Source organism: Scophthalmus maximus, chromosome 3 (assembly GCF_022379125.1).
Source record: "Scophthalmus maximus strain ysfricsl-2021 chromosome 3, ASM2237912v1, whole genome shotgun sequence".
NCBI lineage: Eukaryota > Metazoa > Chordata > Actinopteri > Pleuronectiformes > Scophthalmidae > Scophthalmus > Scophthalmus maximus.
The window spans coordinates 2,961,497-3,029,866 of record NC_061517.1 but is presented as its reverse complement, the minus strand read 5'-3'; the positions used below and the strand labels follow the sequence as shown (position 1 = coordinate 3,029,866).

At 45.1% G+C, this 68,370-nt stretch overlaps 7 protein-coding genes across 14 annotated transcripts in view; 3 read left to right on the top strand and 4 right to left on the bottom strand.

The window, feature by feature from the left end:
• Window positions 1-5,429, top strand: part of LOC118317567 (dysbindin-like) — a 6,431-nt gene extending 1,002 nt beyond the window's left edge. Inside the window, exons 2-4 of the mRNA XM_035646379.2 lie at window positions 3,656-3,805; window positions 3,999-4,148; window positions 5,021-5,429. Coding sequence (XP_035502272.2) covers window positions 3,656-3,805; window positions 3,999-4,148; window positions 5,021-5,325 — 605 coding nt within the window. The 3' untranslated portion in view covers window positions 5,326-5,429. The remainder of the gene's footprint in view (window positions 1-3,655; window positions 3,806-3,998; window positions 4,149-5,020) is intronic.
• A 4,014-nt stretch (window positions 5,430-9,443) lies between these two features.
• Window positions 9,444-19,647, top strand: LOC118317157 (cadherin-like protein 26). The gene is made up of 19 exons (XM_035645635.2): window positions 9,444-9,605; window positions 11,021-11,080; window positions 11,161-11,253; window positions 11,367-11,519; window positions 11,600-11,747; window positions 13,314-13,483; window positions 13,615-13,743; window positions 13,840-14,025; window positions 14,129-14,394; window positions 14,944-15,089; window positions 15,184-15,420; window positions 15,514-15,735; window positions 16,438-16,562; window positions 16,680-16,754; window positions 17,023-17,088; window positions 17,247-17,312; window positions 17,942-17,980; window positions 18,062-18,133; window positions 19,224-19,647. Exons 1-19 carry the CDS (start codon window positions 9,573-9,575, stop codon window positions 19,449-19,451), a joined length of 2,514 nt encoding a protein of 837 aa, XP_035501528.2. The 5' UTR covers window positions 9,444-9,572; the 3' UTR covers window positions 19,452-19,647.
• A 6,600-nt stretch (window positions 19,648-26,247) lies between these two features.
• Window positions 26,248-36,259, bottom strand: LOC118317156 (cadherin-like protein 26). Of its 3 annotated transcripts, XM_047330832.1 has the most exons (20): window positions 36,132-36,184; window positions 35,030-35,124; window positions 32,946-33,005; window positions 32,773-32,865; window positions 32,507-32,659; window positions 32,279-32,426; window positions 31,853-32,022; window positions 31,593-31,721; window positions 31,311-31,496; window positions 30,942-31,207; window positions 30,531-30,676; window positions 30,200-30,436; window positions 29,883-30,107; window positions 28,467-28,591; window positions 28,273-28,347; window positions 27,868-27,933; window positions 27,722-27,787; window positions 27,006-27,044; window positions 26,851-26,922; window positions 26,248-26,501 (listed from the first exon to the last, which is right to left on the bottom strand). In XM_047330832.1, exons 5-20 carry the CDS (start codon window positions 32,657-32,659, stop codon window positions 26,283-26,285), a joined length of 2,322 nt encoding a protein of 773 aa, XP_047186788.1. In that variant the 5' UTR covers window positions 32,773-32,865; window positions 32,946-33,005; window positions 35,030-35,124; window positions 36,132-36,184; the 3' UTR covers window positions 26,248-26,282. The 3 variants fall into 3 exon arrangements, with proteins under 3 accessions (XP_047186788.1, XP_035501525.2, XP_035501526.2); XM_035645632.2 differs by lacking the exon at window positions 35,030-35,124 and having other exon boundaries at window positions 36,132-36,259; XM_035645633.2 differs by lacking the exon at window positions 35,030-35,124 and having other exon boundaries at window positions 29,883-30,104; window positions 36,132-36,259.
• A 1,968-nt stretch (window positions 36,260-38,227) lies between these two features.
• Window positions 38,228-41,609, bottom strand: mtg2 (mitochondrial ribosome-associated GTPase 2). The gene is made up of 6 exons (XM_035645824.2): window positions 40,873-41,609; window positions 40,357-40,504; window positions 40,113-40,228; window positions 39,798-40,016; window positions 39,577-39,715; window positions 38,228-38,702 (listed from the first exon to the last, which is right to left on the bottom strand). Exons 1-6 carry the CDS (start codon window positions 41,092-41,094, stop codon window positions 38,305-38,307), a joined length of 1,242 nt encoding a protein of 413 aa, XP_035501717.2. The 5' UTR covers window positions 41,095-41,609; the 3' UTR covers window positions 38,228-38,304.
• A 385-nt stretch (window positions 41,610-41,994) lies between these two features.
• Window positions 41,995-49,347, bottom strand: LOC118317272 (calcium-responsive transactivator-like). 2 transcript variants are annotated; one of them, XM_047330852.1, is made up of 10 exons: window positions 48,745-49,347; window positions 47,955-48,031; window positions 47,745-47,829; window positions 47,505-47,637; window positions 46,834-47,067; window positions 46,141-46,305; window positions 44,762-44,854; window positions 44,488-44,622; window positions 44,247-44,380; window positions 41,995-43,809 (listed from the first exon to the last, which is right to left on the bottom strand). In XM_047330852.1, exons 1-10 carry the CDS (start codon window positions 48,817-48,819, stop codon window positions 43,783-43,785), a joined length of 1,158 nt encoding a protein of 385 aa, XP_047186808.1. In that variant the 5' UTR covers window positions 48,820-49,347; the 3' UTR covers window positions 41,995-43,782. The 2 variants fall into 2 exon arrangements, with proteins under 2 accessions (XP_047186808.1, XP_047186809.1); XM_047330853.1 differs by lacking the exon at window positions 48,745-49,347 and adding an exon at window positions 48,559-48,735.
• A 104-nt stretch (window positions 49,348-49,451) lies between these two features.
• Window positions 49,452-52,626, bottom strand: lsm14b (LSM family member 14B). Of its 4 annotated transcripts, none has more exons than XM_035645521.2 (9): window positions 52,285-52,626; window positions 51,810-52,138; window positions 51,547-51,710; window positions 51,328-51,457; window positions 51,031-51,225; window positions 50,847-50,933; window positions 50,597-50,758; window positions 50,308-50,449; window positions 49,452-50,209 (listed from the first exon to the last, which is right to left on the bottom strand). In XM_035645521.2, exons 2-9 carry the CDS (start codon window positions 51,931-51,933, stop codon window positions 50,044-50,046), a joined length of 1,170 nt encoding a protein of 389 aa, XP_035501414.2. In that variant the 5' UTR covers window positions 51,934-52,138; window positions 52,285-52,626; the 3' UTR covers window positions 49,452-50,043. The 4 variants fall into 4 exon arrangements, with proteins under 4 accessions (XP_035501414.2, XP_047186807.1, XP_047186806.1 ...); XM_047330851.1 differs by lacking the exon at window positions 52,285-52,626 and having other exon boundaries at window positions 51,810-51,880; window positions 51,974-52,259; XM_047330850.1 differs by lacking the exon at window positions 52,285-52,626 and having other exon boundaries at window positions 49,452-50,203; window positions 51,810-52,267.
• A 31-nt stretch (window positions 52,627-52,657) lies between these two features.
• On the top strand, window positions 52,658-64,475 carry LOC118317071 (transcription initiation factor TFIID subunit 4-like). Of its 2 annotated transcripts, none has more exons than XM_035645520.2 (16): window positions 52,658-53,209; window positions 53,339-53,956; window positions 55,810-55,964; window positions 57,300-57,434; window positions 58,189-58,347; window positions 58,479-58,601; window positions 58,926-59,015; window positions 59,946-60,176; window positions 60,292-60,409; window positions 60,667-60,778; window positions 61,170-61,339; window positions 61,431-61,561; window positions 61,688-61,813; window positions 61,973-62,029; window positions 62,127-62,246; window positions 62,766-64,475. In XM_035645520.2, the coding sequence occupies exons 1-16, from the start codon at window positions 53,008-53,010 to the stop codon at window positions 62,931-62,933; spliced, it is 2,715 nt and encodes a 904-aa protein (XP_035501413.1). In that variant the 5' UTR covers window positions 52,658-53,007; the 3' UTR covers window positions 62,934-64,475. The 2 variants fall into 2 exon arrangements, with proteins under 2 accessions (XP_035501413.1, XP_035501412.1); XM_035645519.2 differs by having other exon boundaries at window positions 52,659-53,209; window positions 60,286-60,409.
• The last annotated feature ends 3,895 nt before the right edge of the window (window positions 64,476-68,370 follow it).

The following is a 68,370-nucleotide window of genomic DNA, read 5'->3' as shown; positions in this document are numbered from 1 at the left end:
CTTAATGGGCACGGCTGGAGGTCATCTTTTGCATTTGAGCCCTGTGTGAAGTGCCTTAATGGCTTTGGGGAATGGGGAGTGGGGAAGGGGGAGTGGGGAAGGGGAATGGCCTGGGAATTCACAATCTGATCAGACACTTAAGCGAGTGGTCGGCTCAGAAAGGGTCGAAGATGCTGCACGAGCACGGAGTTGGGGATGAGAGGAACCTGGCGAAGGGGGTGATCCGATGGATCAGACGTAGATGTGGAGATGGCGATGGTGTAGATGGAGAACAACCACACGGCGTGTTTGAATAATATAGGTTCATGTGAGCGTTCATGGCCTCCTGCTTCAGGCCGCGAGCATCCGGCAGTGAGTCCCGATGGTGGTGGGAGAACCGTGGTTCCATAAATCTATGGCAGTCGGGGCTCACGTTCTTACGACGTGGCTGTGTGTTCATGGATAAGAGGGGAGTGGGGGGGGGGGGGGGCTCAGCTGTGGTGCAGTGATCTCACTCATAAATGATGTATGCCTGCGTCTACTAGGAAGGTGATCGGCCCTACAGGGAGCTCGGTGAGGGCCCCGGACGCTGAGACCGGCGGGCTTGACCAATGCGACCGGTCACGGAGCCCTCGACTCCCTCACGAGCTCCGACGCGGATAAACAGCCGCCGGTGCCTCTGCTCACTGAAAAAACAACAGAGGTGATCATGGGATTCCTTTTCCCAGTGGCCACAAAGGGGAACGACTGCAAAAAAAGAAAAAACCATGTGACCAGCTCATGGCTCAATAGGAACATTTGTTCTCCCTTTCGGTCCCAGTGCAGTCGCCGGGACCCTTGATGTATGACTGCGCCACCAAAAGAAACGACGACACCGAGCGGGTTAATGAGTCGCGTATTGATTTAAGAGATTGAATGTTTTCATCTTAGAAAAAGGTGCAGGCGAGGAAGCAGAAGTGCATGCCGGGGGGCAAAATATCACAGTGCGGAAGCTGTGTGTATTATCTGGATGAAAGAAATCATGTGCTTCAGCTCAACTGGCACCTCTGGCCTGGGATCACACACCCCCACCACGTCAGGAACACACACCAACTCTAAATCTTGTGTGAGATTCCAAAGGCATGGAGGAAAAATGAAACCTAAATCATAATCCTGTCCATAAAATTAACACCATGATCTGATCGGCGTCACAGATATTCAGCACACGTTCTACAAACTGGATAAGAAATATGATTTCTCCTCTGACAAACTTAAAAAAAACAACTAAAACAACAAGGTTGAGGCAACAACCTACACACACACACACACACACACACACACACACACACACACACACACTTCAGTCAAGGCATTGTCACGCGCCTCAGTGCAGTAGGAGTCCTCTGTTCCAGGGGGCAGTGGAAGGATTGTTGCAGCGTTATGTAACAGTGAGCCCCGGGTAAATTATGATTCAGCGTGTGTCTGTGTGTATATAGGTGGAGAATGTTGCAGCCGATGGTAACTAATTTATTAGTCTCAGGTCTGCACTTGTGTAAGCTGTGGGACCTCGTGAGCCTTCGTTCTGTATTTAAATGATGATGATGATGATGATGCTGATGATGAAGGTGGAGAGAGAGTGTGTCCACGGCTGCAGTCAGACTGACTTAAGTCCTACAGCTCTCTCTCTCTTTTCAAATCAGGCCAGTGACACAGAGCAGGTCATCAGCAACGCAACGCAACGCAACGCAACACAACATGACACAACGCAACACAACATGACACAACGCAAGACAACATGACACAACGCAACACAACATGACACAACGCAACAGGACACAACGCAACACAACACGACACAACGCAACACAACACGACACAACGCAACACAACACAATGCAACACAACACAAGGCAACGCAACACAAAAGAGGCAACACAACACAACAAAAGGCAACACAATACAACACAAGGCAACACAACACAAGGAAAGGACACACAACACAATGCACCACAACACAACACAAAGCAAGGCAACACACAACAACACAACACAAGGAAAGGACACACAACACAATTCAACACAACACAACCCAAGGAAAGGACACACAACACAATGCAACACAACACAACACAAGACAACACAACAGAGGGGCGGAGCTACAGGAAGGCTGCTGCGTTGGTTTTCAGACCTGTATACGATGTAGTGAAGCGAATGTTGCTAACGTGTCCGCTGCATTCCATCAGCTACAGTACAGTAAACATGTCGGTCTTGGAGGATTGTTACATGTTAAACACACCGGGTGACCGAATGAGCATCAACCATGAGCATGCATACTATACACACACAGTCTATGTGCACTTGCCTGCAGTGGCCGATTCATGCGCAACAACACGGGTGACGTGAGTCAAAGTGTCAGCTCGTGGAGCCCAGTTGGAAAAGGCACAGTGTGAGCTGAGGCTGCGGCACAGTTACGCAACCAACTGCTGCTCGGGCCGAGGTCAGAGGTCGATGCCGGAGGTCAAACCCTTAGGACTCGCGCTGGGTAGATTTTTCACATCTGTATTTTGACACGCAGTTGTGTGACGTGTGACTACGCCAAGAAAAGGAGGGACTGCAGGTCGAAAAAATGGGCACATTGTTCATTGCTCATCGTAACCACATTCCAAACCAACGCGAAAACACCCGAAAGCCAATCAATCAAAGGCCTCTCTGTATGAACATTTGTGTTGGCACGGTAACAATTTCTGTCATGACCCAGCGACTTTAAGTCACACTCACATACATCTGCATACATGCATGCAAAGATATTTTCCATTAAGGTGCAGCACACCTTTACAATGCAAAAGGTGCAAATGATTTCTTAGTCGTAGAAGATTTGAGTCTAATCATGACCGCTGGAGGTCAGACTAATCTAATCAGAACGTTTGTCTCTGATGTGAAAGAGTCTGCTGCTCCGCTATTTATCTGGTACCGCTTAAAGTTTGGCAATAGGAATGTAGAAGATTTTTGGATATGACAGGACTTCAGTAATTTTAAACAGCAACTGCAATTTTGAGGAGTTTTGAAACCAAATATGATTATGTATGCTTTGTGTCACCCATTGGTGCCCGTCAACAAGTGTTCAGTTTAAACCATTTAAAGCCCCAGTGTGACATTTTTGTAATTTCCTGGCGCCATCTGGTGGTAAAGTTGCAAACGGCAACCAACTGAGCGACCGACACGGGACACTTTATGGCGGCGCACCGCTGGTTCCATTTCTGGTCTCCGGGCAGCGTCTGAAAATGCAACGTGAACGCGACGTATTCTGGAACCGTTTGGTGCAACAACCGTATTCAACACGACGTAGCAAACATGGAGACTCACACGGAGGTCGGGTCCACCTCACGGTACTATATTTAACTCATTCACAGTTGACGAAAAAAAACATTGGTTTTTTGTTGCAGGTGATTACACATATGTGAACACATAGTTATGGACAATATATTCAATTTCTGTGAATAAGTTCTTCTAAATATCACACACTGTAGCTTTAATTCAAGTGTTCAAATCAATCATTTTCTTTTTGAATGTATTTTGTCTGTAACAGCTCCCAGTGTGTCAGATACAACTCATCAGATCATTTCTTTTTGCGATGAAATATTTGATTCACCTGAAGTTTTTTTTCATGTGTTTTGCGCGTGTCGTTTCCATCGGCCAGCGGAGACGGACAACTCCCCGAGGACGTTGGACAACGACTCTGCGCAGCACCTGAAGATGAGGGAGAGACAGCTCTTCTTCGAGGACGTCTACCAGCAGGACGTGGAGAACTACCTGCCCTCTGCTCACCTGCAGATCGACAGCAGGAAACGTGAGCGACGGTCCTCACATTCCTCCACGTGGCACGAACGCACAAATAAAAATAGAATGTTGACCGTTTTAAATACAAAGAATAGAATCGTACATTTGAATAGATTCAGATATGAACACAACCACCCTGTGCACACACTGTGATCACCTACTGCTACTGCTACTGTGCATAATGCCCATATGTATATACGCAGCTCCCATGGGCAGCATCTCTTCAATGGAGGTGAACGTGGACGTCCTGGAGCAGATGGACCTGATGGACATTTCGGACCAGGAGGCTCTCGACGTGTTCCTCAACTCGGGCTCGGGAGCAGACGAGGCGGCGCTCGCTTCCCCACTACCAGGTGACTCATGAGTGTTTGGCTGACGTGATGAGAGTGCAAATTCAGAATCAGCTGGATCAGACTTGCACGCAGACACGGCGAAATGGGGAACACAGGGGTTCGGTCACATTGTCCTTGCCATCGTCTTTTTCCTATCCACTGTTCCTTGACCTCAGCGGAAAACGTCATGAGGTCAAGGAAAGGTGTAAAGGAGGATTCATTCACATTTCTGAAGATGAACTACAAAAACCTCAGTGGCTCCATCAGCATGTTTCAGTGTTTCACCACCGTGTGACATCAGATGTTACGATTCATATGACACAGAAACTTACATGATGGCGTGCGTCTCTTCTGGGTCATATTCATAGTCTTCTTCTTCTTCTTCTTCTTCGTCTACTGTGTTTACGTTCGTACTTGGCGCGTCACGTTAAATAACGCTGCCGCAATGAATTGTGGGACGTCTATGCCTCCTTTCCTTTTGCATAGGAAGCTGCAGTGTACCCTATGCTGACGGAGACAGGAAAGGAAGCACTGAAGCTCCTTTCCTATGCGTTTAGAGAATCCGAGCAGCTCTTATTGTGGCTGCTGATCAAATACTTCCAGGTCACTTCAAGATTTAGGAAACTTCCTCTGCAAATTTGACAATTGGACCGTACCCCTGCTCTACTGTCATTGGTCAAGGTGAAGATTCGTGAGACCTACAACAAAGGTTGTAGGTTGCATCAACACAGAAATCCCCATAGAATTTATTGGTTGATTTATTGAAACTCTAAATCAACACCTGCAAGTCCACTCTGAAAACTAAAACCAGACACTTTCAGCGTTGGAAAATACAAATCGAATCTAACACTGGCAACAAGTGCTGGCGCCTTCTTACGAGCTTCGGTTTACAGAGTGCGGGGACGAGGACGAGGAGGAGGACGAGGATGAAGATGCGGAGGTCGTCTACAGGGAGCGCGCACCTCTGAAGCGTCAAGGCGAGGTCCGCCGCGGCTCCAAGTCGCGCATGGCCTCCACGTCGTCGGGCTTCAGCGACACCAGCTCCGGGGCCGGAGCCGACACGCCGGTGGTCCAGTCCGACGACGAAGAGGTCCACGCCGACACGCTGCTGCTCACCTCCGTCCCCCAGGCCAGGGACGAGGACACGGACGAGGAGGACGAGGGCGAAAAAGGACGCCTCGTGACCAAATCCTCGTAAAACACTTTGCCTGGAGAGAGGGCAGAAGAGTTTGAGGCTATCTATCTATCTGTCTGTCTGTCTCTCTGTCTGTCTCTCTGTCTGTCTATCTATCTATCTATCTATCTGTCTGTCTGTCTGTCTGTCTATCTATCGTACTATCGTACTATCTATCTCTCTCTCTCTCTCTCTTTCACTCTCTCTCTCTCTCTCTCTCCCTCTCTCTCTCTCACTCTCTCTCTCTCTCACTCTCTGTCTCTCTCTCTCTTTCACTCTCTCTCTCTCCCTCTCTCCCTCTCTCTCTCTCTCTCTCTCTCTCTCTCTCTCTCTCTCCCTCTCTCTCTCTCTCCCTCTCCCTCTCTCCCTCTCTCTCTCTCTCTCTCTCTCTCTCTCTCTCCCTCTCTCTCTCTCACTCTCTCTCCATCTCTCCTTCTCTCTCTCTCACTCTCTCTCTCTCTCTCACTCTCTGTCTCTCTCTCTTTCACTCTCTCTCTCACTCTGTCTCTCTCTCTCTTTCACTCTCTCTCTCTCTCTCCCTCTCTCTCTCTCACTCTCTCTCTCTCTCCCTCTCTCTCTCTCACTCTCTCTCTCTCTCACTCTCTGTCTCTCTCTCTTTCACTCTCTCTCTCTCTCCCTCTCTCTCTCTCACTCTCTCTCTCTCTCCCTCTCTCTCTCTCACTCTCTCTCTCTCTCACTCTCATTGCCATGCACAAACACGCCGTGGCTGCAAATGATTTTCCGTGGAAGTTGAGTTCCTCCTTTACGACCGCAGGGAACCCTCCCTCCTGCCCGCTTTGGACAAAGGCGGCGATGAGGAGGAGCCGTGTGAGAGCGGGAGGTTGCAGGTGGATCTTTGTGTGAAGCGTAATAAAAAGATCAGAAGCCATAAAGTTTTTTCCCCGGACAAATACAGACATGTGCAAAGACAAAGGAGAAAAAATAAGGTAGATTACGTAAAACCCAAACCCTAACGTTTCACCGGGAAGGTGACAAGAGTTTACGGCGTGATGAGTGGAGCTCATTCGTACGTTTCAGTTGTGTAGCTACGAAGTGTTGAGGTCACACCTGTGACCCCTCTCATCACGCGAACAGTGAGTGACTTCCCCGTTTATGCACTGTATAGTGTGTGTGTGTGTGTGTGTGTGTGTGTGTGTGTTTGACGCGTGTGTGTGTGTGTGTGTGTGTGTGTGTGTGTGTGGATCGTCAACATTACTAATCAGCCTTTTACAGTGTTATCAATGTTGCACATTTCTTTCCCATGTCACCATCGTGTAATGAACTAAATAAAATAAGGCAGAAGGTGAATCTGTTGAAATGAGCCTCTCAGTTTTTGTTTTACACGTTCTGTGGTTGTTGTTCCTCGTCGACGCTCGGAAATCTGCTCTTCTTCTTTTCTCCATCTGTTCTTCTGCTCTTCTTCTGTTCTTCTTCTGCTTTTCAACCTTTCTTCATCTGTTCTTCTGTTCTTCATCTGTTGTTCTGCTCTTCTGCTCTTCTTCTGTTCTTCTTTTGTTCTTCTGCTCTTCTTCTGTTCTTCTTTTGTTCTTCTGCTCTTCATCTGTTCTTCTTTTGTTCTTCTGCCCTTCATCTGTTCTTCTGTTCTTCTGCTCTTCATCTGAGTTGTCAAAAATGAGAATGTAACAAATGAAAAACGTTTGTTTCAGAGATATTCATACCTCAGGTTTATCAAGTGTACCGTGAAACACAACTCACAAGTCAACAGGAAAAAAGTCCTGAAAAGAAACTTCATATTTGCAGTGTCTCAGGAACGTTGGCGCCACTGTCATTAATCAAACGACTCTAAAAACCTTCAGTCGTCAGACAATGAATCTTACTCTGCTATTAAAGCGGGCTCAACCCCCCCCCCCCCACCACCACCCCCGTTCTAGTTCTACCAGTTTAACACCCCTCAGGTTTCACGCATAGACATGAGCTCTGGTTAACTTCAGAGATGTTCGTCGAAGACTCACTCCTGAATGAAACATGATCATCATAATTGTACAACAATGGACAAACTCGTGTCATATTAGGCTTTGGATTCGAGAGGGAAATGGGAGAAAAAAACCCCCACACGCTGCCTCACAGTCTGAAAGTCAAAGCTCTTACTTCGACCTCATCGTGTGACAAAAGAACCTCGTGGACACCTGAGGCTAAACAGAAAGGGGGCGTTCTGCTGCTGAGGTTTTATTTATAGTCTCCTCACCCCAAACAGTTGCTGAGCTGAAATATGATTTTGTGACATTACCTGTCGAACTACTGCCTGCAGGATTATCAGCAGCTCGACCGCAGGGCTGGGATCGTCCTCAGCACTGAGGCCTTGGAGACGCCACTGAGGTCGCTGAGGTCATTTTAGCGCACGAGGGTTCGCTGAAACGCGGGGTTTCCATTTTTATCTGCTGCTTGTGACTGCATGCCGCAGCTAAATACACATAAGATAAGATAAGATGACATAGCATGACATGACATGCCATAACACAAAGTAACGTGAGTGACAGGTTTCCATTTCAGCAGCGCCTCCACCAATGAATGGACAGCGTTTCGGCTCCACAGAGCTGACGTCATATGAATAAGGTTTGCCGAAATAACTAACAATCAAATGCATTCAATTAAGAAAAATGCAAACGGAGGAAGGAAAATAAAATCACGCACTTACCATTATGACAGAGGTCAGAGGTCAGAGGTCAGTTTGTTTGTACGTCGACAGATTTCGTCCCTGAGGGACAGAAACTCCTGCTGGTGAACCCAGTAATGTTCCACAATGTCTGTTAATTCCAAAATTGTGACATTTTCATCCCCATTAACAACCTGTCTTGCGTGTAACCGTCAGTTGCTGACGGGGCCTCCGGCGCCTCCGAGGCCGAGGCCGAGTCCGATCATCGCCTGCCGCAGTGAGATCAACCAGACCTGCCGACTGTAGCTTGATGTGACACCAATCCGGTTGTTTTGCCGCTCGGCCCCATAGAGCGTGCGGAGCAGACAGTCGGGCCACTAACCCGAGAAGAGTTTTATTTTGTTTTCCTCTTTTACATTCTGCCTGTCTTTTAAAAAAATCTGATCTCTAATTATTTATTTTTTTAATCACATCTGTGATAAAAAGCTGTGTGCTATGACCTGTTTGACCTTTTGAGCGTCGGAGCACTTAATTAAAACTAAGGGGGTGAAATTCCACTGAAGCTGAACCAGCCACAATTTATTCATTCTTTTGTGACTCATCCCTAACCACATTTAACGAGGACAAACACTCACCGTGTCGGCACTTTCTGCTAAATACAAAGGTGTGAAATTGGCAGGGTGGCACCAAAAGCTGCCAATTTGTATTGCCTGAGGAAACATGGACACTGGCCTGTTCTCCTAAGAGAGGAGATTAAATCAAATGAGGCGGTTTTAAATGAAACGTGGTGTCGACATCCAGTGAGAATGTTATTATAATAATAATAATAATTAATTTTATTTATGGGCGCCTTTCTCAACACTCAAGGTCACCTTACAAAATAAACAATAAAAACACTCAGTCCATCCAACAAGCAGTCATGAAAGCAGGCAATAAAAAAACATAATAATACAACATAATTCAGTTTTGTCACTGTTGAGCTTGAGAAAGTTTTGGGAGAACCAGGATCTGGTTTCCTGAAGACAGTCGGATAGGGAGGTGGGAGGGAGGGACGTGGTGGGTTTGGTGGATAGGTAGAGCTGGGTGTCATCTGCATAGCAGTGGAACTGAATGTTATGTTGACGGAAAATACGGCCAAAAGGGAGAAGGTAGATAATGAACAGAAGGGTTCCAAGGACAGAACCTTGGGGAACACCAGAGGAGAGGGGGGAGGAGTGGGATCTGAATGTTTTGAGTTGGACAAACTGAGTACGGCCAGAGAGACATGATTTAAACCAGTCCAGGGGTGTATCAGATAATCCAAGGGAGGCTAGGAGGATGAGGATTGTTAGAAGTCCAGAGTCAGCAGCCATGAGGAGGTCATGTTGAATGACTGTGGGCTTTGACATGTTATTTCAATCACTCACTGTCTCATATTCACGGGGCACATATATACACATGTCAGGTAATGTGTAAATACATGAAGCACAACTCCAACTGGTCACATGTTTAACATATCACGTTGCAGATCTGCACGTGAACAGACCGCCCTTTTGTGCGGTGCAGCCAGCCTGCTGCCTGCAGGCACTGTGGGCTGCAACTATATGACGAAACTGACTCCAGCTCCAGGTCGACTCCCGGATCACTCCCTCAGAGCTGCGGGGCCGAGCGGATCAGGATGAGGACCAGGAACATTTCCCTGCTTCTGTTGGTAAGAAGCGAAATCAGAATTATCTCCAGTCTTAGGCAAAATTACAGCACACGGCATACAGAGCAACGAGTCGCATAGAGTCTATTTGTCTAAAAAGTCTGCGGGCGGAAGCAAATGAGGTCATCAATCAAAAACCTTTATGTTATGACATAGCTGTCATGGAGGTGATAAAACGAAAGCCTTACAATTCAAGCCAGGGGAAGTTTTATTTGTATAGAACATTCATAGTGCTTTACATAAAACATTCAAGGCATTGGAAGAAAGAAACACAAATAAAATGGCAGTAAAAAGAGAAAATAAAAAACTTGCTACAGTAGAATATGACGGGTGATGGAAGTTGCAGTGCAGCACAAGTAAATCGTTTATTTGCTGAAAGGCAGCGGGCGAACAGAGAAGTCTTGCGTCTCGATTCAGAAGAACCGAGAGTTGTGGCAGACCTGCAGTTGTTTTTTATCTGGGAGTTTGTTCCAGATGTGTGGAGCAGAGAAACTCAACCGCCGCCTCTCCGTGTTCAGTTGTGTGTCTGGGGACAGAGAGCAGACCCGTCCCCAGACGACCTGAGAGCGTCCGGATGGTTCGCGGCAAAGCAGAAGATCAGAAATGTATTTTGGAACCTAAACCATCCAGTGCTTTGAAAAACCAACAGTGGTATTTTGATTTGACAAACTGGGAGCCAGTGTAAAGATCTGAGGACCGGAGCGATATGATCTACTCTTCTGGATTAACTGCAGCTGTCTGATTGACTCTTGAAGGGAGACCTGTACTGTACGGACACTGTTACAGTAGTCGAGTCTGCTGAAGAGGAATCCTGCTCAGACAAAAGTCCTTTAATCCTTGATATATTATTATAGTCTGAGATGATTACATTCAATTCAATTCAATTCAATTTAGTTTTGTACAGCGCCAAATCCTAACATTACATAAGCTCAAGGCTCTTTACATAGGGAGGTCGAGACCTCACTATATCACAGAGAAACCCAACAATGAGCAGCACTTGGCGACTGTGGGGGAGAAGTTGTGGTCGGAACATCTGCCGCGATCAGTTGGGTCGAGAGGAGCAGAAGCAGATTTTTTAAAATTGGATTCTGAATTTTTACAGGAGAAATATGATCTCTTCTTTTAGTTCCTGTCAGATCTCGTGCTGCAGCATTTGGGATCAACTGGAGGATTTTCACGGACTTGTTAGGAAACATCCTAACACTCGTATTTTCAGAATCCTCTTAAAGGGCGCGTCCCTCTCTCACGATTTTGATTGATGGAGAGGTTCCCTCCCTCAATGTTGAAGGAATCTAATGGAGGTAAAGCCAGGGAGACAAACAGGAAGACAGTGAGAACACAGCGATAAATTAAAACCCTGAAGAAGAACCTTCACATAGAAATGTGTTGGACTAACGTGCAGTTTCCTGTTGTTGCAGGTCGCATTAGCGGCACTGGACCGGTCCCACGGTGGCAACCACAGCAGTCGTGCTAAGCGGGTAACTGAATCACAAACTTCTGCACAAAATGTTTGACCTCAGCAGAAATGATAACCGCTCTGATCCACACTGATCCACAGGAGCTCCTGGTGCGTTCCAAGCGAAAGTGGGTCTTGGCCACGATTGAACTAACAGAGGAAGAACCTGGTCCATACCCCCGAATAATCACACAGGTGAAGACATTTTGTAAATGAAAGGGCCAATCGCGTGTGGCAGATCAGCAGCCGTGGCCTGATGCTACATGTGGTCCCGTGGCAGCTCAGTTGTGTGTGTGTTTTCTCTCTAGATGACCAATGACAAGAGAGAAGATGACCATGAGTTCCGAATCAGGGGGATGGGTGTGGACGAGGAGCCACTGGGCGTTTTCTCCATCGATAAAAACACCGGATTCGTCTCTGTCCACCGAAGTGTTGACAGAGAGGAACACGATCTCTACCATGTGAGTTTGATACTGGATGACCTGCCTTCTGACAACAGGTACCGCCAGAAATCATCTCATGAGAGAATCTTCACCCACAGATCAGGTTCGAAGTCTTGGACAGGATCACCCACGAGAGAATAGACAGGGAACTAGCTTTTGACGTGGAAATACAGGACATCAATGACAACGCTCCCATATTTTCACCTCGCCACATCGAAGCCGATGTGAAGGAAAACACCCCTGCTGGTGAGTAGAGCACCGTACAGTGCAGTTGTGCAAATGACTTATTTTCTTCCTGCAGCCAGAGTCGCTTAAACGAGAAGGGCGCCCGCAGAGCGCATACCTCCACTTCGTCAAAGACAGTGAATCAAATTCCAGGAACCACCCCTTCATCTGGATCTGCTCCAAAATTGAACGGGCAAATTCTTGGGTCATGTCCCGCCCCTGGACAAAATCGGTAGAGTAGTTCTTGTGGGATTCTGGTAAACAACAAACAGACGAACCACCGATGAGTCCGCCAACTCCGTCCGATTGTTTTCATCTAGATTCCGTGAATTATTCTCTGTGAAATCAGTGAACGTGTTAAAAAACAACAACAAAAACTTCTATCTTGAAAGAAATCAGACCTTCCTGTCTCCGCCCCTTTTGTCCAGATCCACACTGAGATTGAATGGGTTCTTTCTTGGCTCCATGTTCCATGTAAAAGCTCTTTGAGTGGTTGATGAGAAGGTAAACGAACTACAGTATTTCGATAGAGTCCATTTATCATTTACCATGACAAACAGACAAACAGACAAACAGACAAATAAACAAGCCGCTTCATGGAATTCTGGTCAGTTGTTTTTCGTGTAAACTTGCTGACAAAAAAACAAACTACGGTGGCCCTGAAGTGCAAATCACAACGCCGAAAGACTAAACACCGCGCCAAAAGTCTGGTAAAGACTGTGCTCGACAAAAAATACTGCAGCCTAATCTTGGTGACTCTGCACTGTACAGTAGCAAAGTTATTAAAAATGATTTCAAATAGAAATTCACCAAAAGTATCTAAAAGCATTTCTTGTGCAAAATAAGAGCTGTGGTGTGACCATGGGAAGTACATATTTGTGTGAGGTGATTTTGGTGACTCTGCACTGTACAGTAGAGAAGATATTAAAAATGATTTCAAATGGAAATCCACCAAAATTAGGCTGCAGCATTTTTTGTCCAAAATACGAGCTGTAGTGTGACCATGGGAAGTACAACTTTGTGTGAGGTGATTTTGGTAACACTTCAGTTAAGAGCAGTGAGCCTTTTGATTTTTCTTCTTTGGCGTTGCACTTTGCAGACGGTCCCTGGGCACTCGCCTCACACCCGTCTCGCTGCCGCTGCACATCGAGACACATGTTATTCGGAATTCAGATCGCTTGGATGAAAATGTTGCTGAAGCTCATTGTGTACACAATTGTGATCTGGAAGAGGCCACGCTTGTGTTTATAGAACGTTTCGTTTACAAGTTATTGAACCGGAAAGTCAGAATCTGTCAATATCTTTCCAACTTTACCAGACTTTTTTCGCGGCTGTGTTAACTCTTTCGCCAGTGTGATTTGCACTTCAGGGCCACCGTAACAAAGGAATGAAGATGGTTAAATGGCCACATGGCCATCATCGGGATTGTTAAACAGAGATGTGAGAAAATAATAATCTGAAACCTGACCTGTGCCGTACTGTGCCGTACAGTGCCGTACTGTGTCCTTGTTCCTCCCATTACCCACTTCCTACTCCTCAGTAACACGTTTGTTTTGTTGTTCTTCCGTTCCGTCTCTTTTCTGGAAGGCGACCTGGAGGTGGGGTTTAAGGTCACGGACGCCGATCTTGAGAATTCACCAAACTCCAAGTTCGACATCAGTTTGACTTCCCAGAAACCAAAAGTTCCCAAGTTCGGTTTGAAACATACAAATGGCCAATCGGTCCGACTCACCTTCGAAGGATGTTTTGACTACGATGTGAGGCTCAGTGACCTGCGATGGTCCGCTGCACACACACGCACATACACTCATATGGATTTTTCAATATGACAGCTGAAAGAATTATACGTGATAAAACATATAAATATATGTTCATATGTTTGTTCCAGAAAATGAAGAAATATGAAGTTATTTTAACAGCAAAAGATCACGGAACACCGCCTCTTTCCTCCACTGCTGTTGTTACTCTCAATATTGTTGACTCAAACACTCATCCGCCAACATTCAAGAAGAATCAGGTCATCATCATCATCGTCATCGTCATCGTCATCATCTTTAAAGCTGCTCTTTAAGGTGAGTATGATGTTAAAGTGTAAACTGTGCTGTCTGTCCAGTACCGCGCTGACGTGTTAGAGTCAACCATCAAGAGAGATGTCCTGAGACTGTCAGTGGAGGACAAAGACACTCCTAACACGCCAGGCTGGCGAGCCAGATATTTCTTCATCACAGGCAACGAAGAGGAGAACTACCAACTGGAAACTGACCCTGAAACAAACGAGGGGATTCTGAGCGTCGTCAAGGTAAATCAGCCGTCCTCACTCCGTCAAGAAAACTCTCACAGTCTCTGTCGCAGTTAGTCAGGCGGAAAGTTCAACGGCATCTAAAGTTGCGTGTCTCTTCCAGGCCAAGGATTACGAGAAGACAACTCTTGCCCACCTGCAGATCGGAGTAGAGAACGAGGAACCTTTGTTCGTTTGTAAAGGCAAATCAAGTGGCGCGGTCACACCTCCGCCAACGCAGACAGTCAGCGTCGCAATCACAGTGATCGATGTCAATGACCCGCCGCAGTTTGACAAAGATTTGGTCAAGTTGTACGTGAAGGAGGAGGAGGAGCCAGAGAAGCTGCTGTTCACGCCCAAGGCTCGCGACCCCGAATCAGACAACTTCAGGTTGGTGACAGATGAGTAGTTTGTCCGCTTAACTGACGCTGGATTCATCAGGCAGCGAACACCGGCACCTGCCATAACCGAATGTCTCTGATAAATGTGACGATCAAAGAATTGACCAACACGCTTAATGACAATGTGACGTTTCGCAGATCACAAAATGAAAGTTTTCATTGTTGGTCATGTAATGGTCACGCCATTTCTGAACGACTGCAAACATTTCTGTGGTCTAATTTTAGCATTAGCAAGCAGAATAGATATGTCAGCAATAACCACACAACCGGTGCCCTGATTGGACTCGTAATCGCATCACTTCCTGTGGGAAATGACCTGATAACCTGGTATACAGTCAAACCTTTGTCAATTGATGTGGCAACATTTAATCCTTATCTCAGATGATCACTTGCGCAACTTGCACAACTTGTGATCACTTGCGCGATCACAAGTTTGAACTTGTCACTGTGGGATCCAAGATCCATTTTGTGTGAAGCTCACTGCAAAGACACAATTCAGGAGTTTGCACCTGAAACATTCTGCTCCACTCTCCACCAGGTATGTGCTGATTGAAGATCCAGCTCATTGGATGACTGTCGATGAGGAAACAGGACAAATCAAATCAACTCAGAAAATGGACAGGGAATCGCCCTTCGTTGATAAAGATAGTGTCTACAAAGTCACCATTGGTGCCGTAGATGATGGTACGAAGCGGCTCTACTCTATTTTGAAATCCAACACAAGATATGTCATTTAGATTGATATGGCGGTGATTGTCCCATTGTCTCGGTCACCAAGGTAAGCCTCCAGCCACAGGGACGTGCACCGTCCTGATTCACATGGCGGATATCAACGACAACACGCCCAAGGTGGTCAACAAAAGCGCCGTCATGTGCGGCAACAAGGTGAACAAGGTCACGGTGCCCGTGAAAGACACAGACCACCATCCTTACGGTGGGCCCTTCACCTTCTCCCTGGGAGGTGACGACGACGCCAAAAGTCTGAAGCAGCGATGGAAACTAGACCCTGCGTCTGGTCCGTACATATTCCTTCACACCCACGGCACGGAAAAACAACTTTGTTCCCAATCGGAGAGCCACGACTCAGCTCTTTGCATTTCTTCAGCAGGTGAGGAAGTTGGCCTCGTGAGCCTCAAGCCACTTCCTTACGGCAACTACTTCGTGCCGCTGGTGATCCACGACCAGCAGGGCATGAGTGGACCGGACACACTGGAAGTGATTGTGTGCGACTGTGGAGAAGCAGACGTGTGTCCGGGCAAAGTGCCGATCTCCATCGGCTTCAGCGCAGCCGCCATCGGACTGGTTTTTGCAGGATTGCTCTTATTTTTGTGTGAGTACTTTGAAATCAGCGGATACATGAACAAAAGCACAAGGTTCAGTAAATCTGCAGTGACCCACCAATATTTTTAGTATCAAGTGATCAGATGCTAATTGACGGGTATAAGTTGTGTGAGGATTCTTCATTTCAGTATAAACTGGTAACTTGATTTAACCATTTCTTCAAAAAAGTTTGCAGTATCTCCATCAGATTGATATAATTCTGTCTTTATATTCCCGGAACTCGGAATTACGACCTGCGAGTATAACGGAATATGGAGCGCAGGGTTAGTATGTTGCCCTGCGATACGTTGGCAAAATGTCCAGGGTGAATTCCGCCTCTCGCCCAATGTCAGGTAGGATTGGCTCCAGCAATGGCTAATGGATGGATGAGCGGAAATTTCACTGAGAGAAACTCTTTTTTTCAGGAGCACAGTTCAACACATGCAGTTACCCTGCGTTCTATTATACCTTAGAACTTGGAGCTCGGAACCCGGAAGTAAGGGTGGTGATATTTTTCCGACCTCCTGGAACGCCCCCTTGGAGTGGGGTTGCAATTGGTTGCGAGCTTCGAGTTCAGAGGTATAATTGGAACGCTGTGTTACACTCTTGGGGGTTGAGGGCCTTGCTCGTGGGCACCTCAATGGTGGTAATGAGGCATTGCTCTTGGTTGCTGAAAACTGTTCTGACTGTTATCTCAATGTTTTGCCTGCAGTGCTGCTGCTCATCATTACGTGTCAGTGTGGAAGGAAGGCGTTCAGTCACATCCCCATAGAGCCGGATGGAGGCAACCAGACCCTGATCAAGTACAACCAGGAAGCGGGGGGCGCTGCATGCGAGGTGAGTCGGTCGAGTTGTATTCGTGATTCACTGGGAGTAAAGTCGTGACCGTTTGCTGATATTCCTCAACCTTTCTCCATGTGTTAGTCATTTTTATCGTCCCTGACTCTCTGCCAGGCTTTGCCGATGCACCTCTTAAATTCAAAAAATGGTGCTGCTCAGACAGACGGCCTCAAAAAGGACACCAGGAAGGTACTCCATCCTCTTCCTCTCCCCTTCATACATCTCCCTCCTCAGCTGCCTCTCATCCCCCTTTTCCTGTGGTTGATATTTTCATGGACAGGCCTCAGGTGTTAGCGTGAGAGCAGGCCTCAGCGTAGGTCTAAATGCATAATTGCATTGAGAACATAACCAGTACAGCTTGACACGCTACAAAGAAGACACCTGCGACGAGGAGGGACGTCTTGTGCAATATCATTTCAGCAGGGTTCTGCATAATTCATTTGCTCTGCTCATATAGATCTATCACCCTGACTCAGCAGTGGACAACAGTGTTAAAAGATACAACCCCTCGGGGCTCGGAATGGTGAGTAGGAGGTTTTTCAGTGTCTACGAGACAAAAGAATGACGAGGATCTGAAAGCAACGTTTTCAGTAAAGCTCGATGGAAACTGCACGAACACTCGATGTGGCGTGCGACAAGCCGGACTTGTTTCTGTCGTACTGATTATACCTCAATGTGCAGGGTTGGTCGACCTTGCCGGGACAAGGGAGAAGAGACACTGTCGGGAGCTTCGGAGGCCAGGACGTGGTGAGTGATCGTCACAGTGCCGACAGCAGCTGCCTCTGTTCACTGCAGTGAGGATTCAACCAGTCAAGTAGTTGATTGACCCAATATTGGCCAAACACTTCCTGGTTCTTGCTTCTCAAAAGTCCGTATTTGACTCTTTTTCTCTGTCATACGTGACGACAAACTGAAAGTTTTCAGAAATTAATAATTTAATCGAGAAAACTGATGGGCATGAATCAATAATGGAATTAATAGTTATTTGCAGTGTCCACTGGTCTAATTGGTTGTTTTGAGAGAACCGTGACACTTGTTGCTTAAATGATGCCACACACCAACAGGAAGTCTCTGCCTTTTTCTTTTCATTTTTTATCATTTGACACTAACCACAATAATACGATTTTGAGGATCCAGATGTTCCAAAAACTATTTATAGAAGAGATATGAAAAAGAAAGATTTTCAACTAAAACATAAATACATGGTTTGGTTCCATTGCTCTGTGTATTTTACACTGAAAATCTTCTTAGTCACACATGAAAAATGTAGATACATATTAAAACATCTTCTTGTATGATGCTTTCTGGATGTTTCCAAACGTGAAGTGACATGTTCACATGAGAAACTCAAATACAACATGTTTTCTTCACTTCAGTATTCTACGTGGATGACAAAGGGCTCCAACAGCAACCGGGTAAGTAGCGCTCTTCAATTTAATCTAATAATATTTTTAATAAGTAGGTCGTAACGTCTTTGACTCTTTGTTTCTCTTCAGGAAGGCTACCTGAGGCATCAGCAGTCGCTCAGCGTGCTCTCCAGTCAACAGATTACCAATCACATCCAAAGAGTGAGAAACTTCATCTCACTTCTACGGAAGAGCACTAGGGCCAGGCATACGAAGAAGACAAACGAGGGAGAAGATTTTTTATTTTTCATTTGACATTTCGACAATGAAGTTGAAATGTGGAGAATAAAGTTAAAATGTCGATTAAAGTCGAAAATGTGGAGAATAAAGTTGAAAGGAGATTGAATTCGAAATGTCGACATTAAAGTTGAAATAGCCCTAAACGTCGGTGTTGTGGTTCCAGTTCAGCTGACGCGCATCCACTTTAGCTAACGTTAGCAAAGCTCCGCTAGCTCCGCTAGCCTCGCTTGGTGTCACTCCGCTAGCTTCGCTAGCTCCGCTAACTACCCGGTTGTTTGCAGTTGAACGCTGTCGCGTCCGGACACACGAGTTGACGTTCACGTGCAAACACCCGTTGTCTCCACATCGTTTCTTCCAGATTCAGCATGTCGATAATAATAACATCGCAACTTGGCTAGCAGCTAGCGTTAGCTTAGCAAACTGGCTAGCAAAACATCAACATCCGGTTGGTTGGTGCTGCTGAAAAGGGCTTCCGGGTCACAATTTTCGACACAAGTAGCATTTCAACTTTACTCTCGACATTTTGATTTTATTCTCCAAATGTTTAAAAAACTAAAAAAATCTTCCCCCTCCTTCTTCTGCTTTTCTCTGGCCCAAATACTCTTCAGTCATATAGGGCGTAACACCTGGTTTATATTTCACCACTGACTTTGGCACAGAAGGTCGGGGGTGCAATTCCTGGTCAGGGCATCTTATAATCCAGTGAGGGCCCATGAAGCTCCCTGCCTACCTCTGATATGAGGAAGAAAATAATAACTTGATGACGAAAGCGAACGGCAAAATGAATGCAGTGTAATCACATGACCAGGCTTTAATAAAGACTCCTGTCTTTACTGATGATCCAATACAACTGGTTGGTGAACAGGCCACAATCATGTATTTCACAAATCCAGTGACGCTCATACACAGGGATGAGAACAAAGTCGAGTTCACGTCTGTCAGTTTGCATTTCATAACAAAGTGACCCGGAAAAAATATTTTTGTTCTAATCTATTTAATGTCAATCCCACAGAAACTCCAAACCATTGAGGGAAACCACAACGAGCCCATCAAGGACACGATGGACCGGCCGCGCGAGTTCGCCGACGAGGGACGGAGCATCGGGTGTCAGTCCCTGGACCAACTGTCACTCATCAACCTGGGAGACGACCTGGAGTTTCTCAACGACCTGGGGCCTACGTTCAACAAGTTGGGGAACATCTGTCACCAGGCCATTCAGGACGGGAACGTACAGATGTGAAGTATGTGTGTGTGTGTGTGTGTGTGTGTGTGTGTGTCCATCGTAACACAGATCATGATCACATGGTAAGAATGACATCATCACAACACTATGAGGTAGTTTTTATGAAAAAAAAAGTCAAAATTCTCTGATTTCAGCTTCTTAAATGTAAATAAGTTCTGGTTTCTTTGCTCCTCTGTGACAGTGAAATGAATATCTTTGGTGTGCGGACAGAAAAAAAACATCATCTTGGGGGTTTTGGGAAACGCGATCTGCATTTTTCACCATTTTATGAACCAAACAACGAGTCGAACATGATCGACAGATTAATCGATCATGAAACGAATCCTTAGTTGCCGCCCTAATGACGGACTTCATGGATTTAAATGTGTCAGAATCGGTGAAAAAAGCTGGAAGGATCTCAGGTTTTTTTCTTTTCCTCTCTTAATGTAATGAAGTGTGATAAAACACACTCTACTGTAAATCCTGTTTTTGATTAATCATCATATTTTATAAATGACAGCAAAGAGTTCACATTGCCTGACGGGGTTTTTATACGGTGATAATATTATCTGATGAACTTATATAAAGGGAAGACGTTGTACATAATGGACCAATCACTTCACATACAATACATACATACAAGTGAAGACTTCTTCAGTCTGTAGTAACAACATGAGTGACTCGCACGGTATCGACTTTGTACGGCACCGCGACACTTTGCCACAGTGAGTTTAACTGATGTTTGTTTTGTGCACTGACATCGGAAGATTAATGTTGTTGTTGTTTTTATATGTTTCTATCATGCAACATGTGGAATTTGCTCTGAGGTGCGACTCACCTCCGTGTGAGTAGCAGCGGATATTTCACCCTGACGTGATGTGAAACCAGGATTGAGTGGTGAAGGCTGGACTTCGCTCGGTTGAACGTGGCATTAATGGACTCGGTGAGCTCGACAGTGACTGGTTGTGTGAGCTTGTTTCACAAGAGTGTGTGCTCCATTTTCTTACTTGCACTTTTTGTGTCTGGACAAGTTGGAATGTAGTGTTTGGAAAATAAATTTGCTTTTACGATGGATCATTTGTTGAGGTCATTATGGTAAAACGACACCAGTTTCCTCCTCGCCCCGCCCGGGATTCTCTTGGTAATCCCTCGCGGCGGTGCGGAGGTCACTGGGCGCACAGTTCCCCCGACGCTGCGCCCGGAGCCGACGTCTCGGCAGAAGCAGCCGAGCTTGTCTCTCGGTCGATATCGTTCGCTGCGCGCGCCGCACAGAAGCGTCACGGTGAAGGTTTGACTCGGCGAGCGGCGTACGGATCGCCCACACGCACAGCTGCACGTGCAAATACACATGACCTATGTATATTCGGTTCATGTCAGGTCAGAACTCCACTGTCCCACACGAGGAAAAAATTCTCTCCACCGACAGCGACAGGCGAAGGCACTGAACGAGCTCCTATTTCATCTACGGCAGCAAACGAAAAGAGACGGTGACAGAACTTCCGAGGAACTCAGAGTCTGGCAGCTCCACTTGTTTTCTTAATGTCACGACGTGTGATATGAATCTGGGCGTTGTTCAATTCCACCCACCTCTTTTATTTGAGAAGTGATCAAGCCCTGGTAGCACGTAGCGAGACAGACAACGAGCACAGAGCCGCTTCGTTGGAATTATGATAATGTCGAAAGCTGAAATGACAGATGAGTCACAATCGTGCCAGGTCGTGTGTCCCGAGGATCCATCTTGGGCGAGAGCAGAGCGGTTGCATGAACACAAGGAGTCATCGTTCGCCCGCACTGGCGACGGGTTTTTTTCCCGTCAGGAGCCGCGACCCTGACGGGAAATGAAAAAAACCAAAAAAAAAGTCATGGCAGGCGATCAGGCGTCAGTACGTTAAACGTGTGTCAGACGTGGTTGGTGACATGTTGTCGCCTCCGACCAACGCAGCAACTCATTTTCCTGCAGTCAAGTTGTCGTGCACAGAAATAAGAAGAAGAAGGAAGAAAGTATTTTATGCCTTTGTGGAAAATGTTTGACCTGAGATGACAAAGAAAATATCAATGCTTCATTTTGGATGTGCAGGAGGAATTCAGTGAACCTGGTGAAAAACACCGTCCTCCGCTGACGAGGGCGCTGTTGTTGTATGAAGTGTGTGTGACCTTCGAGGTGATTCTCTTGTTCACAACCCGTCACTCACCGTGTGGAACTGTTGAGACGCCAAACTGTGATCGACGTGCTTTTTTCTCCCTTTGCGTAAAAAATCTAACAGGAAGTGAACGAGCTCAAGCCCAGTTCCAACAGGAGCGGCCTGATGAGAAATGAAATGAAAAGAACCTACCCACTCATCACAGTTTCACCAGATACATCCAATCCTGACTAATCGTGTACACTCACCTTCTTTAGAATATGTTCAATATTCATGTTCGGAAAGTTTTTCTTCTCTTCAGCTTCTCTAGTCACTCTGCAAAACGCTGACAAACTCTCTCTGTGTGTGTGTGTGTGTGTGTGGGGGGGGGGGGGGGGGGGCGTCTAATCTTATACTCGACATGAATAACAAAAGTGATTCAACTGTTGCGTGTCGCTATGTAAATAAAGCTCTTCCAAGGAAAGGATTCTTCCATGTCAGCCACTACGAGCCTGTCGAGCCAGTTTCGTGTTTGTTGTGCCAAAGTGTCGGGTTGAAAAAAGAAGTGTGTGTTCTATGAGTGTGTCTGTGTTTCTACGCCTGAGGCCATGAATGACTGTAGCATTAGTCAGAACTTCCTCAGTGTTAAACTACTGTATATGTTGTTTATTCATTCCAATGAAGCTTGTTTTATTTCAGGGTCAGGGTCAGGGTCTGTGTCAGCGTTGAGGTCAGGGTCAGGGTCAGGGTCAGTGTTGAGGTCAGGGTCAGTGTCAGGGTCAGGGTCAGGGTCAGCATTGAGGTCAGTGTCAGTTTCAGGATCAGTGTCAGGGTCAGTGTTGAGGTCAGGGTCTGTGTCAGCGTTGAGGTCAGGGTCAGGGTCAGGGTCAGTGTTGAGGTCAGGGTCAGTGTCAGCATTGAGGTCAGTGTCAGTTTCAGGATCAGTGTCAGGGTCAGGGTCAGTGTTGAGGTCAGGGTCTGTGTCAGCGTTGAGGTCAGGGTCAGTGTCAGGGTCAGGGTCAGTGTTGAGGTCAGGGTCAGGGTCAGTGTTGAGGTCAGGGTCAGTGTCAGGGTCAGTGTCAGTGTCAGGGTCAGGGTCAGTGTTGAGGTCAGGGTCAGGGTCAGTGTTGAGGTCAGGGTCAGTGTCAGGGTCAGTGTCAGTGTCAGGGTCAGGGTCAGCGTTGAGGTCAGGGTCTGTGTCAGCGTTGACGTCAGGTTCAGGGTCAGCGTCAGGGTCGGGGTCAGGGTCAGGGTCAGCGTCAGGGTCACAGTCAGGGTCTGTGTCAGCGTTGAGGTCAGGGTCAGGGTCAGCGTCAGGGTCGGGGTCGGGGTCAGGGTCGGGGTCAGGGTCACAGTCAGGGTCTGTGTCAGCGTTGAGGTCAGGGTCAGTGTCAGTGTCAGGATCAGGGTCAGGGTCAGTGTTGAGGTCAGGGTCTGTGTCAGCGTTGAGGTCAGGGTCAGGGTCAGTGTTGAGGTCAGGGTCAGGGTCAGTGTTGAGGTCAGGGTCAGTGTCAGGGTCAGTGTCAGTGTCAGGGTCAGGGTCAGCGTTGAGGTCAGGGTCTGTGTCAGCGTTGACGTCAGGTTCAGGGTCAGCGTCAGGGTCGGGGTCAGGGTCAGGGTCAGCGTCAGGGTCACAGTCAGGGTCTGTGTCAGCGTTGAGGTCAGGGTCAGGGTCAGCGTCAGGGTCGGGGTCGGGGTCAGGGTCACAGTCAGGGTCTGTGTCAGCGTTGAGGTCAGGGTCAGTGTCAGTGTCAGGATCAGGGTCAGGGTCAGGGTCAGTGTTGAGGTCAGGGTCAGCGTCAGGGTCACAGTCAGGGTCGGGGTCAGGGTCCAAGCCTTTCAACAAGTAGGTTATCTCAATATGAAACATTTCACATAAGGAGGAAATTAAAAAATCACAAATTATGTAGATGCAACACGAAAGTATTTGGTTACAGTTACGAACAGAGCGTTGTGCTCTCTGAAGATATACACTCGTCTGTTCAATACATTTTGGTTTGCAATAAGTGTTTCACTCTGGAAAAGTTCATGGCTGTCCCGCCATATCTGTCAATCAGAACACACCTGAGCCACACCTGAGCCAATCACCTTTCTCCAACCTTGCCGCTGCCTCACTTCCCGTGGAACGAGGACACACCCTCTCAACTCACTGAAATATATCCATAAACTTCTTACAAAAATATAAATAAAACTGTAAAAAAAAATGAAAAGGATTCATCCTGATATGAATATTGATGGATGGCCAAATGTATTTCTGTAAAAATAAAGAAATCTATTTTCATAAGTTCCTTATCTGTTAATTTGTGCACTTTTGAGGTTTGATTTCAACATTGGAAATGTTTGCTGTTAAATGTTATGAAAACACACGTACATACATATTACGTGCATTGGTCATATTTGTCAGATGTTTATATATACATACCATGGAAATAAATACAGCACACATTGTGTTTTTATTATTTATTTGAAAGAAAGGTATCATGTAATGGAAAAAGTTCTAAGTTGCAACTTGACCACCAGATGGCGCCAGAACATTAAGAAAATTACTCACTGGGGCTTTATAATATTTTGTAATATCCACCTTCTGTGAAATGTTTCATACTGAGATACTTGCGACCTACTTGCTGATTGGCCTGGACCCTGACCCTGACCTGAAAAACACTCAAAAATACTACTATTATAATATAATATAATGATATGCACTCAGGTATAATAAAAAAAACACCTGATCATGACGACACATTTTCCTTTGGAGCTCTGCAGATATGAAGCATGAATAAATAATCAATAGATTATAGAATAGAATCAATAAACAACAGATACAGTAGTTTAATGCTGAGGAAGTGTGTGTTTGTGTGTGTGTGTGTGTGTGTGTGTGTGTGTGATCAAATGCTGACTTCTGCACATTCATAGTGAATGAAGATGATATATATAATTTTTCATCTGTACATTTTAAGATTTAAGTAAAAAGAGATCTGTGGATATGTTCAGACAAACACACAAACGCACGCACGCACGCACATGTAGGAAACTCACTTTTAAAAAAATATTTTTTTAAACCTGACACTTTGGCACAACAAACACAAACTGGCTCTTCAGGCTCGCGGCGGCTGAAAAGGCCCTCGGAAGGGCTTTATTCACACAGTGACACGCGGCAACGGCATATTCCTCATGTCAACATTCACGTTGAGAATAAGATTCAATGTTTTCCCTGCTGCTGCTGCGGATCAGTGAGTCACACACACACACACACACACACACACACACACACACACACACACACACACACACACACACACACACACACACACACACACACAACAGGGTTCAACTGCAGGTCGCCCCAGTGCGGGCCCTTAGGGGTCGAACCCCATTTGATTCAATATTTAATAAATGAATGAATCACATGAATGTATGAATATGTCTATTAAAAATACGTCCTGAAATGAATAGATGAGGCAATAGATGTATAAATAAATGTCAATATAAATTTGTGAATAAGGTTTTACTTATTATTCCGGGTACTTTTATTTCATAAGTCCACAACAATTTGTTAATCCTCAGTGACCTTCGAGACTCACCTTGAAGGTCACACACTTCACACAACAACAGCATCAGCTGACGGTGCCACCGGGTTCACTGAATTCACCCTGTACGTCCCAAATGAAGGGATCATATTTTCTTTGTTATGTCAGGTCAAACATTTTCCATCAATCAAGCAATGAAAAGTGCTCTATGAATGGAATGTATTATTGTTATTATTATAATTATTATCAAAGCATAAATGCAAATTCCTCTGTGCTAGACAACTTCTGCAGAACTCCACTCAGCGATGTTAATCTGCTGTGTTGACAGAGGACAGACACAACCAACGTCTGCTGGATCACGCCAGGCACGCGTTTTATTTATTACTTCCTGATTGCCTGCATTTTTTTTTCCTTTTTCATTTCCCTTTCAGGGGGTCGCGGCTCTTGAAAGCTAAAACGTCGCCAATGCAGGCCAACGATGAATCCTTCTGTTCATTTAAACGCGGCGCGAGAGTCCTTTGAATGAAAAGTGATGAGAGGCTTGTGAAAAACATCCAGCGGTGTTTTCCAACGGTTCTGTTCAGAAAAGACTCTCAGCCCCGGATGGATCCTCGGGACGGACTCAGAGAGAACGTTGAGGAACCGACCGGGCACGACTGTGACTCACGGTTCATTTCATGGCTTCCAACGTTATCATGAGCATCTGCCCAGTTTTCCAACTAAGCAGCTGTGTGCTCATTGTCTGTCTCACTATCTGCAGTCAGGGTTAAATTTGACTTCTCGAGAAAAGAGGTAGGTGGAATTTATGTCATATGTGGTGTCATTAAGGAACAGTTATAATCAGCACGCTTCGCTGAATCTTGCGACTGCCTGTCTGTAGTTTGTGTTGTCTTTTGTTGCCGTGGATGTGAATTGTTCCCAGGCCTCTTTTGAAAAGGAGATTTTTTAATCCCCATGATTAAATGAAGATGAAATGAAAAAAATGAAACAGGTCGAGCCGTGAAATATGTCATAGGAGCTCGTTCGATGAGTCGATATCAAACACACACACACACACACACACACACACACACACACACACACACACACACACACACACACACACACACACACACACACACACACACACACACACACACACACACACACACACACACACACACACACACACACACACACACACACACACACACACACATACTTCACATCTGTACGTTCCCGTCCTGAATGGCCTGGTGACAGATGTTCCCCAACTTGTTGAACGTAGGCCCCAGGTCGTTGAGAAACTCCAGGTCGTCTCCCAGGTTGATGAGTGACAGTTGGTCCAGGGACTGACACCCGACGCTCCGTCCCTCGTCGGCGAACTGGCGGGGCTGGTACGCCTCGTGGTCGTCGTGGTTTCCATCGATTTCTTGGAGTTTCTGTGGGATTGGGATGAAATAGACCAGAAAATACATCAAATTAAGTCTCTCCGGTCTCACGTTTAACGATACAGTCATGGCAGGCCACATGAAAATCGTCACTGGATTTTATAAAATACATGATTGTGGCCTGTTCACCAACCAGTTGAATTGGAACTACATCCATTATGCTGTACGCTTTTCTCATCAAATAATTATTATTTTTCACTCATATCCGAGGTAGGCAGGGAGCTTCATGGGCCCTCACTGGATTATAAGATGCCCTGACCAGGAATCGAACGCCCGACCTTCTGTACCAAAGTCAGTGGTGGTTCGCGCTACGTATGTGACGCGGGATAAAGTTTCTCACTCTTTGGATGTGATTGGTAATGTGTTGACTGGAGAGCACGCTGAGCGACTGCTGATGCCTCAGGTAGCCTCCCTGAAGAGAAACAAAGAGTCAAAGACGTTACGACCTACTTATCAAATTTATATTATTAAATTAAATTGAAGAGCGCTACTTACCCGGTTGCTGTTGGAGCCCTTTGTCATCCACGTAGAATACTGAAATGTAGAAAACATGTTGTATTTGAGTTTCTCATGTGAACATGTCACTTCACGTTTGGAAACATCCAGAAAGCATCATACAAGAAGATGTTTTAATATGTATCTACATTATCATGTGTTCTAATTAAGAAGTGAGGGTGTCAACTACGATGCAGTAAATACCTTTCAGTGTAAAATTCACAGAGCAACGGAACCAAAGCAAAATTTATGTAAAATCCAAAATCTTCGTTTTCATATCTCTTTTCTATAAATAGTTTTTGGAACATCTAGATCCTCAAAATCGTATTATTTTTGCTCAAACTAGTTTAAAGTTTTGTGTCAAATGATAAAAGATGAGAAAATGGCGGTAACTTCCCGCTGGTGTGTGTGTGAGTGAAACAAGTGTCATGGTTCTCTCCAAACACCAACCAATCAGTCCAACGCTGCCAATAACTTTTATTTCCATTATTGATTCATGCCCATCAGTTTTCTCGATTGAACCATTAATTTCCGAAAAACGCGAAACTTTCAGTTTGTCGTCACGTATGACAGAGAAAAAGAGTCAAATACGGACTTTTGAGAAGCAAGAACCAGGAAGTGTTTGGCCAATATTGGGTCAATCAACTACTTGACTGGTTGAATCCTAACTGCAGTGAACAGAGGCAGCTGCTGTCGGCACTGTGACGATCACTCACCACGTCCTGGCCTCCGAAGCTCCCGACAGTGTCTCTTCTCCCTCGTCCCGGCAAGGTCGACCAACCCTGCACATTGAGGTTCAATCAGTACGACAGAAACAAGTCTTGTCGCCGGTCTCGTAGACCCTGAAAAACCTCCTACTCACCAGTCCGAGCCCCCAGGGGTTGTATGTGTCCACACTGTCCTCCACTGCTGGGTCGGCGTTATAGATCTATATGAGCAGAGCAAATGAATTACGCAAAACCCCGCGAAGAAATGGTATTGCACATGACGTCCCTCCCTGTCGCAGGTGTCTTCTTTGTAGCGTGTCGAGCTGCACTGGTGAAGTTCTCCCTGCGATTGTGCAATTATGTCATAAATGTGCCTCAGTTATACATACAAAGAAAAACAACTGGATCAGTAACTCTCCAGCCGGCTGAAGACTTTCGTTAGACCTACGCTGAGGCCTGCTCTCACGCTAACACCTGAGGCCTGTCGGTGAAAATATCCACCACAGGAAAAGGGGGATGAGAGGGAGATGGATGAAGGGGAGAGGAAGAGGATGGAGTACCTTCCCGTTGTCCTTTGTGAGGCCGTCTGTCACAATGACGCCATTTTTTGGATTTAAGAGGTGCATCGGCAAAGGCTGGCAGAGAGTCAGGGACGATAAAAATGACTAACACATGGAGACAGGTTGAGGAACAATTCAGCAAAGGGTCACGACTTTACTCCCAGTGAATCACGAATACAACTCGACCGACTCACCGCGCATGCAGCGGCCCCCGCTTCCTGGTTGTAGTTGATCAGGGTCTGGTTGCCTTCATCCGGCTCTATGGGGATGTGACTGAACGCCTTCCTTCCACACTCGCACGTAAGGATGAGCAGCAGCACTGCAGGCAAAACATTGAGGTAACAGTCAGAGCAGTTTTCAGCAACCAAGAGCAATGCCTCATTACCACCATTGAGGTGCCCACGAGCAAGGCCCCCAACCCCCCAAGAGTGTAACCCCTGCGTTCCATTGTAGCTCGGAACTCGGAGCTCGGAAGTCGGGTTCATCGTCCCAGTGTGATCTCGGAACTCGGAACTAAGAACTCCGAGGGGGGGCGTTCCAGGAGGTCGGAAAAAAATCACCACCCACATCCGGGTTCCGAGCTCCGATTTCCGAGGTATGATGGAACGCAGCGCTACTGAATGTTTGTATTTTTTGTAAATTTCTGGCGGCGTCTGGTGGTACAGTATCAAACCGCGACCAACTGAGCACCTGACAGGGGACACTTTATGGCGGCGCACCGCTGATTCCAATTCCGGTTTCCGGCAGCGTCTGAAAATTCAACGCGGCGTAGCAAAGATGGCGACTCACGCGGAGGTCGGGTCCACCTCATGGAGCTGCATTTAACTCATTCAGAGCTGAGGAAAAAACATGGTGACTATACATAAATGAACACATAGTTATGGACAATAAATTCAATTTCTGTGGATAAGTTCTTCTAATTATTACACACTGTAGCTTTAAACTGTGCTCCTCGAAAAGAGTTTCCAGAGTTTCCGAGAGTCATCCGTTAGCGAAACCTCTTCATCCTTTAAGGGTTGCTCGAGACAATTCCGGCTGACACTGGACGAGAGGCGGGGTTTCACCCCGGACAGGCCGCCAACGTCTCCCAGGGCGACGCACAGAGACACGCTCACGGGAGCTTTAGACTCTCCTGCCAACCTAAGCCCAATCTGCATGTGTGTTGGGACTGTGAAAGCCGGAGAACGCCGGAGAGAACCCACAGACACAGAACCATCTTTGCTGTGAGGCGACAGCGCTAACCACTCCCGGTGAAATGTCCCTTTTTAAAAAACAATAACATAATAACTAACATGTTGAAACTATAGATCATAGGCGACACAAAAGTGAGACTAGCAGAAATCACGCAACCTCACATTTTGTATCTAGCATCCAAATCGTGACGACAGAATTATTTCAATCTGATGGAGATACGGCAAACTTTAATAAAAAAAAAGGTTAAATCGAGTTACCAGTTTATACTCAAATGAAGAATCCTCACACAACTTAGAACCCTTCGTTTACTCAGGTAAGTTAATTAGCATCTGATCCACTTAAACATTGGTGGGTCACGGCAGGTTCACTGAACCTTGTGCTTTTGTTCATGTATCCGCTGATTTCAAAGTACTCACACAGAAATAAGAGCAATCCTGCAAAAACCAGTCCGATGGCGGCTGCGCTGAGGCCGATGGAGATCGGCACTTTGCCCGGACACACGTCCGCTTCTCCACAGTCGCACACAATCACTTCCAGTGTGTCCGGTCCACTCATGCCCTGCTGGTCCTGGATCACCAGCGGCACGGAGTAGTTGCCGTAAGGAAGTGGCTTGACGCTCACGAGGCCAACTGCCTCACCTGCTGAAGAAATGCAAAGAGAGCTGAGTCGTGGCTCTCCGATTGGGAACAAAGTTGTTTTTCCGTGCCGTGGGTGTGAAGGAATATGTACGGACCAGACGCAGGGTCTAGTTTCCATCGCTGCTTCAGACTTTCGGCGTCGTCGTCACCTCCCAGGGAGAAGGTGAAGGGCCCACCGTAAGGATGGAGGTCTGTGTCCTTCACGGGCACCGTGACCTTGTTCACCTTGTTGCCGCACATGACGGCGCTTTTGTTGACCAGCTTGGGCGTGTTGTCGTTGATATCCGCCATGTGAATCAGGACGGTGCACGTCCCTGTGGCTGGAGGCTTACCTTGGTGACCGAGACAATGGGACAATCACCGCCATATCAATCTAAATGACGTATCTTGTGTTGGATTTCAAAATAGAGTAGAGCCGCTTCGTACCATCATCTACGGCACCAATGGTGACTTTGTAGACACTATCTTTATCAACGAAGGGCGATTCCCTGTCCATTTTCTGAGTTGATTTGATTTGTCCTGTTTCCTCATCGACAGTCATCCAATGAGCTGGATCTTCAATCAGCACATACCTGGTGGAGAGTGGAGCAGAACGTTTCAGGTGCAAACTCCTGAATTGAAACTTTTGGCGTGAGCTTCACTCAAAACGGATCTTGGATCCCACAGTGACAAGTTCAAACTTGTGATCGCGCAAGTGGAGACTTCATCTGAGAAAAGGGTTAAATTGTTGTTGGTGTGCAACTCTCGTCAGATGACAAAGGTTTAACTGTACACCAGGTCATCAGCCTGATGAATCCAGCGTCAGTTAAGCGGACAAACTACTCATCTGTCACCAACCTGAAGTTGTCTGATTCGGGGTCGTGAACTTTGGGCGTGAACAGCAGCTTCCCTGGCTCCTCCTCCTCCACCACGTGCAACGCGGCTGTACGTTTCTCGCACTGCGGCGGGTCATTGACATCGATCACTGTGATTGCGACGCTGACTGTGTGCGGAGGCGGAGGTGTGACCGCGCCACTTGATTTGCCTTTACAAACGAACAAAGGTTCCTCGTTCTCTACTCCGATCTGCAGGTGGGCAAGAGTTGTCTTCTCATAATCCATCCCCTGGAAGAGACACGCAACTTTAGATGCCGTTGAACTTTCCGCCTGACTAACTGCGACAGAGACTGTGAGAGTTTTCTTGACGGAGTGAGGACGGCTGATTTACCTTGACGACGCTCAGAATCCCCTCGTTTGTTTCAGGGTCAGTTTCCAGTTGGTAGTTCTCCTCTTCGTTGCCTTTGATGAAGAAATATCTGGCTCGCCAGCCTGGCGTGTTAGGAGTGTCTTTGTCCTCCACTGACAGTCTCAGGACATCTCTCTTGATGGTCGACTCTAACACGTCAGCGTGGTACTGGACAGACAGCACAGTTTACACTTTAACATCATACTCACCTTAAAGAGCAGCTTTAAAGATGATGACGATGACGATGATGATGATGATGATGACCTGATTCTTCTTGAACGTTGGCGGATGAGTGTTTGAGTCAACAATATTGAGAGTAACAACAGCAGTGGAGGAAAGAGGCGGTGTTCCGTGATCTTTTGCTGTTAAAATAACTTCATATTTCTTCATTTTCTGGAACAAACATATGAACATATATTTATATGTTTTATCACGTATAATTCTTTCAGCTGTCATATTGAAAAATCCATATGAGTGTATGTGCTAGTGTGTGCAGCGGACCATCGCAGGTCACTGAGCCTCACATCGTAGTCAAAACATCCTTCGAAGGTGAGTTGGACCAATTGGCCGTTTGTATGTTTCAAACCGAACTTGGGAACTTTTGGTTCCTGTGAAGTCAAACTGATGTCGAAACTGGAGTTTCGTGAATAGTCAAGATCGGCGTCCGTGACCTTAAACCCCACCTCCAGGTCGCCTTCCAGAAAAGAGACGGAACGGAAGAACAACAAAACAAACGTGTTACTGAGGAGTAGGAAGTGGGTAATGGGTAGAACAAGGACACAGTACGGCACAGTACGGCACAGCTCAGGTTTGGAATTGATTTCACTTTCTTTTTCCTGCGCTCTGCAGGGCGCCTGCAGAGCGCAGATGGAGCTATGCGCTCTGCAGGCGCCCTTCTAGATTAACGAAATTGTAGGAAGAAAACGAGGACTGTACGGTGCTCTACTCACCAGCAGGGGTGTTTTCCTTCACGTCGGCTTCGATGTGAAGAGGTGAAAATGTGGGAGCGTTGTCATTTATGTCCTGTATTTCCACATCAAAAGCTAGTTCCTCGTCTACGTTCACACCGGTCGTCTTGTCCACGACAGTGAACTTGATCTGCGGGCGAAGATTCTCATGTGAGATGATTTCTGGCGGTACCTGTTGTCAGAAGGCAGGTCATCCAGTATCAAACTCACATGGTAGAGATCGTGTTCCTCTCTGTCAACACTTCGGTGGACAGAGACGAATCCGGTGTTTTTATCGATGGAGAAAACGCCCAGTGGCTCCTCGTCCACACCCGTCCCCCTGATTCGGAACTCATGGTTATCTTCTCTCTTGTCATTGGTCATCTAGAGAGAAAACACACACACAACTGAGCTGCCACGGGACCACATGTAGCATCAGGCCACGGCTGCTGAGCTGCCACACGCGATTGGCCCTTTCATTTACAAAATGTCTTCACCTGTGTGATTATTCGGGGGTATGGACCAGGTTCTTCCTCTGTTAGTTCAATCGTGGCCAAGACCCACCTTCGCTTGGAACGCACCAGGAGCTCCTGTGGATCAGTGTGGATCAGAGCGGTTATCATTTCTGCTGAGGTCAAACATTTTGTGCAGACGTTTGTGATTCAGTTACCCGCTTAGCACGACTGCTGTGGTTGCCACCGTGGGACCGGTCCAGTGCCGCTAATGCGACCTGCAACAACAGGAAACTGCACGTTAGTCCAACACATTTCTATGTGAAGGTTCTTCTTCAGGGTTTTAATTTATCGCTGTGTTCTCACTGTCTTCCTGTTTGTCTCCCTGGCTTTACCCCCATTAGATTCCTTCAACATTGAGGGAGGGAACCTCTCCATCAATCAAAATCGTGAGAGAGGGACGCGCCCTTTATACGGTTGTCGTTCTGTCACAGAGCAAACATGTGGAAACACGTTCACACGTATACATGGGAAACGGAAGCGGACAGTTTCCGCCTCATTTCATCTTAGACCAGGGCCTTTGACTCACACACGAGACAAGTCTCTAGAGGACCGCCTTTGTTTCACCTGCGCAATATCAAGACCATTAGAAACATCCTATCTCAAGAGGATTCTGAAAAAACGAGTGTTAGGATGTTTCCTAACAAGTCCGTGAAAATCCTCCAGTTGATCCCAAATGCTGCAGCACGAGATCTGACAGGAACCAAAAGAGGAGATCATATTTCTCATGTAAAAATTCAGAATCGAATTTTAAAAAATCTGCTTCTGCTCCTCTCGACCAAACTGATCGCGGCAGATGTTCCGACCACAACTTCTCCCCCACAGTCGCCAAGTGCTGCTCATTGTTGGGTTTCTCTGTGATATAGTGAGGTCTCGACCTCCCTATGTAAAGAGCCTTGAGCTTATGTAATGTTAGGATTTGGCGCTGTACAAAACTAAATTGAATTGAATTGAATTGAATTGAATGTAATCCAACAGAAGAAGAAGAAGAAGAAGAAGAAGAAGAAGAAGAAGAAGTGTTTGTGCACCTGTACGACGACACATTCGATCACCAGTTTCCCAATCAATTCAATTCAATTCAATTTTATCTGTATAGCGCCAAATCACAACCTACATTGTCTCAAGGGTCTTTACATAGTGAAAAAAAAAACCCTGAAATAATTGTTGTTGGAGCAATGGAAGAACGATTTAAAGTTCGCACCCTTCGGATGCCAATTTGTAAGAAAACCCAGAAATCTGGGTGTGGTCATGGACTCAGACTATAATAATATATCAAGGATTAAAGGACTTTTGTCTGAGCAGGATTCCTCTTCAGCAGACTCGACTACTGTAACAGTGTCCGTACAGTACAGGTCTCCCTTCAAGAGTCAATCAGACAGCTGCAGTTAATCCAGAAGAGTAGATCATATCGCTCCGGTCCTCAGATCTTTACACTGGCTCCCAGTTTGTCAAATCAAAATACCACTGTTGGTTTTTCAAAGCACTGGATGGTTTAGGTTCCAAAATACATTTCTGATCTTCTGCTTTGCCGCGAACCATCCGGACGCTCTCAGGTCGTCTGGGGACGGGTCTGCTCTCTGTCCCCAGAGACACAACTGAACACGGAGAGGCGGCGGTTGAGTTTCTCTGCTCCACACATCTGGAACAAACTCCCAGATAAAAAAAAACAACTGCAGGTCTGCCGCAACTCTCGGTTCTTCTGAATCGAGACGCTAGACTTCTCTGTTCGCCCGCTGCCTTTCAGCAAATAAACTTACACTGAACAAAATTATAAACGCAACACTTTTTGCCCCCATTTTTCATGAGCTGAACTCAAAGATCTAAGACTTTTTCTACATACACAAAAGGCTAATTTCTCTCAAATATTGTTCACAAATCTGTCTAAATCTGTGTTAGTGAGCACTTCTCCTTTGCCGAAATAATCCATCCCCCTCACAGGCCTGGCATATCAAGATGTTGATTAGACAGCATGATTATTGCACTTTTATCGTGCCTTAGGCTGGCCACAATAAAAGGCCACCCTAAAATTTGTTTTAGGGTGGCCTTTTATCACGAAGCACAATGCCACAGATGTCGTTTATAATTTTGTTCAGTGTATTTACTTGTGCTGCACTGCAACTTTTATCACCTGTCTTATTCTACTTCAGCAAGTTTTTTTATTTTTCTCTTTTACTGCCATTTTATATGTGCACTTTGAATTGCCTCATTGTTGAAATGTGGTATACAAATAAACTTGCCCTACCTTGAATCATAAGGCTTCGTTTTATGACATCCATAACTGCCAAATCATAACATAAAGGTTGTTGCTCGATGACCTCATCTGCTTCTGCCCACAGACTTTTGAAACAAATAGACCATTAGCAACTAGTTGCTCTGTACATGTGCTGTAAAATCCAAAAACAGTCACTTTTTCTAAGAAAAGAGATCATTCTGAACGTCAAAGATGATAGCAATAGCAATCCTGTATGAATCTAGGGATGTATTGGATCATAAACACTTTGCATATTATTTATACTATGTATATCTTACTGTGTGGAACTACGGGAAGCAACCTATAAAACAACTTGAAATTTAAATAATATTACTACACCTTCCTGCTGTGAGACTGTACAACCAGCACTGCTCTCAATAGAACACAGTCACACACACAGTCTCACACACACACACACACACACACACACACACACACACACCTCAACCACTGTAAAGAATAATTCACTGGTACAAAAGTGCAATAACCAACTGTGCAATATTTATATTTGTTCTCCATGTGCAACTATTGCAACTGCTCTGTATTTTTATATTTTGTTATATTTTTTACATACCTACTGCTTTTTGAATTTCTTTCTACATTCTGCTATTTCTGCCAAGTCACGACCAGACTGTGTCCAAAAGTTGTTGTTTTTTTTCAACACAGGAAGGTAAATATCATTTGAAAGGTATTTTTAATTTAACTTTTCAAAAAGCAAACAAGGAAATTAATAGGAGATTTCTATTGCGGGGGGTTAAATTATGGAACAATCGCAATTTAAATTTAAAAAATGTGCAACTCTCTTTTTGTTTTCAAGCTATTTTTTAGGGTTACAAATGTGAATAATTTATTTTATTCATTTATTTATTTCTTCACTTATATCTTGGTTTCTTTATTGTATTTTTCTTCGAGGTGGGTAGTTTTAATGGATAAGAAAATAGGAATAGGCATATATAAGCTTTTGCTTCCGCCTGAGCCTTTTCAGTCACTATTTACTCTTTGAGCTCCCATTGTGATACGTTTATAATTATTGTTTTCATGACGATGACTGAATAAACAAACAAAGAATAAAAAACAACAATTTCCTTCTTACCAACAGAAGCAGGGAAATGCTCCTCGTCCTCATCCTCATCCTGATCCGCTCGGCCCCGTAGCTGCGAGGGAGTGATCCCAGAGTCGACTCTGAGGTGGAGTCAGTTTCCTCACATGGTTACAGCCCACACTCTCTGCAGGCAGCAGGTTGGCTGCACTGCACAAAGGGCGGTCTGTTCACGTACAGTGATGCGTTGAATGTGTTTTTTTTAATTAAAAAATATTGTCTGAGACCAGTTGGAGTTGTGCTTCATATATATATATCTATATATATATAGATATATATATTAAAACACATATTACCACTCAACTTGTCTCTCTCTGGGTATTCGGGGGAATCAGGTGTTCACCCCTCAGCTCTACATGTTACCATGTCCTCTTCATATTCGGGTCCTGTGAGTATAAGACAGTTATTGAGTTAACCCACAGTCACTCTCACACTCATTCAATATCATTTATCTAATCTTCGTTAGAACATTAGATAAATCAGTGAGAGTGAACCAGGTTTTCTTTGAAAAAAAAAAATCGGGCTATTTGACACCTTTGTATTATTTGTCTTCATTAAATGTGGTTAGTAATGTGTCATAAAGAATGAGGAAAGAAAAATCAGTGTGGCTGGTTCAGCTTCAGCGCCACCTGGAGGAATTTCAGGAAAAATTCACTTGGGGCTATGTCACTGTTATCTAATTACACAATGTTCAAATGTAAATCTGGTCTGATTATAGTGACATATTTTTTGTAATCTAATTCATGTCATACAGATTACATGTGTAGTTCGTTAGTACCCAACCCTGGCGGCATGCGAGGATCTGACTCCGATCAGCCTGAGGCCCCGTCAGCAAGAAAACAGCACCACTAACCTGAAAACAAAACACACACTCGTTATGGCTCATGTCATAACATGACATGACATGTTATGACATAATATTACATGACTCGATCCTAATGTTTCACCTTGTTTTGAATGACGCCGTAAGTGGGTAACGTATGCGTGTATGTATCAAACTGTGGCATGAAGTCATTAAGGCGTCTCCAAGACAACAACTGTGAGGACTATGCCAGCCCTGCTGTCGAGCTCCTGATAACCCTGCAGGCAGTATACAGTATGTAAACAGTGTCGTGATATTGTCATAAAATCATATTTCAACTCAGCACCTGTTTGGTGTGAGGAGAGTACAGTACAGTACAGTACAGTACAGCGCAGGAGAGCTCCACCCTGTCTGCTTAGCCTACTGCTCCACTCATCACACTGTGAACTGGTCCTTCACCTTCCTGTCATCACTGTCTGAGGAGAAACCTTTTGGTTTTGGTTCTTGCTGCATTTTTAAAAAGTGACATGATTTTCCTTTTTCGGTGTACTTGTTATGGCTTCTGTTCTTTTACTTGTGTAATGTTCTTGCAAAGATCCAAAGCAACCTCCAGCATTGACACGGCTACGCATCGTCACAACCTGTGTCCAAACCGGGCTGGAGGGAGGGAGGGTTCCATTCCGGTAACTAGATTCCAACAGAGAATGATTTCATCTCAGCCACAACGTGTTCGTGCATGGGGATGATGTGACACATTGATAGAAGCCCACTTCAAAGGAGTTACGACACAATTGTAGATTTCAAGTTGCAAATTAGAAGCCCATGGTTCTCAGGAAATAAATCAGATATTTTTATGGAGACATGGAACTTACGTCTCCAGCGTCGTGACACTCCATCGTCGTCTGGGTGACGAGGATCGAGCCCGACAATGTCTGTATTGATATAAATGTGAGATACTAGCCACCGTTTCTCCAATGAGCACGAGTGGCATGAATCAGGCAGTGGTTAAAATATGGGACATTGGAACAAAACACAAAAATCCTCATCTGGACGCTGCAGTTGATTAACGACCACAAAAAGGTTCAATTCAAGAATGATGACACGTGCCCTCTGCTGGTTCATTCAGGAATCTACAGTCCCACAGTTTGGGATCTTTATCTGCACATAAATCCGTCTGTAGTTGTTTATATAAATCATTTGTCTCAACAGACTGATCGTTGATCCTTACATTTAGAAGTGCAGTGGATTAAGTAATTTGTTGTGGATCATTAAGAAAACACATCTTTTGTCTTGTGTATATATTTATTAAACAATTTAAATATATCCTATAATCTTGCAGTATGTATACTGTATATACATGACTTTTCACCGGCACCTCGTGGGTTTGCCCTCCCCACCGCCTCCTCCTCGCAGGTGTCCGTCGTACAGCTCCCTGAGGTGGAGGATGAGCTCCTCCGTGTTCTGTCCTGTCAGAGCCGACACAGGGATGACCCGCTCCGCCACGAGGCTCCTCAGGGTCTCCAGCTTCTCCCGTGCCTCGGGCAGGTCCACTTTGTTGGCCACGATGGCCTGAGGCCGCTGCGACAGACCGGGCTCGTACTGGTCCAGTTCATAGCGCAGGTGTTGGAGCTGAGTCCAGGGCTCCGGGACCGACAGGTCCAGAACGAAGAGGAGGAAGCGGCAGCGCTCGATGTGACGCAGGAAGGAGATACCCAGCCCTCGGTTCAGATGGGCCCCGCGGATGATGCCTGGGATGTCAGCAACTACGCGGAGGAGGCGTAAGAATTTTCATGTTGTATGAGGAATTATACAATGACAATTAAAGCCTGACTGATATGGATTTTTGAGGGCCGATGACGATATCGATATTTAGGTTCGCAAGATTCCAGATTCATTGGCCGATTTTTTTTTTTTAATCTGTCAATTATTCCTTAGATGTCGTTATCAAACCTTAATGGCAAAGAAAGGTAATTGAGGCTTGATATTTTAGTTTAACCATGAACTTTATCATACATAACTATACAACTAATACAAATAAAACCAAAGACATAGAACTTATAATAAAACATTTTTTTTCACATAAAATGGAAACATAACATGATTCGGCCAACCGATATATCGGTTGGGCTCTAATGACAATAAATATTGCTATTTCTATACTGTATATCAAAGATGCTGAAATTGTCCAAAACAAGATCATAACAAAACTCTATCTTTCTATTGTAAAAAAAATTGAAGCCTCAGCGTGTAATTTTTGTAATTTTCTGGCGGCATCTGGTGGTAAAAGTTGCAAACTGCAACCAACTGAGCAACCGACAGGGGGCATTTTATGGTGGCGCACCACTGATTGCATTTCTGGTAGCGTCTTAAAATTCAACGCAAAGCCGACGTGTTCTGGACCGTTTTGTGCAACAACCGTATTCAACACAACGTAGCAAACATGGAGACTCACACGGAGGTCGGGTCCACCTCATGTCACTATATTTAACTCAAGCAGTTGAGCAGAAAAACATTGGTTCTTTGTTGTAGGTGATTATACATATATGAACACATAGTTATGGACGATTCATTCAATTTCTGTGAATAAGTTCTCATAAATATTACACACTGTAGCTTTAATTAATTACAACAAAGTACCTGCGACTTGCTCGTGATCTCTGTATTCGACGATTCCCACGTGAGGGTTGAGAGTTGTGAACGGGTAGGACGCCACCGCCGGCCTGGCGTTGGAGATGGCTCTCAACAACGACGATTTCCCAGCATTAGGAAAACCCACCTGGATGGATATAAATTTTTAAAAAAAAATCAGTTTATTATGTCTGTTGTGGTGTTTGAAAAGCAATGTGGGATTTTCTCACCAGTCCAGCGTGGGCCATGGTGCGCAGCTCCAGCTGCAGGACCCTCTCCTCGCCCGGCACGCCGGGGGTCGCCGTAATCGGAGCGCGGTTCTCGTTGGACAAGAAGAACCGATTCCCCTTCCCCCCGGCTCCTCCGAATACGGCCAGATACTCCTGGCCGTGCTCGGCGAGGTCCACCACGGTGCTGCCCTGCTCCTTCACCACTGTGCCCAACGGAACCTTCGCAAAACAGAAGAGCATCACAGGCGGGGTGAGGCAGCGGGTCACTGATGAGATGAAACAAGTGCCACTGATGATCAAAATGCAAAGACTCACACAAATGTAGGTCGGGCTGCCGTTACGACCATAGCAGTTCTTGTTGCCACCTGATTGGCCGTCCTCTCCCTTGTAAATCGGAACCACTTGCGCCAGTGACTTCACAAACCGGTCGGCTGAAAGCAAGAAAGAGAGAATATGGAAGCGCGTTTTCATTAAACACAGAACGGCGCTTTATCAGTGGCCACAAATCTTTTGGTGTTGAACATATACGTGATGAACAGAGGCTCCAAACCCAACTCACCCTTGATAACGATGCTGCCTCCGTCGCCCCCGTTCCCTCCGTCCGGGCCGCCCCACTCTTTCCGCGGCTCACTGTGAAAGCAGCAGGCACCTCTGCCCCCCGAGCCGGCCACCAGCTTCACCCGCCGCTGGTCCACGAAGTGACGCGTCTGTGGGGAAAAGTATCAGACAAGTGGGTCGTCGTCATCAACGCGAGAACTACAGCGCGTCTACAACTGGTGCAGTAGGATGAAGATGCAATGTGACACGTGTGGGGCAAGCTTATATTTCTTATATATAAAAAATGTGTATTTCAGAAATAGCTCAGGACACGTCGATGATGTTTGGAGCGTTCAAGATGAACTGATATGGGTGATCGTGGTAAAGAACATATAGTTTAGCATCATGGATACTTTGTAAACAAAGTGTTGGGATTGAATCAGACCGGATACACATCATTCGTCGAGTTGTTGTGGATTTAAAAAATAATACATTTATTCCATATGGAGGTGAGAAGAAACCAACTCAAAACACAAACCAGCTTCTTCTCCGACAGCTCCGTCTTCTTCTGGTGTCCTCGGACTTTGGCGCAGAGAACGCGGGAGGTGGACAAACCTCTGCCCCCGGCGGGGACTCGGAGTGTCCTCGCCGCGGACACCGGAGATCCACTGCGACTCAACTCTTGTATCAGCCCGTAGCCTGAGAGTTTGTCCGGAGAGAACCAACGACAGCTTTTAAATCTCCCCAACGTCGCCAACATTATTCTCCGGTGGCTAGTTAGTTAGCAGCTAGTTCATTAGCAGCTAGTTGGTGAGCTAACATCTGTTGACCGGTCGGCCGGTCATTAGCAGCTAGTTAGCTATAAGCTAGTTAGTTGGCTAACGCCTCGCCCGGTGTTACGCACTCAGTTAGCTTAAAGCTAATTAGCCGGCTAACGGCTCGTCCGGTCATTTGCAGTCAGTTAGCTAGAAGCTAGTTAGCTGGCTAACGGTTCGTCCGGTCATTAGCAGTCACTTAGCTAGAAGCTAGTGAGTTGGCTAACGGCTCGTCCGGTCGTTAGCAGCGAGTAAAACTGGATACTGTCAAAAACAAACGCGGGTAGTTACATTGTCATTTCACGTCAAATATAAATGTCTTTGCGAAGCGGTTAATAAAGCTCCAATAACACATTATTATTGTAATTAGCATTAATATTATTATGACTATTATTGCCCTGCTCTCATTCTCATCTCCTGTCCACTACGGAGTCCGTGAAGGGACGATTCGCCTTCCCGGTTGTTTATGCATCTTCCGGCTCTCTAGCGCCACCCTCTGTGCTGGAGTAGCAGCAAGAAAAAATGAAATATAAATCGTTTTAAAATTGAATTATATATTGAATTGAATATATTTAAATCCAAATGACCAGAGAGCAGACAGTACTTAAACAAGTACAAGTTACGCGTATTTCTAAAGTGATAATAATAGTAACATAATGACTATTATTGTGATAGTACGGAACGGGATTAAGGCCACATGAATTTTTGGGGGGAATTTCTGACTTTGATCTCAGAATTTTGAGAGATTAAAGTAAGAAATTTAAAACAAACAAAAATGTGTGGCCCGAATCGTCTTCCGTAGTGATGTGACTCTTGACAAAAAAATAGAAATATAGAAACACAGAAAAGGTAAATGTCAGTTTATTGTTCTAAAACAAACAGTAACAAAAGACAGCAGAAAAGATCAGGCAGTCTGACAATACATAACATTCATATTTGGATTATACACACCAAATGTGACTTCCTCCTCCACTCTTTCTCTCCACTTCACACATGTAAACAAACACACACACACACACACACACACACACACACACACACACACACACACACACACACACACACACACACACACACACACACACACACACACACACACACACACACACACACACACACACACACACACACACACACACAACCCACAGCAGTGATTACACACACGACAGAACTGCAACAGACTCGTCATACGTTTCACAGTTAAAAACCAAATACGGACGCAGATTCGTTGTGTACAGAGAAGCGTGTGATTGTCACTGTCTACTGGTTCAGTACCAGGTTTCTCTCATTCTTCATTAACCTGCAACTGTTGTGTTTGTTTACCCCTCAGAGGTTTGTAGAGTTAGATATATACTGCAAATCTGAACCCTCACGGCCATCGATAATCATCATTACTGATCAAACTATAGGAAATGGCGAAAGTGACCAGATGTGTGTTTTTGAAATCAGTAAATATACCACATAATATATACCCATGATAAATAGATAGAATAAGGCAAGTGTGCTTGCACACCATCTTAAAAATAAAATCCAATTTTAAACATTATTTCCTTCGTCTGATAAAGTTTGGACTGAGAAAAATCTGAAGCAGTTATCTCAATGTTTGTGATGGAACACATCATGGAATTAGTTCATGAGTCGTACAGAAAATACATTTCTTAAATATGTGTCAGATGAAACGCACACAACATAACATTAAAACCAAACAATCAAGAAACGCCAAACAAATAAAGTGAAGGTTCATAAGAGGCGACATCGACATGGTCCAGTGTATTGACACATTCTGCTCCTGTGTTACTTTGGCTTTTTGATGGGGCATTTGTCAAAAATAAAATAAAAAATACAATTGGACCATATGAAATATCAAACAATACATATACTGTAAAGTGCAGACAATGTGTTTTTAATGTAAATCCTTAATAAATGGCATCCGGGTAGAGTAACACAACAACCATACAGTCTCCTCAGAGAAATGCCACTGAAAAAAACACTGACGTACGACTATCATGGACAATGATTAATTCTCTGCTGGATCAGTCGGTTATAAACTGGGCAGACACGCGTAGAGTGAAGAGACACGATGTTAGAACACGGCACCACGTCACAGTTTGACCGACACGGAGGTTTGACCACCAAGCGCTTTCACCTTAAAGAAAAAAATTTATTTCCATAATCGTCAGATATAAGAGAGTGTTAAAGGTATAAATCTGGACCGAGACCGTTCGGTCCAATTTTTTAAGGAGCATTTCCTTCAAGGCCCAGTTGTTTTTTTTCATAGCCACAGTCTCATAAATCGCAGACAGAAATAAGAGGAATGGAAAAAAAGGGTGTCTGGAATAAAATAAACGCAAAGAGGCAAAGAAGCTTATCTGACAAAGTATCGTACCATAATTAATCCATATGGACGTTTCACATTAACAAATGACGTTATGTTAGAGACTTCGCGCTAAAACCCTGTAGCGAGAGAACAGATTTTAAAACAGCAAAAAGGAAGCATCAATGTTTTTCTCCGCGGAAACGCTGATCAATGATTAATGAAGGACAATAAGTGGGATGCGGCCGGATCGTCCGATGCACAGCTGAGTTCATCACGTCTCATTTTCTTGCCTCCAACAGGGAAACGATGTACGTCTTTATTGCTGATAACTTCCGTACTGACCCTGCAACGGACAAAAAAGGTTGTACACTCGAGAGGTGGAATTTTGATCCCGTCCACTTTTTTGCTTCCTTCTTTGAGACGGTCGAACCATTTCTCTACATGCATCAACTTCCTGTTATGAAAATAGCATATGAAGAAACAAGAAGCTACAATTGAGATCACGAGGAATCACTTTAGAATGACTTATTTTAGGAGAGGCGAGTCTAGATAGATACAAATATATGTTTAAATTCCTTTAGATTCTTATACAGTGTCTTATAATAAGCGAATATTTCCGACATGGAAAATCAGATAATGCACGAAGCCCCTGCTGTTTGCTGAGGGACGTACAAAAGCTCGAATGTCGTTGTCTGGTTGAAATGGTGAGAGGGCATCAACCTTTAACACATATCATAGACATATTTTTGACAAATGTTTGAAGGCGTTAGAGTCAGATACCTGTTCGTAAGCATAGGACCTCTGGGTCTGGGCTCCGGCAGCGGCGCCGCCCTGGGACGAGCGGTAGGAACCGTACTGTTGGCTTTGACCCTGTTGATACTGAGAATACTGGGAGGATCCGCCCTGGCCAGGTCCTGTGGAGGAGGAGGAGGACGAGGAGGAAGAGGAGGGTTACACTCCGTATATTTGCTCATTGTGTGTTTTGTGTCGGTGTGAATGGTTGATAGATTTCTTTTCGAACCATATCCCGGCGGCTGTCCCGTGTAGCCTTGTTGAGAGGAGAACTGCTGCTGGCTGAACGTCGTCTGCTGCTGCTGCTGCTGCTGCTGACCGGAGCTCTGCTGATACTGCTGCTGTTGACTGTATTGAGAGTTACCTGGAGGTTTACATGCATGTGTCAGCTATCAGGGGGCCGGGGAGGTAGAACTTTACCACGGCTTCGGTTGGAAGCACTTGGACCAACGGATGCGAGAGGGCTGCAGGAAAATATGCCCCAAAAATTGAACCCGTGTTACCTCCTTCGTAGTAATGCTGCGAAGACTCGTCAAAGGACCTGTCGTAGCTCTGCTCGGCGTATGAAGACTGCGGATACGAGTACTCGCCGTGACCTGCAGAGAACACGGTTCAACGCAGACAACGGCTCCTCTAGCAAGAGGGGAGCCCCCCACCAAACATCCAGAATACAAGCACATTTTAGAAGGATTCTCAACTTCCACCAATACCATGTGAGTGGTCTGACGGTGTGTGTGTGTGTGTGTGTGTGTGTGTGTGTGTGTGTGTGTGTGATAATGAAAGATAAAGATTGTGTCTGTTATATTATTGACAACCTTCCTAGAAGTCATCATTCATCTCTGAAGTAAAACAAACTTGATCAAGTGCATCAGTATTATTGTTTTTTTTTACATAATAATTAAATAATGTGCAATTTTAGTGGTGATGATTTTTCTGGGGGGTGGGAGGGGGTGTTCTAATAATAATAATTTGAAGAAAGCTATTTGAGGACGAACCAAATTTCAGAAACACAAAATAAAGCGGGGCGATTCCAAAAGACAATTTTACGAAAGATTGGGTGGAGACGTAATTTTTAAGGAGGAAATGATGGATTACAAAACACCAGTTATCAGGGACAATCTGATCTCTCGGTGTGCAGAATCTCCAGATTCCACTCATGAGCCTTTCCCTTTTAATGTCATCTAACAAACTCAGAAAACCAACAGAACAACAACAACAACAACAACAACAAAAACGCTGCCAAAGATGCGTCGAAGAACTGGGCACAGACTAATCTTCTTTTCAAACCACAGTGGACACCAGAAGTTCACAGGATACAGAAATGAGCTGTGGGACGCAAAACATTTTCATCTTTACTCCGGCAACAATGGCAAACACCAATTCTGATGCGTCGAAGTATGACCAAAGAGCCACGTTGGATAGAGAAGCCCTAGCAACAGCCCCGCGGCCCTAGCAACAGCCCCGCGGCCAATCTGGGATGAGGCTTGACGGGGTCAACTATCTCAACTGTGGACAAAACTATTCCATAGAACAGGTCTATTAGGAAACACATCACCCAGGTCAAGCAGGGATTATAAAGTACCAGGTTGAATCAGCAATTACTGTACCAACCATGGCCCGTTGCCCTGGAAACAGTATCACATTCTTTTTATAGCTACTATGTGCCTCGTCTTCAAAAGACATAACAGGACAGGGTGCAGCTATTATTAGGTTCATGCTGACGCAGCACAAGTGAAGTGACTTACAGAGACGAGAACTAGAATGTGACTCGACTGATTCGGTCTGCTCCTTAAAGCCGCAGGAAGGAAACTGGGATAGGATCTGTTCATAGACTTTTAATATCACGCGCACACACACACACGAAGCAGCACGGACCACCTACCTAGCTGTGATGGGCGGTAGGATCCGATGGGCCTCGGAGACGTCATGCTGTTTCCTTGGCTGCCCTGACCCATCATGACCACGGCCTGCTGTCCCTGATAGAGTTGCCCCCCGGCCTGAGCCGAGGGGTAGTGCGGAGTGGCGGACTGTTGGTGCATCACGGAGACTGGGAAGGAGGTGGCGTTATTACGGAGAAATCTCACACACAAACACACGCAGACGAACTCGGAAGAACCAATGCACAGAAATGTGCATCATTAAACTGACAAGAAGGAAATCAGGGAAAAAGCCACAATGGGTCCATGGCAGTCAGGGGTGTCTAAAATAAATATGAGTTCTTTGACGAGGCTCGTTCAAGACGCTGCTGGAGTCAAAGCATCAAGTCAAAGCATCAACAGTAAAGCAGTAAACACACACACAGGCATCCAGGGAGAGGAGGGCTGCATCTCAGGGTCAGGGGTCAGGGGTCAGGGGTCAGAGGTTAGGAGAGGCAAAAGCCTGGAGCAGGAGGAAGGAGGGAGGGAGGGCGGGAGGGAGTAGGCAGGACACCTCTGTGATGAACTGAATGTGTGCGGTTAGTTTAAAGTGTTTACACTGTGACGAGGATTTACGGATCCACGAACGCATTTCATTTTTAAAACAAGATCAAGGGTGAGCTCGGGCCGACAGTGTGGTTTCAAAGAAGTGTTTTCACCTTGGTTGGACTGCATGTTGAGGTTGCTGCGGGGCGAGGATGAGGAGGAGGAGGAGGAGGAGGAGCCATAGCCGGGGACGAGGCCCTGGATCATGCTGCCCTGAAAGGAGGGTGCAGCATGGCTGTAGGCCGAGCCGCCGTAGCTGCCGCTGGCCGGCAGGCTGACGGACGCCTGCACTTGACCAGACTGGTGGTGCTGCTGCTGCTGCTGCTGCGTGGGGGCGTGGCCGGGGCCTGACGACACACACGCACAGTCAGAGCAGCCGGCATTGGATCGCGCGGTCTATACTGGACCACGTCACGTTTATCACAAACCCACATTCAGTTCATCTTTACGCGGAGCTTGTGCGAGGGCAGATCAAAAGGGGTGTTGAATGATGTGTAAAGGTCAAATGGATTAGAAAAACAAAAAAAGGAGGCAAAAAGTTGCGATACCCGTTAGAGAAATGTACTGTTGGGACTGTTGGCTGAACGTTAAAACCACAGGGGATAAGTCAATAAAGAGGAGGCAAGATACAGGACCACGTGATGCTGTGTCTGCAGACGAACGTGCAGCAGAGTCGGGATCAGACAAGCACTCGAGACGGAGGACGGACGACAACAACAAGGAGCCGTGCGTGAAAAATATCGCTCGCGTGGACCAGAACGTTTGTGGTGAATGAAACGCTCACCGTTGCTCAGTTGGCTCTGCATCATGGACGTGGGGGTCGGTCCAGGGGCCATGGTGTCATTGAGGTTACCCGCAGCATGTCCCCCGCCCTGACCCAACCCTCCAGGAGCCGTGGCCATACTGGGACTGGGAGGCTGAAGGTAGAGACACATGTTAAACTACAGAGAAAAGGATTTATGAGAACATGACGGAGGTGGTTTGAGGAGCATGAGCTAGAATGATGGAGAGCAAAAAAACTCACTGCAGGTAGAAGCGACTGCATGTTCTGATTAGAATCTGCGATCGTGGCCAAGTACACGAGATTTCTGTGCAGGATCTGCTGATACCTGTCGACGGGAGAAAATGAAAAGTGCAGCTTTACTCTGTGACCAATGTACAGTACTGTGACCAATGTACAGTACAAGGCAGTTTGGTGAGGGAAGGATGAAAAGAACAAAAGGATTACACTCACTGTGTGCATTCGGCCGTCTTCCCTTTGCTTTGGTAATCCATTATACACTGTATTAAATGATGATTTTCATCCAACATCTTTCGGGAGACAATAAAAGAAGCTGGTGAATTATAATCTTGTCGTTTTTTTAAATTTATATTTCAGTGATGATTATGTCCTGGATTCTCACAACTTCCACCTGGAACATGTTTCTGGGTCAGTTATGTATATATATATATTTTCTTCTCCACGATGGAGCAGCAGCGTCTCAGTCTTTATTTAGGACATCTATTTTTACAAATTAGTACATTCATAAAGACGTTTCAGTCCAGGGTAAAAGCAGCAGCAGCAGACGATGAGTGTCCTGTGCTGCTCAGGTTCCCTCCATCTACCTGCCTTTTCTATTAACACATTAATCATTATTAATATTATCTAATAAAAGATCCCCATATTAATCACTTGAACCAAAGGGGGCGGCCTGCTGAGGCATTCAACTAATAAGTCGCTACAAACCAGCAAAAAAAAAGGTTTTAAACTTTAAATTATGAGAAACACAAGTGGATGCAAATTTAAAAAATCTGATTTGTCATTTGGTAAAAAGAAAGAAATCAGAATTGAGAATGACCCGTCACGACAGGAAGCAGCCGGGGAGGGTCGATCACATGCAGCTTCACCCGTCGTGGCTTTGTTTGGCTGTAAACAGCAGTTGTCCTGATGTGCACCGGGCTACTTCCACACAGACCAGCCGCTCGCTCGCATCCACATCATGCAACATCCAGCCACAGACGTCTGCATCTTCTCATCTTCTCACCTTCTGGATCGTCTGCTGCGTCACCTCCACTCTGCCTCCCCTGCTGGCCCGCGCCGACGAAAACGCCACCGACATATTGCTGTCACATGTGAAATAGAGGCGCTCCTCTCATCCTGATAATTGTTATACTGAGCGCTGCCCTCTTCGACTGGGTTACACAAGTCTCTCCATCACCGGGGAAACGGGGGGGGGGGGGGGCAATCGCTGGAGTCAGCGCTTTGTCATCAAGGGGCATTTAGAAAAACACTGGATTTCAAAATGGACAAAAAAATTCACACGTGATTTAGCTGAAGGCGTCACTTCTGATCTGCATTAAAAGAAATAATGACACCTGATGAAACCTGTGCGCGATGGAGGAAACCCCTCTCCCTCCGTTTGGTACAGCCCGGACACAGTCGTCTGGAGAGGAGGAATCCTCCGACTCATCATCACAGCACATCAGTCACATGCAGCTGAGAAGACTGGATGTAAATACGTTAACACCTAAGAACATTTTGATTCCAGTCTAGTGCTCAGATTAATAAAATTGCCAACATGCACCTGATCAGTGTGAAATCTGGGTCTGCAATTTGTTGACCACTGATTTTTTTTTTTTTTTTTTAAATACAAGGAACACAGTTAAACACTGACCGCACATCATATGGTTCCAAAAGGTTTCCCTTTTTCCCTATACAATTATGATCATTGGTCACAGACTAATACAAATATGCATCAGTGGTCTCCACTTTTATTTACATTATAATTATTATTATTATCACTTGTTGCTTGACAATGACAAAGCCATGAGCAAGATTGAACATTTAAATACAATTAAAGTTTAGTCCCATTTCATGTTGAAAATATTCATAGATTACAACATTTGTTAAGGAAATAAGAAATTATATGAGTTCTCCTAGATGCGAAGCCACACATACTGTACGTTCTTAAACAGGAAACCAACACATTTAGGAGTGAAATTTATCAAGTAGAACAAAACAAAAATTTATAATATTCACTTCCTATATTAAATGAAAGAAAAAAAAACAACCTCTCCAGTCAAATGTGCTGAGGACCATTTGCATCCATATTAAAAATGGAGCCAAATTGACAAATAAAAAAAATTATCCTGTCAATATTGAGAGGATAAAAAAAACAAAAGGATATTTTCATACACAGCGCCAACAGAGCTGCTTCTGCTGCTCATGAAAAACAGGACAGGAAATGGGTAACAAACCCAATCGTCATACATAAGGGAAACGATCAGAGGTGGTGGCAGTAGATTGGTTTGGCTTTAAGTGGCCTGGTACCAAACGCTGACCTTCACAGTTGTCCACTCCTGGTTCTGTACGGAGGCAGAGTCTGAGCAGCGCCCCGTCCTCTTGGTCCGGTATATCCACCTCGGAAGCCACGGCCCCTCAGAAACCGCCCGGGGACCCCGAACGTCTCCAGATTACGTTTCCGCTCCTCTGCCCATGTTAGTCTGAAACTGAGGGCACAAGCCTGTGAGCTCGATCACAAACGGAAAGTAAAATTTTGTTTGAATACAGAGGATAAAAAAAAAAAAAAAAAAAGCCACACGTTTACCTGAATGTGTTATCAGACGAGATGTTGTCGAAAAAGGACTTTGCTTTGTCGTAGTAGCATTTCGGTCCAAACTGATCGTCCTCCGCAGTCGAGCGCAGTTCCTCCTTTTCCTTGCCCTTCTCTTCTACCTCATGATTTCCATCTGCAGACAGAAACGCACACGTCACGTAGCCTGGAGGCAAAACGCTACGAAGACCCCGCAGACGGCTCTTTTTCTAAACACAGAGCAACAACGATTGTTTATTATAAAATGCAAAGATTGCAGTTGTGTGTCTTGTGACGAACCAACCTTTCACCTTCCTCTTGTCCTGCCCCCCCCGCTCCAGTTCCTCCTTAATGAACTGTGCATTTGAGGAATCAAAATCAAAGTCGGTGTCAAACTTGAGGACGGGAGATGGAACATTGGCCACCATCAGCTGTCCTCTACTGCGGTTCCTGCGCCTCCGAGGTCCTGGGATTCATTTTTTTTTGTGTGAAAGACGTTGATTGATAATGGGGTTGTTTTTCGACTCTTAACAAACCTGTACGTCGACAGTTACCTTGTCTTCTTCTGGGTGGTGGCCTATTTTCATCACTCGGTTGCCGGGTTTCCAGTTGAGCTTTGGGCAAGGCTTGGCCCAAATTTGCTTAAAATTAAAAAAACAACAATATTCACCTTAAGACGATTTGAAATTGCAGAGACAGACTTGTAAAATTCCTTTAAGTCCCCAACGCCGGTCTCACCGAAGGTTCCAGGGCCTCTCCTGGATTTGGGACCCTCTTCCCTGGTTCTCTGGGGCCGCCTCCTCTCCCACCACGGCTCCTGCTCCTGGGATACAGTCAGGCTTCTCCTCTGCATAGACCGTTCCACGTGGAGGGTTTGAACAGCCTTTTCCACCGTGGGGCCCCTTCTAACAGGTAAGCCCGGAAGCACGGGCCCTGTGTGAAGGATACGACGAGTAATGAAATGTCCGCCACGCTGAACACGTGGGTTTTACTGTCAGGTTTACTAGGATTTCAGTTGTGCTCGTTTTGACTTACCAAGGCCAACCGCTGCAGCATACTGTTGATGAAGAAGAGAGCTGGCGGCGAGCTGGTTGTAGACCGGCATCCTGTGGGGGCTGAACGGCCCGTGAGCTGGGTAGACGCCTGAAGAGCCTGCACTGGATGACTGAACAAAAGATGTTTTTTTTAACAATTTAACATCATTTTCTTTAGCCAAATATGGGCCCTTGAAGCCACGCAGCTCTCCCTGTACACCTGTATTATCGCAGGGTCTGCAGGCAGGCCGTGGTGTGACCTGGGAAGTTCACACAGCGCGATATCCTTAATGTCATTTCCCCGGAAAGTGATGTACTCGTAGATGTCATCTTTGGGTGGCGTCGGCCTGTCGGTGGGTCTTCCCTCGGTCCCAAAGCACTTGACTTAAAAAAAAAAAAAAAAAGAAGTCAATTTTGTGAAAAAGTTTTAACAAAAAAGGTGTTTCACTGGTGCAAAGTTAAACATGGGGCCTGCACACTCACCTTTAGCCAGCACCACTGTGGAGTTCACTTTGTCAATCGTATACAAAATTCCCTCATAACGATTGTGGGCTCTTGAAATTAAACCAATTTTACAGCCAATGTAAGGTTTGTTGGAATTCATCATGTCTAAACGCGATAATTCAGACCGTCGTCGTGTAACTCACATCATGTGGCAGCGACCGAGCTGTGGGCGCGACCACACAGTCTTTATAGGCGTTCACACGTGACCCCGAAACGGCGCCCGCTGATTGGCCGAAACGCACCTGGCACTGACTCGCACACAAATCCACAAGTCAGTGCCCGAAGGCGCTGAACTTTTCATCTGGCTCCTGATATTTGGCATAATTCATAAATATAATTATTTAAAACATGTATTTGGGCTGTGTGTGTGTGTGTGTGTGTTTTCACTCTGTCTGGGATGATTGGAGCCATCAGTCTCCAATCATCCCATACAGAATCCATAATCAATACTCACATTCAAAATCTGATTTGGCAAATATCTGCCGAGTACGTTTGAGCTTTTATCTGAACTGCTCTGATGTTTAATCCAACCCGTGACGAGGTTCGTCTGTGGATGTGAAACGCTGAATACATGTTTTTTATTTGTGTTCTGTGGCCTGCGTCTCACTACGAAGGAGTAGGAGGGTTTGCGGTTATCGAGGGGTATCTTCAGATTCAAGCTTCCCGTTGTTACCGGGGTGAATCCCCATGGTAACCGATGCTGAACGAGTTGGAGATAAGAGATGAAAGCTAATCCAACTACTGACCCATCCCTGGGGGGGGGGGGGGGGGGGGCCCAGCATCATCACTCTACAGGAATCCAATACAAGCAACATGACAGGGGGGAAATATAGCAACAACGCAGCCATTTTGGCTCTTCTACGGTCAAACCGAGTGGCTTGAGAATGCTTTGATAATGAGAGTAGCTTGACGAAGCCACGTTGTACTGGGGACACTGTCCCGGTGATTGCTCGCTGTTGTTCAGTGGCATCGGGAGAAATTCCGAGCGGCGGCGTCGTCGTTGTTGTTGTTGTTCTTCGCGAGCTCCGTGTCTCTCTCCCCGGACCGCCCGCAGTTTCCCTCAGTCGACTCGCTCCAACGGTTTATTTTTTCCCTCGACGGACCAATCAGAGCCGCCCGACGGGCCGCCGGTCACGGGCGGCGCGTCCAATCAGCGCATGCGCACTGCTCGACAAAGATGGCGGCGGGCTCCGATTTGCTGGGCGATGTTTTCCTCGGCGCCGAGCTGGACGAGAAAGTGGTGAGCGACGTGGTGGGGTCCCTGGAGCGAGAGCTCACGGCGGCGGCGGACGCCCGCGTCCGGCCTGCGGCGGGCGCCGTCGGCAGCGCCGCCGTAGCTCGCAACTCCGGCGTTCACGGCGGCAAAATGGGACTTTCGGGTAAGATAGCCGTAAGCTAACAGTAGCTAACTTGGCGTCACTTGTGTGTGTTGTGTTTCCCCCGAAACTAATGCGGACCGGAGAGTTGATCGACGCGACCGTGTGTCCGTGTGTTTCCCGCTGCTGCAGGCGCAGACGAGCACGGAGGTGTCACCGGCGCTGCGGGGCCGGACACGGACGGAGCAGCTGGGACCCCGTCGCCGGCAGGACCGAGCGCGACAGCCGCGCAGAGTCAGCCCAAGTCGGGCGCAGCGTCGTGCGTCGGGACGCCCGCGGCTCTGACTGTGAATGGAAGCGCGGTGGTTGTGAACTGTCGCGTCCCCGGTGGCTCGTCCGCTGACAGCAGCCTGTCGCCGCCGCCTGTCGACGGGGGGTCGGTGGCCGCAGCTCAGAGTACTGCCCCTGTGGTGTCTGCGAAGAGTGTTCCCACGGTCACGCTGGTGAGGCCGCCTATGCAAACTCCCACCAACACCGGCGGAGTCAACCCGCCCTCGGGTCTGACAGCAGCGGCGCCCGTCACGGTGGTTGGGCCGCTTGTCAACACCAAATGTGACCCCGCAAAGACTCCACTGCAGACCGGCGTCGTGGCTCCGACCCTGAGGAGTCCGACCGGCCCACAGATCCTGAGGACTTCAGTTCCGTCGGCGGTCTCCTCCGCTCCGCCGGGCGGAGTGCGAGTCATCGCTCCTCAGGTGTTGGCTCCTCGACAAAACGCCCCAAACATCCAGAACATTCAGCTTCCCCCAGGTAAAGTTACAGCCGCAGGAAGGTTAGACTCTGTTTCCTCATCAGGTTAGACTGTTCCCTTTATTCAGGTTAGACTGTTTCCTCATCAGGTTAGACTGTTTCCTCATCAGGTTAGACTGTTTCCTCATCAGGTTAGACTGTTTCCTTTATTCAGGTTAGACTGTTTCCTCATCAGGTTAGACTGTTTACTCCATCAGGTTAGACTGTTTCCTTTATTCAGCTTAGACTGTTTACTCCATCAGGTTAGACTGTTTCTTCATCAAGTTAGACTGTTTCTTCATCAAGTTAGACTGTTTACTCCATCAGGTTAGACTGTTTACTCCATCAGGTTAGACTGTTTACTCCATCAGGTTAGACTGTTTACTCCATCAGGTTTGACTGTTTCCTTTATTCAGGTTAGACTGTTTACTCCATCAGGTTAGACTGTTTCTTCATCAAGTTAGACTGTTTCTTCATCAAGTTAGACTGTTTACTCCATCAGCTTAGACTGTTTACTCCATCAGGTTAGACTGTTTACTCCATCAGGTTAGACTGTTTCTTCATCAAGTTAGACTGTTTCTTCATCAAGTTAGACTGTTTCTTCACCAGCTTAGACTGTTTACTCCATCAGGTTAGACTGTTTCCTCATCAGGTTAGACTGTTTCTTCATCAAGTTAGACTGTTTACTCCATCAGCTTAGACTGTTTACTCCATCAGGTTAGACTGTTTCTTCATCAAGTTAGACTGTTTACTCCATCAGCTTAGACTGTTTACTCCATCAGGTTAGACTGTTTCTTCATCAAGTTAGACTGTTTCCTCGAAAAGCTTAGACTGTTTCCTTCATCAGGTAAGACTTATTACTCCATCAGGTTAGACTCTCATCAGGTTAGTCTGTGTTTCCTCATCAGGTTAGACTGTGTTTCCTCATCAGGTTAGTCTGTGTTTCCTCATCAGGTTAGACTGTGTTTCCTCATCAGGTTAGACTGTGTTTCCTCATCAGGTTAGACTGTTTCCTCATCAGGTTAAACTGTGTTTCCTCATCAGGTTAAACTGTGTTTCCTCATCAGGTTAGAATGTTTCCTCATCGGGTTAGACTGTGTTTCCTAGGATGGATGAGGTTTTAAGTCAGTGCCCATGTTCCCATTTAGCACATCAAGCTTTCTGTTACAATCCATTGATCCTTGTTGCAGAGACGAGAGCAAACTTTTCTCATCAGTAGATCTTTACTGTGTCACTCATTCTGTGATTGAGTTTTAAACCTAAACACTTAAACACTCTGATAATTTTTTAACGAGATCATTCAGGTATATTGGTGTTACCTGCTCACCTGTAGACATGTCATTGTATAAGCTCTGGTATAAACTGTATATATATAATATATATAGAAGTCCTATTACTGTACTATTAATGCACTACTACAGTGCTATTCCATTTGCACAACATTTGGTGTCAAACAAGCAGTCGAAGCCTAAATGTGAGAGGAGTGAAAAAGGGAGAGGGTCTCAAATCATCACAGACAGAATCCATAATCAATATTCACATTCAAAATCTGATTTAGCAAATATCTACCAGTACGTTTGAGCCTTTATCTGAGCTACACTGATGTTTAATCCAACCCATGACAAGCTTCATCTGTGGATGTGAAACTCTGATTACATGTTGTGTTGCTCATGTTGGCCTGACTGGTCGCTGACTGGCTGGATATCTGTGTCCATGCTCTCAGCAGAGCTAATACACATGCATCGATAGACCTGCAGATGAATTATTCATTATTACTCCTCACGCGAGAAGCTCCATACTGACCTACAGTATATATTGATGAGACCGATCAGGAAAGGATCATCCTAACCCCCCTCCCCTACTTGCTCTTGCAGGCATGGTGCTGGTTCGCAGTGAGAGTGGGCAGCTGCTGATGATACACCAGCAGACCTTGGCCCAGATGCAGGCTCAGTCGCAGTCCCAAAGCGCCATGACACCGCGCCCCGCAGCCCCCACCAGCACTCCACCTGTCCACATCACGTCTCTGCAGGTACCAGGCTGAATGCACGACCTCGGTCGCTCTCACCGTCGTGTGACTCATACCTGTGAGGTAGCATGATGTACACACGTGGTATTCTTGATCAGTGTTCGTGTGCTGCTGACTGACCTTATTGAGCACTTTGAATACTGGTTCTTTGTCAGTGTTGATGTGTGACTGGAACGGCACTAATTTGTAAACCCTGGAGAACAACATTCGAATCAACATGCAGTTTTAATAAATCTATGTGTATAAAGGGTTCCTACTAGAGCTGTCCCAAACGATTATTTTTCAAACGATTAATCTAGCGATAATTTTTTCGATTAATCGGGCCGGTGGTGCGCCCGGAGTCCTGCGGCTGCGCTCGGGGGCCCCGCGGCTCCGGGCGCACCTCAGCCCACCTCAGCCGGCGCGCGCCAGCCCTCACTTTCATTGTGCCACAGGGTTTTGAGTAGCAAGCCCTCTGACTCTTGCGTGCGTCAGTCTCCTTGGTAGGGCTGGGCGATATATCGAGTATATATCGAAAAAAGTACAAATTCTTTGATTCCAGCTTCTTGAATGTGAATATTTTCTGGTTTCTTTGGTCCTCTGTGACAGTAAACAAAATATCTTTTATGTGTGGCACAAAATATCATCTAGGTGGTTTGGGAAAAACGGCATTTTCTGATAACGTCTTTGGTCAACACCTTATCGATGAATCGCAAAAATAATCGTCAGATTAATCGATTATGAAAATAATTTTAGCAGTTCTCTAGTTTTAATATCTATCTTTTAATATTAGAATCAGTCCTGGAACAGGTAAATATCTATATATATATTTCAATATCAATCCGCACATGCGGAATCACGATCAACCTTCTGGAGAAACCATGACTTTCTGTGTAAGTGTAACATAGAAGCTACACAGTCAGAATGTAATACATTTGATTTTAATATGATTTATTAACATAATAAAATTACTTCTATAATAATAGTATGTACAATAACTTATAATATTCATTTATATAATAATATTTACTTAATAACAACCAACTATTTGTACTCAGATGTCAAGTATGGTCTGACAAGTCTTGAAATTTGAGTCTGGAATTTTGAAATTGAAAATGTGCAGGAACCCTCATTATAGTTTTAGTTATAGAAACCGAAATTATAGTTCCCACATTAGATCTGTTGTATCTTAGGCGATATTCTGACTTTACCCTGAGGGTGAGATGTTTGAAGCGGTGCATGTACGGTGAAATTATGAAACTTAAAAAGACACCGTTGTTGCATTGTTAATCAGAGGAATCATGTTATTTTCTCAGCACTTGTGTAAACACCTCCTGTCGTGTCTCTGCTGCTCCACAGGCTCCGGGCTCGTCCCTGCTGGCTCGCTCGGTCGCGCCCACCACCACCACCACCACCACCATCATCAAACAGGGTTCCACAGCACAGACCACCATGACGACCACCTCCAAATTGCAGAGGCCTCCGGTACTGCAGGTAACGCCGCAGCACGTTAATTCATTTGAATGCTTAAAGTCCCCCTCCACTCAAAAAAATTTTGAGTTTGTTTTTTCTTCTGTTTCTGTCCTCTAAAAATGTCTGACATTGACTATAGCGACTTGTGTCTGAGAACAAATTTTGTCACCATAGAGGTGTTTTCACATTTCTCTCCTGGAGGAGGAGATTTCCGGGCACTTTTCTGCAATTTGAAATTCAAATGAATCCTGTTCAAGCTAGATTTGGTACGTCACAAATACAGAACACCAATCGCTGTCGAACATGCAAATGAAGAAAGAAAAAGAAATTGTCAGCAGGTGTGTCAGCAGACAGTTAGCGTTAGCATTAGCAGTTGCTAAATTGACTGAATCTCGCCGATGTTGCCGCTAGCCACCTTGTTGCGCACATTCTTCCCCCGGTCAACCTAGCGTGAGCAAGGGGTTCTTTAATTTAAAAAAAGGCTCCGATCTGTTTTTAATAAGTCGGATGATCATGTTGTTTTACCGGATAACTGCAGTGAAACCAATGGTTTTTGTTTCAAGGGCCAGCACATTAAAAAAAAACTTTGCTGCTTGTATTAATCATTTTCTTGTGAATTATGAGTGTTCTCATTACCATGGAAACCCCTTAAAGGTTAATAACATTTTTTTTACTAAACATCATTAGTTGCTGTATTGTGTCCCAGTGAGGTTGAATGTACTGTGGCCCGGGACCAGACGCGTCACTGTTGTTCGTACCTTGTGATTCACTACAGAACACCATCATGTTGGGAGCAGGTGCCACCACCCCCGGTCAGCCCCTGGGAACCTCCACCACCACCGTCCCAGGCGGAGCTGTGGCCACGACTGGAACGCAGAGGGTGGGGCCCCCTGTGGCCACTGGGACACCTATGGCTCCAACGCCCGTCACAGCTGTAAGAGAGAAGCTCCTAACCGTTCAATGATTTTGTCAATCAGACGATGAACGACACACAGTGCGATTTGTGTCGAGCTCTTAAATCTACTGTGAATATTTGAAGAAAAACTGTTTGCTCTGTTCTTGCAGGAGACTCTGGAGAACGTGAAGAAGTGTCGGAACTTTCTGTCCACGCTGATCAAGCTGGCGTCCAGTGGGAAACAGTCCTCTGAGACCATAGCCAGCGTCAAGGAGCTGGTCAAACATTTGCTGGTACACCTCGTCCTCTATCTCACACACCGGAGCAAGACACAAGTGTCTGTCTGCTAGTTTCAGACCGACACATAGTTGTTATTGTCTCATCCAGCATCCATGTTGTTTAAATATCTAATGCACGTTGACAGTGGACAGTGACAGATGAGGGGAGTTTATCATCGAGATGTTTTCATCGTTAAACAAACTAGTCGTCTTGGATTGTTATAGATTTTTTTTTAGATTGAGCCTTAAATATCTCTGCTTTCTTTATTTATTCCTCCCTTGTCTTTTCCTTCAGTCTGTTTTCTAAAAACCTTTCTCTGTGTCTTGTTGTAACAACAGGAAGCAAAGATGGAGCCTGAAGATTTCACCAGTAGATTATACCGGGAGCTCAACTCCTCACCGCAGCCATACCTCGTGCCTTTCCTGAAGGTGGGATCAGCAGATATATTTCATAGTAGTAGTGATATTCTGCCCACATGCCTCATTCCACATGGTCACTATTAAATTATTATGGGTTTGTTATCATCCTGTGCTCGTCTGATCTTATCCCTTTTTTCTTCAGTTTACACTTAATTTACTTGTCCATTCCACTTCCTGTCCATTTTTTTGCAATGTGATTCTACCTCGCACATATTAATTTGCACAAAATGTAAATGTTTTGATTTTTTAAAATTATACTAATTACTATGATATTTATTATTTTTCCTAACTGAGTGAGTAGTTCTAACATTCAGAATCAGAAATGATTCTAAATGTTACATTTACTTTTAGTAAAATTCCCTGATAATTATATTCTGTAAAATAAAAAAATAGATGTATAAAATATTAGAGCTGCAACAGTTAATCGAAAAGTAATCAATGACTAAATTAATCGCCAACTATTTTGATAACCGATTAATTGGTTGAAGTACTTCAATTTTTTTTTTAAGTCAAAATTCTCTGATTTCAGCTTCGTAAATATGAATATTTTCTAGTTTCTTTGCTCCTCTGTGACAGTAAACTGAATATCTTTGGTGTGTGGACAATACAAAACATCATCTTGGGGGTTTTAGGAAACACAATCAACATCATTCACCAGTTTGACATTTTTTGGACCAAACAACTAAACGATTAATCGATAATGAAAATAATCGTAACAAGTTGCAACCTTAATATATATATATATTTATACTATACATATATCTCACACACTGATTATTGACTGTGGTTTAGTTTTGCTGAAAGTGAATTTTCAGATCCAGGTTTATGATCTTAGAATTAAACTGTGATGTCAGTGTGTTTATGAATGGGATAAAATCAACTGGTTTATTATTATTCTGCGTGGAAAGGAAACTAATCTTTTATTTTTTCCCCCTGCAGAGAAGTCTCCCCGCTCTGCGTCAGATGACCCCGGACCCGGAGGCCTTCATCCAGCAGAGCCTGCTGCCTCTGCCCAACACTCAATCGGTCGCAGCCTCCACCGCTCTCACCGCCGTGGTGCTGCGACCTCCTCTGTCCTCAACCACGGCCAAAGCCGCCGTCAGCTCCACCGCCGCCAAAAGTCACACCGTTATCAGCCTAAGCCAGTCGCCTCACGGCAGGGCGGGACTGGTGAGTCTTCCATTTTCACTTTCACTCCTGCACATAGAAGTTTACAAGTTCATACTGTTGTTTGTGCCTTTAATGCCGTTTCTCATTCTTTGTCACATTGTTGCCGCAGCAACAGGGGGCGACGGTGAGGCCGCAGGTCACCGTGGCTCCGTCTCCAATGGTAACGCTCCGAGGACAACCTCACAGCCGCATCATTGTGGGTCCGACGCAGGTCGTCAAACAGCTGCAGACGGGTGCGTGGTCAACATCTGTCGGTGCCGATGTTCTTTTGTCAAACATACAAACTCAGTGAATGGCTCAAGAATACACTGGTTCACTTAATAGTATGGAAGTGCTGCCACTGGGTGGATTCTGTCAGGAACTGCAGGACAAAATAGGACAAAGATGCCAAACTTGATAAAAAAGAACATGAATTATAGTCATGTTATGTTTTTAACCGTTTTTATGTACAGCTATATTATTATTATTAAGGTGCATGTGTCACTGTTAGTTCCAGCAGTGAAGCAGACGTTGGCTCAGGGGTCAAGAGGTCACGTGGTCACTCAGACTCTCGCCGGCGCTCAGAGGAACCAGCTGAAGGAGGCAGGAGCAGGAAACTTCAGGTCTGTCACTTTAATGCTGCACAAATATTCAGCACTTCTAAACATTTAGTTCTATATTCTCAGTATTTCATTGTCAGCAAAGGAAATTGAGAATTTACAGAATTTACCAGTTATATATTTGATCACGGTGATCTCGGTACCAACCTTCGTCCTATGTGTTTCTCATACGATGAAAAAACAAATTTAGAATTAAAATGTTCTACATTGAGTCTTTATGAATAGTTTTTGTGTTTTGCTCTGATTGTTTTTGTAAATCTCAATAATTAGGATTTCTAATAAAAAAACATTCTTCTAGTTATAGAAGAAAACTGCAGCTGATGATTTAGTATAAATGTACAAAAAAACTTTAAGACGACAACAAGTTCATTCTTTTCTGTCTCATCACATCCAGGGACGATGACGATATCAACGACGTGGCCTCCATGGCCGGAGTCAACTTGTCGGAGGAGAGCGCCCGTATCTTGGCAACCAACTCTGATCTCATGGGCACGGTCACTCGCTCCTGTAAGGACGAAGCCTTCCTCTCCTCCTCTTCGCTCGCCCGCAGAGTTCTTCTGATCGGTGAGACAGAAGCATTCCAGAGAAACACGCGTCCACCATTCTTAAAAAAGGTTACGTTGTGTCTAAAAAAAACCTTAATCCACCGTGACAGGCAAGAAATTTGGCATCAGCGAGTTGGGCTCAGATGTGGTCAACTACATTTCCCACGCTGCACAGCAGCGACTGCAGAGCCTGCTGGAGAAGGTGTCGCAAGTGGCGCAGCAGAAGAACGTGTCCTTCAAGGTGACCAGTCTTCCACTTATGATTTCATTTGAGAGTGATGGAGACCTGTTCGACCTTCACCCTGCTCCAACTCTTCTTCTCATTTCTCTCTCTCACCTCGTCGTTCTGGTTTTTTAAACCCTCCAGGAGGACGAGCGTCACCAGCAGGTGAGCGACGTTCGAGCGCAGCTCAAGTTCTTCGAGCAGCTGGATCAGATGGAGAAGCAGAGGAAGGAGGAGCAGGAGAGGGAGATTCTGTTGAAGGCTGCCAAGGTACGAACACTCACTCGTGTCCTGTCATTCAGAGAATCTCCCTAAGCTGCTAGAGAGCAGATGTGTTAACTACGAGCGAGTGGATGAATAAAACAATTGATATAATAAATTGGAACATGTCCAGCTTGAAATATTAAACTGTCCTATCCTTCACTGCAGTCTCGGTCGCGGCAGGAGGACCCTGAGCAGCTCCGCCTGAAGCAGAAGGCCAAAGAGGTACAGATATATGTATACGTCAACAGAAGTGACTGTACAGTAGCTACTTTGGTATTGAGATGTTCTGATGCCGTGGCCTGTGACGTGTTCCTCCCAGATGCAGCAGCAGGAGTTGGCTCAGATCATGCAGAGAGAGGCGAACCTGACGGCGCTGGCAGCAATCGGCCCAAGGAAAAAACGGAAGACCTTCTCTCCCGTTCGAGGCGCCGGTGCAGAGGTGAGGACGGAGCGAGGCTGTCACTGCAGACGCCTCTGTGTGCGCGCGTAAAAAAAATTGGGGTTTTTCGGCTCAGCCCAGCCTCCGTAAAATCGATAACAGAAAAAATGGCGCGGACCGCACCACACAAGGCTACGAGTGCAGTTGGTAAACATCACCAGTCGACACCTTAAGAGAAGTGCTGGTGGGTGACGCTGCAACTCTGCGGGTTTTGGCCTAGTGGTTTTGTGCGTCGGAGAGAAACAAGCTTTCTCCAAAATCGCGTACTGCCCCTTTAATAGGTAAAGTGCCTTGAGATAACGTATGTAACAATTTGGAATTTGGATTTGAATCGTGTTTTATACTTGTGAAGCAACAAGGTGCTGTATAAATAACGATAACTTACTTGAACCGATTAATCGATTATCAAAACATTTTCCGATTGATTTAGTAGTCAATTCACTAATCGTTTAACTGTTGTAGCTCTATGAAAGAGTAAACGTGTGTGTGTGCGTGTGTGTTGTGTTGTGTTGTGTTCAGGGCTCGGGGTCGGGGCCCTGTCCGCCCTCAGGCTCCGGTGGATCTGGCTCCAGACAGTTCCTGCGACAGCGCATCACCAGAGTGAACCTCCGCGACCTGCTGCTCTGCCTGGAGAACGAGACGGGGACCAGCCGCTCACAGCTGCTCTACAAAGGCTTCCTTAAATAGAACCTGCAGTAAAAAAACAACACTCGTCTCTCGACCGTCGGCTCCGACTCGCGCCGCCGCTGCTCCTCCCGCCGGCTGCTGCAGGACGTGCAGACATCTCGTCTGCGGGAAGTGAATTATCTGAGCGTCTTAAGGCTCAGAACCGTTTTGTGTGTTCAGCTCAGACACGGAGCAAAATGTTTTTCGACTGGACTCTGATTTCATTGTGTCCGTGTTGCTTTGCTTCTCCAGAGGCCGTCACTTCCCTCCCGCCGCCGCCGCCGCCGCCGCTCGCAAGAGAGTCGTCTTTAACTGAACTGAGCACGACACGCGCGAAGAGCTCCAAACCTCCGGCTCATTACAGCGGCAGTGGATTTCCGAGCTGGTTCCAGTTCACATGAATGTGCCGCCTGATTGTTTTTTACCAAACAGCAGTAATTCTCATTTCCTCGAAACTGTGAGAACGTAAAAGTTTTAATTTATAATCACATTTAGACCATATTTTATCTCAGTTTAACGTCTGGAAGAGTTGCCTTCTCATTAAGATGATTCATTAAGATTAATATGATCAAGCCATATGGATCGGAACACGTTGTTCACTTTGTGTTATGTCCATCTTGTGTGATTTATTGTTTTGTTCCATTGGTGAAATCATAGCTGTTGCTATTTGAACTTCCTTGATTCAGATTCCAGCTACTACACAGACACTTTCCGTAAAGATCAGAAAGTAATGAAACCTTCACATAAAAAATATTATTAAAAATAATAATATTATTATTAATAATGATAATAATAATAATAATAATGATAATGGGGATTAGGCTCTGTTGTGCTGTTACTAAGAAAAGGAGCTATCAAGTCAATTTCCTGCCTTTTCTCAATGTCCCATGAGGAAGTACAGTCTGAGATGTGTTCATGTTTACTGTAAAGGTTTGTTGGATTATTTTTTTTGACCATTAAAAAAATAGAATCATAATGTAACTCGACAAAAAAAGAATCAAAATGGCCGTGAGTGATTGAACGTGTCCACGCTGTGTAGCTCTTGTGCTACAACGTGAATCCATTGAAGAACTTTGGAGAAATGAATCGCCATCATTTTTCTTTTGTCACAGTCGCTCCTCTTTACTGACGTTTGGTAAACGTGGTCATGAGACAAATCAGTTTTCTAAAAAAAAAAAAATAGTCGATCGGATAAACCTATACTTTATAACTTTTGATATTTTTAGTGCACATGATTCTAATAATTATAATTTTGGACTTTGTACCTTTTTGTCATTTTCTGAAAGAATGTTTACGGCAGATTTTATTACTGTACATACAGGTCAGTTTGCTATTTGTAGATTTATCAGTTGCCAACTTTAAAAAGCGGAGAAAATGTCTCATTTTTCATGTATATATATACATCTGTTATATAAGACAAATATACAATGCTTTGTTGCCAACACCATGTACATTCTGCACAGCCACTTGTTCATAATGTAAATATCTAAATTTAAAAGTTTTTAATTGCTATTTTTTAATGGAGTGAGAGAATGATCTGTATTAAAAAAAAGAAAGAAATAACCCGATTGATTGTCATAATTACTGACGAAGCATCGTCTTCACCCACACATGATTTATTTTTCTTTTAAGAGTTTATAAAAAAACCAAGAAGCAGCAGAACTGAGTTAGAGAGACAGATGGATCAATATCAGCTATTAGAATCAATCGATCTTAAATAGTTTCAATCTACTTTCAAACGGATATGAGCCAATTCATAACAGGAACATTTATGAAATTAAATGTATTCAAACTTATTCAAAGCAGCAGAAATATTGTAAATGTGAAGTTTTCTGTCGTGGTTAGTTTTTTCACTGTTTCGGTTTAAATCTGTAAAGCTGATCTCAAATATTTCATAAGTAAAGTCTACAAAGAAACCCCTGAACTATCCCTTGAGCAATTTTCCAGATTTGAGAATATTCCTGTTTTTTGTTTGTATCGCATAATAATAATAATGTTTCTTTTTAAAAAGCTAATACATTTGACTGGATATGATCATACATCTGAGACATCAAATTTGAGTGCGGTCCTTTCCGATGCAGGCGGACAGACGGGATGAGTAAATGATCCAAAAATCAAAACTGAACATTCAACTTTTTCTTTTTCAGAAGGAGAAGGCTCTAACCAAGTGCTGAGAAATGCTCCATTATAACAAACTCTTCTTTTTCTTTTCTTTATTTTCATAAATTGCCAGAATGCAACTTATTCAGCGGCGCTACAGAGGAAGAATAAAAAAATTATTAGGAGCTCATCACTGCTGGATAAGACAGTGAGCAAAGCATTCACTTTCCTTCCTTTAACCTTGGAATGTGTTCAAATTAAGTTTCTCTTTTCATATGCATTTTGCCAGTAAGTGGAAAAAAAATCTGTCAGATTCAGCTCCTGGATGTTTCATTCACACGTCTGTGCTGCTTCAAAACACCAGCATCTTGTATTCTTTGACACACACAAACACACACACACACCCACCCACACACACACACACACACCCACACACACATACACACACACACACACACAAAAGGCAGTGAAAGTGATATTTATGAGTCGTGGGATTGAGAGGACGGAGACGTTCTCGGTGTAACAGTTACAAAACTCCGCCACCGTTATTCACTTAGCGGTGTGACGTCTTATGGATATGGGATATTATATAGGAAGACATTTTCACATCCTTGATGCAGATACAGTCCAATTTATCACTGACTGAAAAATGTGTGTGTGTGTGTGTGTGTGTGTGAATTGAAACACACCCCTTTCCCTCTGTACCTCAGGTTTTCCTTTTCTGTTGTGTGTGTGCCTGTGGCCCGTCGAGCAGGTCGTAAAAATGCAGAGACGGTTCAGAGAATAAAGGTTTTTAAAGATTTCTCTGCGAATGTGTGATCGGTGGACGTGTGAAGTGCCTGAAGTGTCCACAGGAGGGCACTGTCCCATCACCTTACAAATACGTTCAGGGCTGACAACTGACGCACACGCACACATGCACACACACACACACACACACACACACATACACACACAGTAAAGAATCTGCCACTGTAACTTGTATGGCCCTGACTCCGTATTGTATATAGTCAAATCGTTAGAGCCAGAAAAAAAATACAGAAGTGATTTATTTTAAAGCTCACGATCAAAAAGTAACTTTAGTTTCTAACACAAACACAAACACACACAGAGACAGATGGACGTCTCCTTTAAGGATCACACCATGAACTTCCCTTCCAATTCCTTCAGATGGATTTCAAGGCTCAGGGAAGTTGTTTGCTCTCCTCCCTCTGCGGACAACGCGTCTCATGCTTGTTGTTGATCAATCCGTTGTCTCCCGTTGTCCCCGTATCCAGACACGGGCAGGCGTCTTAAGTCCTCCGCAATATGAGTTGTCAGGCTGTATTTGCTCGTGTTTCTCTGGGACTCCAAACTCAATTCCGCTGTCTTGTTTGATTTTGCATAATGAGCGGCTGCTGGCTGCTCACATGGATAACGTCTCTGAGTGACAGCTCTGAAGATGAGCGAACGCGTTTTCGCATACTTTTAAGTCTTCTTGAAGTGAAGTTTCCTCTGTGCGCTGTAAGAACAGAGATAGCAGAGAGGAGCACATCGTGGACTCCTGTCGCCGGCGATTATGAAGGACTTTTATTGCATTTTTGACAGGTAGACACTTTGAAACATGGATTATCGATTATGGCCAATGGAAAGATAACGAGTCAATATGAATAATTGGGCAAAGCCCAAGGATCAATATATTTTTTTTTATGGAAATAAGAGACGATGCAAAGTCCTGGACCTTAGACAATCATCTCTGTCCTCAAACTAGGTTTCAAATATTGGTGTTTATCAATAACATTAAAGATATGGGTTAAACAGATATGTGGGTAATGCAGGTTGTGGAGGAAATAAATACTTTGGAGAACAAGGTAAAGGAGAAATAAACTATTCTCAAAGGATTTCCTCACAAAACAACTATAGGTACAGTTAAGAGGAAAACATTTGTAATATATTCCTGGAGAGTTGGTGCGGTTTCCGTGCAGAAGGTTTATTGGTAAAAAAAATGTGTTTGAGCAATCGGGTGAATGCTAATGTTAGCATGCTAACATGCTCACTCTCACATGCTAACATGTTCCTCGTGCTAACATTTTCATATTCTCATACAAACTTACTAACATCCTCACACTAACTTATTAATATTCTCATGCTAACATCCTCACACTAACCTGCTCATATTCTCATGCTAAAATGCTAACATCCTCACACTAACTTATTCATATTCTCATGCCAACATCCTCACACTAACTTATTCATATTCTCATACTAACTTACTAACATCCTCACACTAACTTATTCATATTCTCATACTAACTTACTAACATCCTCACACTAACTTATTCATATTCTCATGCTAACATCGTCACACTAACTTGCTCATATTCTCATGCTAACATGCTAACATCCTCACACTAACTTATTCATATTCTCATACTAACTTACTAACATCGTCACACTAACTTATTCATATTCTCATGCTAACATCGTCACACTAACTTGCTCATATTCTCATGCTAACATGCTAACATCCTCACACTAACTTATTCATATTCTCATACTAACTTACTAACATCCTCACACTAACTTATTCATATTCTCATGCTAACATCGTCACACTAACTTGCTCATATTCTCATGCAAACATGCTAACATCCTCACACTAACCTGCTCATATTTTCATGCTAAAATGCTAACAACCTCTCACTAACTTATTAATATTCTCATGCTTACATCCTCACACTAACCTGTCCATATTCTCATGCTAACATGCTACCATCCTCACACTAACTTATTCATATTCTCATGCTAACATGCTAACATCCTCACACTAACCTGCTCATATTCTCATGCTAACATCCTCACACTAACCTGTCCATATTCTCATGCTAACATGCTACCATCCTTACACTAACTTATTCATATTCTCATGCTACCATCCTCACACTAACTTATTCATATTCTCATGCTAACATGCTTACATCCTCACACTAACCTGCTCATATTCTCATGATAACATCCTCACACTAACCTGTCCATATTCTCATGCTAACATGCTACCATCATTACACTAACTTATTCATATTCTCATGCTAACATCCTCACACTAACTTATTCATATTCTCATGCTAACATGCTAACATCCTCACACTAACCTGCTCATATTCTCATGCTAACATGCTAACATCCTCACACTAACTTGCTCATATTACATATTCCCCAAAAATTGTAATTATGTATTCATGGCCTAGCAGCTAATAAATGTGTTTGGTCCAATGACAGAATATCAAATTGAGCGGAATATAAAAAACAGAAAGCAGTAAAATGTTACGGCATAGGCTATGAAAAAACTGCAAGACAAAAAAAGAGAGTCCAGTAAAAC

Coding starts and splice junctions, on each gene's coding strand:
- LOC118317157 (XM_035645635.2), top strand. CDS start 9,573: ATGAGGACCAGGAACATTTCCCTGCTTCTGTTG. Junction 15,421..15,513: donor GAAACTAGACCCTGCGTCTG/GTCCGTACATAT, acceptor TTTCTTCAGCAG/GTGAGGAAGTTGGCCTCGTG. Junction 17,981..18,061: donor AGGGCTCCAACAGCAACCGG/GTAAGTAGCGCT, acceptor GTTTCTCTTCAG/GAAGGCTACCTGAGGCATCA.
- LOC118317156 (XM_035645632.2), bottom strand. CDS start 36,170: ATGAGGATGAGGACGAGGAGCATTTCCCTGCTTCTGTTG. Junction 27,934..28,272: donor TCACAAAGGACAACGGGAAG/GTACTCCATCCT, acceptor CTGCTCATATAG/ATCTATAACGCCGACCCAGC. Junction 26,923..27,005: donor AGGGCTCCAACAGCAACCGG/GTAAGTAGCGCT, acceptor GTTTCTCTTCAG/GGAGGCTACCTGAGGCATCA.
- mtg2 (XM_035645824.2), bottom strand. CDS start 41,094: ATGTTGGCGACGTTGGGGAGATTTAAAAGCTGTCGTTGGTTCTCTCCG. Junction 40,229..40,356: donor AGGCAGCATCGTTATCAAGG/GTGAGTTGGGTT, acceptor TCTTGCTTTCAG/CCGACCGGTTTGTGAAGTCA. Junction 40,017..40,112: donor GCAGCCCGACCTACATTTGT/GTGAGTCTTTGC, acceptor TGTTTTGCGAAG/GTTCCGTTGGGCACAGTGGT.
- LOC118317272 (XM_047330852.1), bottom strand. CDS start 48,819: ATGTCGGTGGCGTTTTCGTCGGCGCGGGCCAGCAGGGGAGGCAGAGTG. Junction 44,855..46,140: donor CTACCGCCCATCACAGCTAG/GTAGGTGGTCCG, acceptor TGTTCTCTGCAG/GTCACGGCGAGTACTCGTAT. Junction 43,810..44,246: donor GGTCCTATGCTTACGAACAG/GTATCTGACTCT, acceptor TGTCCGTTGCAG/GGTCAGTACGGAAGTTATCA.
- lsm14b (XM_035645521.2), bottom strand. CDS start 51,933: ATGATGAATTCCAACAAACCTTACATTGGCTGTAAAATTGGTTTAATT. Junction 50,450..50,596: donor GGACAAGAGGAAGGTGAAAG/GTTGGTTCGTCA, acceptor TTCTGTCTGCAG/ATGGAAATCATGAGGTAGAA. Junction 50,210..50,307: donor TCGTCTGATAACACATTCAG/GTAAACGTGTGG, acceptor TTGTGCCCTCAG/TTTCAGACTAACATGGGCAG.
- LOC118317071 (XM_035645519.2), top strand. CDS start 53,008: ATGGCGGCGGGCTCCGATTTGCTGGGCGATGTTTTCCTCGGCGCCGAG. Junction 60,779..61,169: donor GCAGGAGCAGGAAACTTCAG/GTCTGTCACTTT, acceptor CATCACATCCAG/GGACGATGACGATATCAACG. Junction 62,247..62,765: donor TTCGAGGCGCCGGTGCAGAG/GTGAGGACGGAG, acceptor TGTTGTGTTCAG/GGCTCGGGGTCGGGGCCCTG.